The sequence below is a fragment of the Lampris incognitus genome, chromosome 3, assembly GCF_029633865.1.
Source record: "Lampris incognitus isolate fLamInc1 chromosome 3, fLamInc1.hap2, whole genome shotgun sequence".
Classification (NCBI taxonomy): Eukaryota; Metazoa; Chordata; class Actinopteri; order Lampriformes; family Lampridae; genus Lampris; species Lampris incognitus.
The window spans coordinates 81138447-81199394 of record NC_079213.1 but is presented as its reverse complement, the minus strand read 5'-3'; the positions used below and the strand labels follow the sequence as shown (position 1 = coordinate 81199394).

The 60948-nt window shown below is 43.1% G+C and overlaps 3 protein-coding genes across 3 annotated transcripts in view; all 3 read right to left on the bottom strand.

The window, feature by feature from the left end:
- Positions 1–3798: 3798 nt before the first annotated feature.
- On the bottom strand, positions 3799–26101 carry LOC130110149 (protein-glutamine gamma-glutamyltransferase K-like). The gene is made up of 14 exons (XM_056277144.1): positions 26043–26101; positions 17848–18131; positions 14541–14732; positions 11846–12097; positions 8958–9076; positions 8759–8866; positions 8424–8601; positions 8101–8239; positions 7792–7984; positions 6372–6525; positions 5815–6099; positions 4976–5136; positions 4731–4867; positions 3799–4598 (listed from the first exon to the last, which is right to left on the bottom strand). Exons 2-14 carry the CDS (start codon positions 18128–18130, stop codon positions 4445–4447), a joined length of 2355 nt encoding a protein of 784 aa, XP_056133119.1. The 5' UTR covers position 18131; positions 26043–26101; the 3' UTR covers positions 3799–4444.
- Positions 26102–27460: 1359 nt separating this feature from the next.
- Positions 27461–35973, bottom strand: rabggta (Rab geranylgeranyltransferase subunit alpha). Its single transcript, XM_056277395.1, has 17 exons — positions 35919–35973; positions 35510–35547; positions 35270–35380; positions 34741–34865; positions 34443–34630; positions 33677–33934; positions 33253–33336; positions 33012–33094; positions 32797–32892; positions 32148–32253; positions 32004–32055; positions 31829–31917; positions 31588–31676; positions 31388–31504; positions 31119–31232; positions 30862–30949; positions 27461–28297 (listed from the first exon to the last, which is right to left on the bottom strand). Exons 2-17 carry the CDS (start codon positions 35510–35512, stop codon positions 28149–28151), a joined length of 1752 nt encoding a protein of 583 aa, XP_056133370.1. The 5' UTR covers positions 35513–35547; positions 35919–35973; the 3' UTR covers positions 27461–28148.
- A 16577-nt stretch (positions 35974–52550) lies between these two features.
- LOC130110472 (GTPase IMAP family member 8-like) overlaps positions 52551–60948 on the bottom strand; it is a 10524-nt gene continuing 2126 nt past the window's right edge. Inside the window, exons 2-6 of the mRNA XM_056277579.1 lie at positions 56008–56730; positions 54499–55197; positions 53545–54318; positions 53277–53450; positions 52551–53186 (exon numbers count right to left, since the gene is read on the bottom strand). Coding sequence (XP_056133554.1) covers positions 53029–53186; positions 53277–53450; positions 53545–54318; positions 54499–55197; positions 56008–56730 — 2528 coding nt within the window. The 3' untranslated portion in view covers positions 52551–53028. The remainder of the gene's footprint in view (positions 53187–53276; positions 53451–53544; positions 54319–54498; positions 55198–56007; positions 56731–60948) is intronic.

The window sequence follows — 60948 nt, the reverse complement described above, 5'->3', positions numbered from 1 at the left end:
CATGTTGTTGTTGATGGTGGTTTTGTACAGAAGAATAAATCTCATTGACTATACGAATGCGTGTATCAGAAACCTGAGCTGTCCCTGTAATATACTCATACCTAATCCTGTCCTTCATCACTCCCAATGAAAATCTTGCATCTTCAACTTTGCCACCTCCATCTCTGCCTACTGTCTTTTCGTCAGTGCCACGGTCTCCAAACCATGTAACATAGCTGGTCTCACTACCATCTTGTAAACCTTCCCTTTAACTCTTGCTGGTACCCTTCTGTCACAAATCACTCCTAGCACTCTTCTCTACCCGCTCCACCCTACCTGCACTCTCTTCTTCACCTCTCTTCTGCACTCCCCATTACTTTGGACAGTCACTCCCAATTATCCTCGCCTACCTATCAACGATCATGCGTGATATCTTGTTCTCAAATTTGAAACCTATTAAATGGTAAATGGACTGCAATTATATAGCACTTTTCTAGTCTAGTGACCACTCAAAGCACTTTACAGTGTGTGCCTTACGTTCACACACACATTCATACACTGATGGCGGAGGCTGCCATGCAAGGGAACAGCTTACTCATCAGGAGTAGTTTAAGGGTTCAGTGTCTTAAAAGCACAAGTCAGCAAAACAGGCACAGAGTTTTAGCTCAAGGGGGTTGGAATTGGAGTCTACTGATTGGGAGGTAAAGCGCTTATCTATTATATCACTAACGTCACATACACATAAAACATGCAGATCAGGTTATTTGCGTTAATTGACCAACAGATGGCAATGTGCACATGTCTTATGCAGCGCCGTGTATGAAGCTCCGAGTAGTGAACCAGTTTGCGACACTGCTGGAAACCCTCAACGCCTCAGAAAGCTGATTTGGCGTTGATAGGCTGATGATGTCAATCTGTGTTCTGACACAAAACACTTAGATGTCCGCGGAAAATCAAACTTTAACTCTGTAATTGAAAAATGCCTCAACCCAATTTAAAAGACATTTCATCCTTACTAAGATGATCTGAGCAAAGAATGTTTCTTCCCCCTTGGTGGCTGACTACATTTGGTATAAAAAAAATTACGCTGTAAAAACACATCTCAGCCCCTTCCCTCAAGTGGCCTCTAGATTTTTTATTTTATTTTATTGCTGTTTTTCGATCAATTAATAAATCGATCTTTCTTTACATGGCACAGTTCATACTTTAAAATTCAATGCAGCAAGCTTTAAATTATAAAGAAGACAAGAAAGATTGACATCAGTCAAACTTCAGTTTATTAAATTCGGGCAGACTGAATAGCAGATTAACTGTGCTTCACCATGAGTCTCAGTTTGCAGGGGCGATTCTAGGATCAGAGCTTTAGGGGTGCTGAGCACCCAGAGTGCTGGCCGGCCAGGCAAGATAAATTTTGGGGGGTGGATAAAACCATTTTCGAAGCATGGGGGGTGCTGTATTTTTGTTGTTAAAATATTACGTTTAAACCATATACTGGATATGGTTTTGACATTTCTTCAGCTTATTAAACATGGACATAGAGTAAAAAATAAAAAATCTCTTCAATTTTAGGGGTGTTGGGGTTCAATTTAGGGGTGCTGCAGCACCCCCAAAAATGGGCTAGAAACGCCTATGCTTTGTGGTCTTTAAATAGTCAGTGTTTGGTCTGGGCCCGGAGGCCAGGAATGAGCGAGTTCATAAACAAGTAAAAGAACCCATAACATCTATTCTCACACTAATTGGCAACGAATGATTTTTACATTGATTCGTTATCACTCCTCCAATTATGATGCACCCCCAGTCGAATGTCTATTTCGACTGGGCGGCACGGCGACGCAGTGGTTGGCGCTGTCGCTTCACAGCAAGAAGGTACTGCGTTCGAGCCCCGGGTTGTCCACCTTGGGGCCGCGGTGAGGTTCGTGGCTGATAAGGCACTGACTTTTTCAGAGTCAGATTTACAAATATATGAACCCAATATAGTAGCTTCAATTCACCATTCATTTGGCAGCTTGCACATTGACTACTACTGCTTGTGTTTCATATCTCATCAGCATTCTTTACACACACATAATTAAGGTACATATCTGGACAAGGAGCGGCTCAGAGAAAGAGCGCATTTGCTCTGCACCGTGCGTGTTTTCCTAATTTGCCATCGTAATTCCACAATTACTATTACTACTTTTTATATTGTGTAGTTTTTATCTGTTGTTGCTTTTTGTATTCGTTTATCTTTGTACAGCGTCCTTGAGTGTCCAGAAAGGCGCTTATAAATAAAATGTATTATTATTATTACTACTATTAGTATTTAATTAATTACATACTCATTCAATACAAATAAAAGGATGTACTGCAGTGTATGCATGGGCTTACCTTTACTTGAAAATGAAGTCCATTCTCCTATCCTTCTGGACAAAAATCTCCGTGACTTTGTTGTAAAAGTCCTCCTTATCTTCTTTTAGTTTTAGAAGTCTTTCCGTCTCAATCAACCCGTGGGCTCACGCATACGCCCCCTTCAGTGAGGCAGAGGTACTGGCTGCCTCATCTCATGCTTTTTCAGTGCGGTTTTATGTAAGATCAGCAAGACTAAATATGTTATACACATACATGAAATACATTAACTATTGTAAGGAAAGTGAGGACATATAATAAAAGTGTCTACAAAAATTACATTGGTGACAAACAGTGAGAAAGCAAAAGGCATGCGCTCAACCCAGTTTGTGAGGGATTGTGCAATCCGAGGTGAGGCTCCACTCCTCGCTGCCTCAACTCGCGTATCTCCCCTCTAATTGAACAGGAAATATGCAAATTCAGCGATTTTGATAATAAAAATGATTTAAATTATTGGAATTGTACATAAATTACATTTATAGCACAGATCAGCAGACAAATATTAATATTTATTTTATTTTATCATCATTTGTTTTTTCTTTTCATGATGAAAGGTGAGGCTGTGCCTCACCTGCCTCCCCTGACCGCACGTCCCTGCTTGGGGGTCATCCCAGGTCATTTTGTGTGTGGAGTTTGCATGTTCTTCCCGTGTCTGCGGTGGGTTTTCTCCAGGTGCTCCGGTTTCCCCCACCTTTAAAAAGACATGCATGTTAGGGTTAATACTCCTGTCTGTGCCCCTGACCGAGGCATGGCAAGACGAACTGGAGTTGGTCCCTGGGTGCTGCAGCTGCTCCTAGCTACACAGCTAAGATGGGTTAAATGCAGAGCGTAATTTCCCCATGGGGATCAATAAAGTATCTAAAAATTTTTAAAAAAATCAAATGAGATATGTAGTGTATACTTCTGGTACATAAGATAATAATACAGTGTAATATAGTGGGAGTATATAGCATTGTATATGGGCATGATGGGTTGTGGAATTGTGGCATAGTAAATGTCACAAAGTGTATTGGTAATATAGCATATAAGCAATGTGGTATAATATGAGTATAGGTTGTTGATTACTCAACCATAAGACTGTATAATAGCAACATACCAGTTGTGCATACATGCTTGCATCCAATGTCCTGTTGTTGTTCCATTTATTTCTTCTTTTTTTCTTCTCTTTGTGTGTGTGTGTGTGTGTGTGTGTGTGTGTGTGTGTGTGTGTGTGTGTGTGTGTGTGTGTGTGTGTGTGTGTGTGTGTGTGTGATGTCTTCAAATGCCAGAAGCTGCTGTGAACCAGAGTCAAATTCCTCGTGTGCACAGGCACACTTGGACCAATAAAGTTGATTCTGATTCTGATTTTAACTACTGTCCTTATATTCCATGGCAGGCCATGATCAGGGGGACAATACTGTCACTAAAGTAAGCAGCAAGCCAATAATTTGTGCGCACACAGTATGCTTTTTATTGTCAGTAAATTACAACATTTAAGAATCTTGAATCCTTAGCTGTTTATGTTTAAGTCATTCTGAAATGAACAAAAATAAATAGTTATAAATACATTCACTAACTTAAATTCAAAAAAATACTTTTACAAAACTCACCTCTCATGTAAACTTTCCATGTAGCATTAGGCTAAAACACTGTAGTCTCCACTCTGTCAGAGCTGTATATAATGATAACAATAATAATAATATCATATACCGTCTATGTACAAAGGTGCTACAAGAGCTCCATGAGTAAAACAGATCTTTATGTTGGTGAATACTGGTTTTAGTAAAATGCAAAATGTTCTAATATATTATCTGTTAGAAATATAATCATATTTGCAACATGTAAATCTTATATTTTTGATATACTATATTCTCCATTCTGTTGGTAAACTTGATTTTAAAACTAAAAGCAATTGCAGCACTTCACTGTCACCTCTGTGCACATGGCAGTGTTGTGACTTTAGGGAGAAGGGATGTGAACATCATTAATGTCCTCTCTGGGATGAGATGTAGACTTGGACACAAACTAAAAACCTTACAATTGTCGCTGCCTTTATATCAAGTATGAAAGCACCTCAATTTTAAAATGACCAAAAAAGTCTTTATGGAGTGACAGTCTCCTTCACAATGATGTCAGCCACACCGTGAACTTGGGTGAGCTGTTTGCAGTCCAGTGAAGCCAGTAACTTCCTGGGTCCGGGCAGGGTGGGGGTGAAGTGCTCGGTCAGAGACTTAGAAGCACGACTGCCAATATCACTGAAGGAAAGGGAATGACAGTGACAATCATGGCGTGAGACTGTGCTCAAAAGAAACAGAGAAAAGACTCGAGGTGGACAGAAATACTGCTCAGAAGAGAGAATTCAGAGATTTTTTTTTGTTTTTGCTTACCCAATGGCAATCTTTCGAAGACTCAGCAGACCAAGCCCTTCCACTCGCAGCATTACATCTTTCAGCACGCGTGGCAGCGGATTAGTAAAGGAGATCTCCGTTGCCATCTTCTTCCCTACCACAGCCTCCCCGATTGGCTGCACAGGAGAGAAATAGAAGCAAAGAAGAAAGGAGGAATGCCAAATGACTTCTAGTTTTCTCTCTGGTAACGGGTAAATCTGATCAGTTTGTGAGTTTGTGATCACCTTTATGATGAGGTCTGGAGTCCTAAATCTGAAACTGAACTGTGTGGCAAGAACCTGCTGCGTCTCAGTGACCCTTCCTGACAGCGTCAGCATCAAAGCAGCCTGGTCCACCAGTTGTTCCTGATAATGTTTGTACTCAAGAGTCCACTCCAGAGTCTTAACTGTAGGAAGAGGATGACATCAAAATGAGATTAAATGAACATTCCTCTCAGATTTTACGATGATACCTATTACTACGGGGGACTTTAGGTCATGAGAGAGGTGACAGGACACCCTCTTTCCTTGGTGGTTCCTCTGACTAAGAGAGCTGCAGATAAAAGAAGCAAGCCAAAAGCTTTCTGATCACATCCTTGCCCACCATTCAACTGAGTGCAGCTCAATATCCATTATTGACGCCTGTTGGTGATGTAGCCTGCGTGCACCCCTTTAAAGTATGTCCAATGAATTATGGGCTTTTGAAATCTATTTGATCATGTTCAAGGTAATTTTACATTACTCGCCAAGGATACAGGAATGTATCCATTTTCGAACTAATATACAGGTCACACCATCTAGGCTACCATACAGACCTGCAGATAATGGTTTCAGATGGATGAGGCTGGGCATGAGAACCTCTATTTTTGTGACCATTATTGAATTTGTAAATAATGGGGATTGTCAAAGTAATAAGGCCTCAATTTTCTTGTGTGGAGAAGAGATGAGCCTTTTGAATGAGGCACTTTGTCTTGTCAGCAATATGGTCTGACAAGGGAAAAAAAAGTCAAGGGTCAAATTATACTCATTCTGTCATTGGAGCACCCTCAGGCAGTCCACACCTAATAGGAAGTAGCTTGGCTCACCTTCATTGGGCAGTAGTTCCATTTCTGCTCTATCCTTTTTGACAGTGGCCTTGTGGACCCCAGTGTAGTACATGACTGCCACCTGGCTGTGGAGGATAATGGTGCGTTGCTGCGTGCTGCTGTTTCGCAACGTAATGCTCAGGTGTGCATCACCTCCCATGTGAGCACCTTCACCACCCATGGTCACCTCTACAGAGACGTCCTCTGCTGTAGGATAGGAATAGACCTCTGGCTTGGAGCCATAGCGACTTGCTGACTCAACAGCAATGCGTTCCTCTTCTGAGCCTGAGGATAATGAATAAAATACGAAGAGAGGTCACAATAAAGAATATCATATTTCGAGTGCACACAATTTGTATTTTCGGATGCTATGAATGTAGAGCAACCACCATTCGACCTAAGGCTTTGCTTAAGGTGTTATAGACAAAGAGAAGGGTTGGGGCTGGGGTTTGGCTGAGACCAAAAGCTTGCAAACAATTGAAAATCTGCATTGATCTAAATGTGCAGATGTTCATTTTTTTCTTTTCAGATGATGAAATTGTCTGGCCCAATAGTACCTTCGGGGTGTTTGTAGAGGTGTGTGATATCATTGCGTTCATCAGAGCCCACAGCCTTGGTGCTGATGGAGCGGCCCACAGTATTTTTCTCACTGTGAACTGGAGTGAATGTTCCATCCAGGTTCCTCTGCCAGAAGATTTTATCACTGTTCACCTGAACAGAGAGCATAAGTGAGAGAGGGAGAGGGCATTATTGTCTACAAATCTCACAAAAAAAAAAAACAACTTTGATTGTAACAAAATTGGGATAGTGTTAAATGAAAAGACACATCTTGATAATTTTCTAAAAAGGCTAAGAGAGTGAAAAAGTTGAGAAATAATTGTGATCTCTCTCTTTTTTCAAGAAGTAATTTTGCAGGACATTTTTCATAACCAGCTTCTTGAGGGTATAGGCGCTCAGGTGGCTTGGAGGGGGAGGGGGGATTGGTCAGGGCATTTGGGCATTGTGCATTGTGAAAATATGTTCACATCATTTTGGACCATTATCACTACAATAGTATTTATAAAAACACTACACTCAGACATTAGTAAGAAGAAAAGCGAAACAAATATGCTCACTGATGAAGTAAGCGCTATGTCCTTAAATAATCCTTCACATTTTTGTGAGTGATCGCACTGTGCACCATACAAAATAACATTGGTAAAATATGATTTATAGTGAACAGATTTGAACTACATAGTCTAAACTTGATCCCCGACTACTGTCAACATGTCCGGCCACAGATGCCGTCTCCAACGTGCCATGACTACCACCGCGGCGCCACAGCACCCACAGGCGCTGGATAGCGGTGACTCCAAATTATTTGACAAATAGCATTAAAGCTGCCAAAATGCCAATCCCAGTGTTGGCCCTGTGATAGCCTGGCGGCCCGTTCACGGTGTCTCCCCGCCTGCCGCCCAATGACTGCTGGGATAGGCTCCAGCATCCCCGCGACCCTGAGAGCAAGATTAGCGGTCTGGATAATGGATGGATGGATTTTTCACGACGTTTGCTTTGATATACATGACAGCCATTGCTCATGGTAGGTCATATTATTCAGTATTAACTATCAGTGGAAGTCTCAATAATCTCTAAATAGACTGTTTAACTTTTAACTTGTCACTGACCAGACCCCCCCACCCCCCACCCAAATTTCAAGTACTTGTGTGCAATGTAAGTGCCTGAAATAAGCCTGAAAAAAGCCATCTCAGCATAAAATATGTTAAAAATATACAATCTCAACAGGTAAAAATACAGTTCTATTACCGAACTTGACATATTTCAATGACCGCAATAATGTTTCCAGGACATTTGATCAATTTTATAATTTTTCATGTATTTACACGACTGAATAACTAGTCTATAAATTTCCAGGTTTCCAGGATTCATGGAAAAACCTGATTATGGGGAAAATGAAAGTGGAATATTTGTTGAACAAACCTCAGCAAAGACAAAAGGACAGTCATATTTGAGGAACACCTGACCATTGCGGATGGCACAAATGGATGCAGGACCACAACAGAAGATTCCCTGGCTTGTCTCCTGAGGAGTGGCGTCAACAGCCTGCCAGCCTCCCATGCCCAGCGGCAAATCCAGACGAGCCATCCAACAGTCGTTCCACACATGGAAGTTCCTAGAGAGATGAGAGGTGTAAGAGGGGCAGGTCTCATTAACCAGGGAACGACGCACATGAAATCAGTAAGTGCACATTTCGAGTGACGTATTGATGAAAAAGTTGACAGAACACACCAGATAGAGTCAGTGTTGAGGTGCTCTAAAGGCTCCTGGTTCTCATCGAAATAGATGTCTGTGGTCAAGGAGATGTCGGTGTCATGGCCGGAGCTGAAGTTGCTCACAGTTCGACTGGGAATGCCTAAACACCGCAAGACTGCAGAGATGAAGCAGCAAAGGTTCAGTCAGTGTCTGTATGTGCCATTCACCTCTCTCTCACACACACACACACACACACACACACACACACACACACACACACACACACACACACACACACACACACACACACACACCCATACCTGTCATATGGACACACTTGTAGTCTGGAAATGGCTAACCTGTTGTAGTAACACCAGCAAAGACCCAGCACTGGCCATATTTGACAGGTATGCCTCCACTCTTGTGATAGCTCTTCAGGATTTCCACACTGCCGCTGAATGCTGTTGGGGCTGTCCCACCTAAATAGTTCCCTGACCAGTTCCCTTCTAAAACACCGAAGTCATCAGGGGAGTTGACCTGGATGAGACAAGTTGAGGCGCTTTTGAGTTACAACTTCAGCTATATCTCAGTTGATATTGGTTATATTATTTGAGGCCAGGTTCTGGTGCTAGTGCTTTTAATATTCATGGGTGTTAGACAAACGTGTATATGCATACAGTAAGTGAAGTCTCACCATGGCAGAAACAATTCGGACCACAATAACAGGGTCTCCCCAACCAGATGAAGATGCTCCAATTTTTTCCAGGATGAAAAGGCAAGCAGCGAGGATCCCTTCATCAAACTAACACCAAAACAGAAAGAATCAGCCATTTCCCCTCAGTTAAATCTTTGTCAACCAAATGCCTGTATGTGGAGATCACCATTCCTCTCACCTGTCCATAGTTCCATGTTCTAGCTCCTATTTGTTCCTCTGTGCCGTAGTAAATTCTACCGACATCATTCAGAACATACTCCTCCCTCTCGTCTTCATCGTCCATGAACACTGTGTCTTCTGAAATGGAGAACAACACTGTCATCCATTTGAACAGGATTATTTTGCCCTGAATTTCTACAGTTAAATAAGGGTGATGATGATGCAAATCAGCTAGCAAAGCCACACATTATTTCTTTTTCATTTCCTTCCTCTCAACTTTGTGGGTCATAAATAACAACTCATCGCAAACATGATTTTATAATCTCAAGAAATGGCATATTATAATATAACACGGAGATTACTCTGAATTAACACTGGTTGATCTTGTAACCATGAAAAGCATGAGGGTGTGTAGTTGATTTAGATACTTCAGAAAGTTTTTCTTTTTGGTCTGTTTTTTTTTTTTCCTCAAGCCCAAATCTTGCTTTATGCAATACACTGTTAGTCACCCTGCTAGCCTTTCTGGTTGATTACAAACCCCAAGCTTTTCACTCTTATTATCTAATTCGAATAATATTAATTTTTCAACCGCATATGTCAACCCAGACAGCCAACTAAAACAGACATAGATCTATTTCTTGGGTGTGATCATGTTTTGTGAACATACACCGATCAGCTAAAACATTAAAACCACTAACAGGTAAGTGAATAACATTGATTATCTCATTAAAATGGCACTTGTCAAGGGGTGGGATATATTAGGCACAAGTGAACAGTCAGTTCTTGAAGTTGATGTGGTGGAAGCAGAAAAAATTGGCAAGCATGAGGATCTGAGCGACTTTGTCATGGGCCAAATTGTGATGGCTAGACGACTGGGTCAGAGCATCTCCAAAATGGCAGGTCTTGTGGGGTGTTCCCAGTAGACAGTGGTCAGTACCTACCAAAAGGGGTCCAAGGAAGGACAGCCGGTAAACCAGTGACAGGATCATTGCCACCCAAGGCTCGTTGATGTGCATGGGGAGCAAAAGCTAGCCCGTCTAGTCCAATCTCACAGAAGAGCTACTGTAGCTCAGATTGCTAAAAAAGTTAACGGTGGCTATGATAGAAAGGTGTCAGAACACAGTACATCACAGCTTGCTGCATATGGGGCTGCATAGCCACAGACCGGTCAGACTGCCGATGATGACCCCTGTCCACCGCCAAAAGGGCCTACAATGGACACGTGAGCATCAGAATTGGACCATGGAACAATGGAAGAAGGTGGCCTGGTTTGAAGAATCACATTTTCTTCTACATCATGTGGATGGCCAGGTGCATTTGCATTGTTTACCTGGGGAAGAGATGGCACCAGGATGCACTACGGGGAGAAAGCAAGCTGGTGGAGGCAGTGTGATGCTCTGGGCAATGTTCTGCTGGGAAGCCTTGGTTTCCTGGCATTCATGTGGATGTTACTTTGACCCATATCACCTAACTAAACATTGTTGTAGACCAGGTAGACCCCTTCATGGCAGTGGTATTCCCTGATGACAGTGACCTCTTTCAGCAGGATAATGTGCCCTACCATATTGCAAAAATTGTTCAGGAATGGTTTGAGAAACATGAAAAAGTATTCAAGGTGTTGCCTTTGCCTCCAAATTCCTCAGATTTCAATTCGATTGCGTATCTGTGGAATTTGCTGGAAAAACAAGCCCGATCCATGGAGGTCCCACCTCGCAACTTACAGGAGTTAAATTCAGTTCAATTGTATTCAATTTATTGTCATTAAAAACAATGTGCAGGCACATGTTAAAAATGAAATAAGGGCTGCGGCTTCGCCAAACAGTATAAGACAGACACAGACAAACACGGCAAACATGGTGTAGGATATACAAAGATGAAGACCAAAAGCTAAAAATAAGTTAAAAAAGCGCACGAGTACAAAAATATTTTAAAATATCCACAGACATTCAGTGGGTAGCCAGGTTCAGGTGGGCAACAGCTTGTGGAAAGAAGCTGTTTTTGCGCCTGGTACTGCAGGCTCTGAGGCTCCTGTAGCGCCTCCCAGAGCGCAGGGGGGAGAACAGTCCATGTTTGGGGTGGGTGGGATCTCTGCTGTTGCTGAGACCCCTTCGAAGGCAGCGTTTGTGATAAATGTCTTTTATGGCTGGGAGCTGGGTACCAGTGATATGCTGGGCCGCCTTGACGACCAGCTGTAGAACTTTCTGGTCTACTGAGGTGCAGTTGCCGTACCACACTGAGATGCAGCTGGTAAGGATGCTCTCTATGGTGCAGTGGTAGAAGTTGGTGAGAATTTTGGGATAGACGGGCGCTTCTCAGCCTCCTCAGGAAATGCAGATGTTGTTGGGCCTTTTCACAAGGGCCTGGGTGTTTAATGTCCAGGAACATTCCTCACTGATGTGCACTCCAAGAAATTTAAAGCTGGAGACACGCTCCACTTCTGTTGCTAACGTCTTGGTGCCAGATACCAGAGGACACCTTCAGAGGTCTTCTGGAGTCCATGCCTCAATGGGTCAGAGCTGTTTTGGTGGCACGAGGGGGACTTACACAATATTAGGCAGGTGTTTTTAATGTTTTGGCTGATCGGTATATGTTCAAGCGAAGGGCTCTGTTACTCTCATGTTAAAACTTACTTTATATCCACTGGCGGCTGGTGCTAACAATTTTTTTTCGGGGGGGGGCACAATTTACTGTGGTTATTAAGTTATTAAGAAGGACAATGTAGTCTATAGATTTTAACAGGGGCATAAACCCTGATAAAAGCTATAGGCTACATTTTCCTTCTTAATAACTCTGTGACTGTGTGGACATTAAAGCAGCTGTCAGGTGTGCTGCGCCAAGGTAAATTGTGCCCCCCCCCCAAAAAAAAATTGTTAGCACCAGCCGCCACCGCTTATATCTCATATTTACCTTCACACCATGGGTTGAACAACATGTAGATATCATTGGATGGGTCATGTGTAGAGGTGGCCTCGCCCTTTGGGCAGCTTGTTGCCACAGTGAGTTGATACCTCCCAATTATGGCATTTGGTAAAGAGTTCACAGACAGCTTCAACCTATTGCCATCCTGTTTCACTATTTTAGCCTCCCAGCGATCATCCTGCAACTCTTTCACCAGTGGTATGATGACATGGGTCGCCTTTGACACTGTTGGCAGAGGTCCTGTAGATAAAAACATGTGCGCCATCAGTTACACTGTCAAGATGCACCCTTTCAAACCAGTCTCCATTGTAATGTGGAAAATATGTAAAGGCAGAACATTTAAAAGGATTGGAAACCACGTTATGACAAAAGCCCAGACTAATTCACAATTATAATTTATCAAAGCCAGAAACACTAACATGACTTCCCTTGCTTTGTGCCAAGCCACACCTGCATTCTTTACCACTTGGGGTGTGTTTGAAGGGAAAAAACCCAAACAAAAACAGAGGCCCTGAGCCCTTTGTTGCTCTGTCTTGCTGTCTCTCTCTCTCTCTCTCTCTCTCTCTCGCTCTAATAAAAAAGTGCACACTCACAAACTAGGTCTAATGGGTGTATATGCCAACTTGAACAAGCAAACAGAGACATATTCAGCATATCACGTCATTACATGATCTCCACACCACTGTGCTGCACATGGAGTCTTTGCTCAGGTGCCAGTTTTCTGTGCAGTCATTATCACATTGCTTGACGTTTATCAAACTGCACTGTATCCTATTAACATTCTTTTATATTCAATATTCTCGTTTGTGCTGTTCTCGCTGTCTTCCTGAATACAGTTAACATTGTTAGAAATGAATGGGGGGGGGGCAAGTTCAGCGGTTGGTAGCGATGTTAAGTGTTGTCAGGGGGAAGAGGTTTTATTTAGGGCAGAACAAGAAGCTTTTGTAAAAAAAAAAAACAAAAGAAAAACCAGTCTCCCTGGAGCATAACCACCATGTTCAGGCTCCCAATCACTATAGCAATACCAAAATAATGACTGAATTCACTCAAAAACAACCCCCCCCCCCACACACACACACACACACACAAGTATGCACACACATAGACACAGAAAAGCACATAGGCACACACGTACAAACACACAGAGAAAATTCGGTGAATACACAAATATGTCGCCACATTGAACTCTGCAAACATTAGCACACCAAACTACAGATGTACCCTGTCTGCTTATACTGTCCATTTTGATTGCACCCTTCTCTTTATAGCCCATGCCTTCCTCCTTCAATAACATTGAAGCTTTAATGTATGCACCTCTGCATGGGATTTCTGAGAGGAGCAGGTATAGGTACACCTTTGTTAAGGTGGCTAGTGGCAATCAGGTTTTGAACTAAAGATTAAACATGACATTAAAAACCTGTCATGAAGCAATTTCACTAAACAGAACTAGTTTAAATTAGCCTCTCTCTTCTTACATAATATGAACATCTTTCAATTTTATTTCACTTAGGTGGCACAATGCATTAATATGCTAGCATCCCAACACTGAGGTTCACAGTTCAAGCACTCCAGCCTCAGCCAGGCGTCACATGGAACGTGGACATGAACCTACAGCTGTACATATGCCTCACCGCCCATAGCACTGTTTCCCAACTTGGTCCTCAAGGACCCCTTTGCCCTGCAAATTTTCAATTTAACCCTGCCTACTTTCTCAGCAGATCAACACTTGGTTAGTCAGATTTGACACACATGGCATAATTAAGTATCATATTATGAATTGAAAACACTGCTATATTTGTTGGGGTGCCTATAACAGCTGAGGTTGGATCTGGGGGATCAGTTTGTTTTATGTCCCCTCGGAGAAACCTGCAGCTGGTAGGTGAAAAGAAGGATTTGTGATTCCACATGTATCGAGGGACGCTCATGGTGGTCCACACCGCGCTCAATTTGCAATTGAGTAGGTTGCGGAAAATGCCATAGTGCTATAATGAGGATAGCACAACTTCATGTTCATGCTGTCATTTGGGAAAGAGCTGACAGATGCAGTGGCATGCCGCTGCTAATTGAATAGAGTGGTGACAATGCCACAAGCCAGAAATGCCCACATCCTTAGCTGAGGGGCAATTTCATCATAGGATTTCATTGCTTTCAGTTGCCAACATCTAAAATGAGTGCCCCTTGTAGTCTTTATTACTTCTGCACTGTTGTACAGGCAATGAGTTTGGACAGTTGTAGACAGTGAGTTTGGTCCAGACTGAATGAAACATGAAGGTTACACAATCACAAATTAAGCCAATTCTACACACTACCAACTATCATAGGAGTTATGCAATGGCGGGACTTTAGGGGAACCGTGAATCAGATATGTCAAATATGGAGACAGAATGGATTTCCCCCCCCCAAAAAAACACCAATGACAACATCAAAAAAGTCCATTTCATTTTTGTAGTCCACAGCATTATCAAAATCATTCAAATGAACAAATATACACACTTTCAACCAGGGGTTCATGGAGAGTTCAGTATCATTCGATAGCTTTTCAGATGTCTACTGAAACAAGTGCAGAAAACAGACTGCTTTTTATTTTACTAATGCAGAATAAAGATCTATCTAAAATCCAATGCACTAAAAAAGACTACTAAGCAGCTAACACTACACACACAATCAGGGGGAGAAAACTAACCTGTTTTAAGCTCAAGGTGAAGTTTATCAGTGCTGGGGTTAAAAGGTCGTGAGAGGTCAAGCCACATCTGGAAAGTTTGTCCCCGACGGATGATGAGATTGTTGCCATGGTAACGATCTGTGTGATGCTCCTTGCGATTTTGTCCCACTTTGGTTTTTATCAGATCGACTGACCGCGTCTTCAGCAGGAGTTCTGTTGAAAATCGATGCAAGCGTGTGAGTGAGCGGGACTGTAGGGTCGCCAACCGTTCCTTAAAATAAGGAATCGTTCCTTATTATACATAAAAAAAATATATATAAATTATATATATATATAAATTATATATACACTACCGTTCAAAAGTTTGGGATCACCCAAACAATTTTGTGTTTTCCATGAAAAGTCACACTTATTCACCACCATTTGTTGTGAAATGAATAGAAAATAGAGTCAAGACATTGACAAGGTTAGAAATAATGATTTGTATTTGAAATAAGATTTTTTTTACATCAAACTTTGCTTTCGTCAAAGAATCCTCCATTTGCAGCAATTACAGCATTGCAGACCTTTGGCATTCTAGCTGTTAATTTGTTGAGGTAATCTGGAGAAATTGCACCCCACGCTTCCAGAAGCAGCTCCCACAAGTTGGATTGGTTGGATGGGCACTTCTTTGAGCAGATTGAGTTTCTGGAGCAACTGAACTCCCTTCAGAGGACAGCACAAACAGGCTCTAACCAGAGTAGAAAAAGAAGTGGGAGGCCGCGTTGCACAACTGAGCAAGAAGATAAGTACATTAGAGTCTCTAGTTTGAGAAACAGACGCCTCACAGGTCCCCAACTGGCATCTTCATTAAATAGTACCTGTTAGAGCCTGTTTGTGCTGTCCTCTGAAGGGAGTAGTACACACCGGTGTAGGAAATCTTCAATTTCTTAGCAATTTCTCGCATGGAATAGCCTTCATTTCTAAGAACAAGAATAGACTGTCGAGTTTCAGATGAAAGTTCTCTTTTTCTGGCCATTTTGAGCGTTTAATTGACCCCACAAATGTGATGCTCCAGAAACTCAATCTGCTCAAAGAAGTGCCCATCCAACCAATCCAACTTGTGGGAGCTGCTTCTGGAAGCGTGGGGTGCAATTTCTCCAGATTACCTCAACAAATTAACAGCTAGAATGCCAAAGGTCTGCAATGCTGTAATTGCTGCAAATGGAGGATTCTTTGACGAAAGCAAAGTTTGATGTAAAAAAAATCTTATTTCAAATACAAATCATTATTTCTAACCTTGTCAATGTCTTGACTCTATTTTCTATTCATTTCACAACATATGGTGGTGAATAAGTGTGACTTTTCATGGAAAACACGAAATTGTTTGGGTGATCCCAAACTTTTGAACGGTAGTGTATATACAGTGCATCCGGAAAGTATTCACACCCCTTCACTTTCCCCACATTTTGTTATGTTACAACCTTATTCCAAAATGGATTAAATTCCTTTTTTTCTCTCATCCATCTACACACAATATCCCATAATGACAAAGTGAAAAAGGTTTTGTAGAAATTTTTGCAAATTTATTAAAAATAAAAAACTGAAATATTGCATGTACATAAGTATTCACACCCTTTGCTATGACACTCAAAATTGAGCTTAGGTTCATCCTGTTTCCACTGATCATCCTTGAGATGTTTCTACATCTTGATTGAATTCCACCTGTAGTAAATTCAATTGATTGGACATGATTTGGAAAGGCACACACCTGTCTATATAAGGTCCCACTGTTGACAGTGCATGTCAGAGCAGAAACCAAGCCATGAAGTCAAAGGAATTGTCTGTGGACCTCCGAGACAGGATTGTATCGAGGCACAGATCTGGAGAAGGGTACAAAAAAAAACTTCTACAACTTTGAAGGTCTCGAAGAGCACAGTGGTCTTCATCATTCGTAAATGGAAGAAGTTTGGATCCACCGGGACTCTTCCTAGAGCTGGCCGCCCAGCCAAACTGAGAAATCGGGGGAGAAGGGCCTTGGTCAGGGAGGTGACCAAGAACCCAATGGTCACTCTGACAGAGCTCCAGCATTCCTCTGTGGAGATGGGAGAACCTTCCAGAAGGACAACCATCTCTGCAGCACTCCACCAATCAGGCCTTTATGGTAGAGTGGCCAGACGGAAGCCTCTGCTCAGTAAAAAGCACATGACAGCCCGCTTGGAGTTTGCCAGAAAGCACCTAAAGGACTCTCAGACCATGAGAAACAAGATTCTCTGGTTTGATGAAACCAAGATTGAACTCTTTGGCCTGAATGCCAAATGTCACGTCTGGAGGAAACCAGGCACCTCTCATCACCTTGCTAATACCATCCCTACAGTGAAGCATGGTGGTGGCAGCATCATGCTGTGGGGATGTTTTTCAGCGGCAGGAACTGGGAGACAAGTCAGGATCGAGGGAAAGATGAATGGAACAAAGTACAGAGAGATCCTTGATGAAAACCTGCTCCAGAGCGCTCAGGACCTCAGACTGGGGTGAAGGTTTACCTTTCAAAACGACAACGAACCTAAGCACACAGCCAAGACAACGGAGTGGCTTCGGGACAAGTCTGTGAATGTCCTTGAGTGGCCCAGCCAGAGCTCAGACATGAACCCCATTAAACATCTCAGGAAAGACCTGAAAATAGCTGTGCAGCGACGCTCCCCATCTAACCTTACAGAGCTCGAGAGGATCTGCAGAGAAGAATGGGAGAAATACCCCAAATATAGGTGTGCCAAGCTTGTAGTTTCATACCCAAGACTTGAGGCTGTAATCGCTGCCAAGGGTGCCTCAACCAAGTACTGAGTAAAGGGTGTGAATACTTATGTACATGCAATATTTCAGTTTTTAATTTTAATGAATTTGCAAAAAATTTCTACAAAACCTTTTTCGCTTTGTCATTATGGGGTATTGTATGTAGATTGATGAGGGGAAAAAAGGAATTTAATCCATTTTGGAATAAGGCTGTAACAACAAAATGTGGGGAAAGTGAAGGGGTGTGAATACTTTCCGGATGCACTGTATATATATGTATATATGTATATATGTATATATGTATATATATATATATATATATATATATATATATATATATATATATATATATATATGTATATATATGTGTGTGTGTATAGTGTAAGGCACATTATATTTGTTATGCCCGCGCCGCCCCCTCTATCCAACCCCCGTCCCTGTCCCCTGTTCCTTATTTCCATTTCAAGGAGTTGGCAACCCTGAGCGGGAGCCTATTGTCACAGCTTATATTATTCAATTTGACAAACAACGTGACTGTGTTTTCAAAAGAGCTAGTTACCGGCAAGTTCGCTATCGCCATTCACAGGCTTGTCACCATCCAACCCGTCCTCCTTGTCACCGTCCTCAATGCCTGTGACCACCGTATCTGTGATGTCGTCGTCATCACTTGGCTTTGGACAGCAACAACAGCAGACCCTACGGAGCCACTGGCAACATGCTTCTCCCTCAGCATTGTCCTTCTCTGGTTCTTCCTTTAGTGTGTCCTCAACTGATCCTAAAGTGACTTCTGGAAACCTACCACGGTCAGACCTGTGTGTGACAGAATGCATTCGAACAGACATCCTGAGGGAGAAAAAAGGGAAAATATGTAATTAAATTGGTAGAAATAGTAGTGCTCTTGGTTTATGATCTGTTATGATTTGGTTAACTTGACTTAAAGGTGAGCAATGCTGGGTATGCGCTGGTGTAGCGGTCTAAGCATCGGCTTTGTGTCAATGCAGTTGCCCACTGGGGACCGGGGTTCGCGCCCCGTTCTCGTCAGATCCGACTATGGCCGGACTCGATGAAGCAGCAATAATTTGCAACGCTGTCTTCGGGAGGGGGCGGAGTCGGCTTGTGTTCGTCACATGAATGTGTCTCTATGTGTGTCGGAAAAAGCAGTGATTCGGACTGGATTCGCCTTGTCACGGAAGTGGCGAGGCGTCTCCTTCGGGACTGCCGGCCGGAGAGATGCAGTTGGCAAACGCATGCAGTATGAGGGTGGGTGTTTGAACTAAAATGGGGATTGATTGGCCACTAAATTAAGAACAAAAGGGAAAAATTAGAAATAAATTTATTTAAAAAAAAAGGTCAGCAATGCTACTTTTGATAGGATAGGTCTGTTTTAGTGAGTTAACACCTTATAAGATCTCATTCCTATGACTGATGTGCATGTTCATTGTAGCTATATCTGGTTTCTGTTTAGAGCTAATTAAATAGAAATATACCCGGACAGATTCAGTATTTTAATTACCGCAAAGCAACCATCCTGGATAAAAATGCATTTTCACTTGTATTTACCTAGTTACTACATACTGCTGTAATCCAGCTGCTGAAGAGCAAGTGGAAAGTGGAAACGGAAGCAGTGTGGCATTCCTTTTTCATCCAATATTATAATCCCCTCCTAAACAAAAGTCCTATATGCTATTTCTTGCACCTCTGATTTATGTGCAATGTTTTTTTTCTATTTAGAGAAAAAAATCCATTGTGATGACAGACCGTGTCCATCACCCCAAGCTACCTACAGCTACAAGTATGAACCGGTCATCAAGTCTTTGACAATAGTTCGTTTTTTTTTCAACATAAGAACCCTCCTGCCCACTTCCAGTGGGGGAAAAAGGGGTTGAAACCAGGAAACCAAGATTCCATATCATTGTCATCATGACACACCTTTGACTTGCTCCACTTACAATGAGTGACAACTGAATTTGCGGACATGGTGATGCTGTGGATGAGTGACATCTTTTGAGAACAGTTATGTGTCATGATTCTGAGCTAATAGGGCTGCAACGAAACAAGTTGTACTTGTGTGTGTAAGGTCAAATAAATGTTTTGTATAAAATTATGGTTTTGATAAAAAATACAGAATCTTGATTCTCTAGTTTGAAGTTTTGGGATTTTCTTCAGTTTTGTTTTTTGTTTTTTGTTTTTTTGTGTTTTTTTTTTTTTGGTCCTCTTTCCTGTGAGGAGTGTATGTCAATTCTGCTGACTTTGACCTTTTAGGTAGCAAGACACTTCAGAATTCAGATCCTCACAATCTCACCTTCCACATACATAACAGGTTGTTTTCTGTTCTTCCTTTGCCATTTCCCCATCTATTCTTCCACTCTCCTTCATTCGTCTCCATCAGATTTAACTCACACCCCTCTGGTACTAATCCTTTCTGTAGAAGCCTACCAAATAAATGAGTTGGTCCTTTTAAAAAGCCTTTCCCACACTCCCTGCATTCCTTGACTTCACTGACTGTAACACGGTGACAGAACAAGCCTTGATGAAGCAATCGACAGGGACAATGCAGTCACTTTTTCTATGTACGTCAGTGAGGATAGTCAAGTAAGGACTGCAATACAGTAAAAAATGCATCATAGCAGACGTGCAGTGGGGTAAGTGCAGCCTCATCCCAGCGTTCACCTCATAATCACCACTGTCAGACAGGAGTAAAGGGTGTTGCATGGAATAAGCAGAAATATTTCAAAACAATTTTTTATGATAAGGCAAAAAAAGCAGTAATTGAGAACTATGATGTACTTTTGTCAAAATAAACCAGCAAAAGCGTGAAGTAGGTGAGATGACAAAATTGAATACAGTATGACCCAGTAGAAACCATCTGTAAAAAAAATAAAAAAAAGTACAAGACTGCATGGAATGGAAATGTACTCCACATGGGAGTGATTACAGCCTGTTTTCTGTGTGACTTACGCCCATAGGATTCACACACACACACACACACACACACACACAGACACACACACACACACACAAATCAAAACACCATGGTGCCGCACCTACTTGATAAAACGTCCAACTAGAAGAGTGCACTCAGTAGAGTGCAGATCCCCGCCATCTCCCTTTCTCCGCTGCTTGGATTTAGGCGAAAAACTAGCTGAGGATTTAGTAGTCAATTACGGTATAAAACAGGTTTTTCAAAGGTTTTGAATTGCCAAAACCAGGGAAGGTCCCTGATCATACAGTCATAACTATGCACAAAAATTAATAGGCTGACAGGCTCAATTGTATGCGAGATTTGCAGCGGACAGATACACGCACACACAGACAGAAAAAACCACTGTTTTTCCTGCCATTATAAGACTTTTGCTCAACGCCCAAGTCGATTGAATGGGAAATATGGGGGGGGGGGTGTTAATATGCAGTGCTCAAGCTAAAAAAAATCCATCCATCCATCCATTATCCAAACTGCTTATCCTGCCCTCAGGGTCGCAGGGATGCTGGAGCCTATCCCAGCAGTCATTGGGAAGCACGCGGGGAGACACCCTGGACAGGCTGCCAGTCCATCACAGGGCCCACACACACACACACACAGATTCACACCTAGGGACAATTCAGTACGTCCGATTCACCTGACTTACATGTCTTTTGACTGTGGGAGGAAAGCGGTGTACCTGGAGGAAACCAACGCAGACACGGGGAGAACATGCAAACTCCACACAGATGACGACCTGGGATGACCCCCAAGGTTGGACTACCCTGGGGTCGAACCCAGGACCTTCTTGCTGTGAGGTGACCGCACTAACCACTGCACCACCATGCCACCTCTTGAATCTCCATAAATGAAAAAGAAAATTTTCAAATTTCAGAGCAATTGGATATTAAATCAAAAACAATTGATGGTGATAATGAATGGCTAAGGTCACAACAAATACACAGTTAGTCACACATATTGATAACAATATAAGTTCGCCTAAAAAAGGCTAACAATATTCTTTGAAAACATCAATATATGGCTTGGAAGTTCCTCTATATATTAAAGACAGGACAATTTACAACAGAGCAGTCAGTTAGCGGTGGCGTACCTTTTTAAGCTTCTCCTGCACATCTCTGTCTGCCAAATTCTCCCTTTCAAACTGTTCTAAGTCAGCTACCTGTCCACACGAGTCGAAAAAGACTGGGGTCCAATGCCTTCAGACCTGGCCCTCCGTGCAGTAAGGACCAGGCTGTCAACTTCCATTCCCTGTAGAATTTTCCCTCATCTATCTAAGGCTGTCTGGTCATATACAAAGATTTGCCAAGTAAAACACCAAATTGTGTTTTGATTCACGAGTCTTGGAAAATCATAATGGTGGTGTCGTATGTTCCTTGGCACTGAAAATGATTACATTCAGGCTGTCAACCAAACAAGGGAAATGTTCATTATTGAAGAGCTTCAGGTGTCGGTAAACCCTTAGCCTATCAGGACCTTGCGCCTCTCCTCCATAAAGGTAACTATTGATAAATACTACGCACCACATCGGTTTGTTCACGCATGCCCGGTTAGGTCGGCCATTTTCATTTCAAATTGATTAATGTCTTACTTACGAAGCTAAAAAAATCTACCTAATAAAAACATTTTGCCTGTGAGTCTGTGGATGGGCAGACCGTCGCACGAAACCGTCCAAGTCTAATACGAACCGGCACTTTCCAAAAAGAAAAGGTTTGCAATGCGACCATTTTTGGTTTCACCCTAACCCTGTCTTTATCGTCCTAATCTCGCATGCGCAGCTCACGTTTGATTCAGATCGGCCAACGACAAGAATACGCGACACTGATCTAAAGATCATATTCGGAGGAGACTGGAATCATTCAATTAATGATATGTTAGATAGATGGCCAAATAAAAGTAATACAAATAATAGTTATTTGTTAGATTTTATAAATGAAAGAGATCTGATTGATATTTGGAGGTACACGAATCCTACAGTTAAAGAATTTACGTGGAAGAACAGGTCAGGGTCATTACAGTCTCGTATTGACTATTGGTTGATTTCTGATCCATTATCTGAACATGTCTCTTCAGTTAAAATGTTACCAACATCCTTGACGGATCATAAAACTATCTTTTTGGAGCTGTATATGTATACTAGTCATCAAACTAAAAGAGTCAACTCATATTGGAAATTAAATAATTCTCTTTTATTGAATGAATCTTTGGTAAAGGAGATTAAAATAAAAATAGATGAATGCTGGGATAGGGCATGTGCTGAAAATATGTATGGCAAAAATTGGGAGTTCATGAAATTTGAATTAAGGTCCCTTATAATGAAAAGAGGAGCTGAAATAGTTAAAAACAGAAAAAAAGAAGAATCAGAAATGATCTCTGAAATTATTGCTTTATCATCACAGCCACTTGAAAATTTATCAGAGGATAACAAGAACAGACTCCAAATTCTACAATTAAAATTAGATAATCTATATATTCACAAGGCAAAAGGAGCCTTTGTGCGCTCTAGGAGGAGATGGCTTGAGGAAAGAGAGCAAAACTCCAGCTATTTCTTCAAATTAGAGAAACAACATAATACACTTTGCAGCATGACCAAACTCTGCTCAGATGGTGTCATCACACAAGACCCTAAAAAGATTTCTGAGACATGTGAACTATTTTATAAAGAATTATATAAGTCTAAACTGTCAACAAATGACATGGAAAGTTTCTTCAACTCTTTAGGTAATACTGAGAGCATCAGCAATGCTAATAAAGATTTGTGTGATGCCCCCATCACAACATTGGATGTTGAGGATGCTATTTAAAAAATGAAACTCAATAAGAGTCCTGGGAATGACGGATTAACCTCAGAGTTATATAAATGTTTCTCCAAGGACTTATCACGCTTTTTACATAAAGTATATATAGAAAGCATTGCTAATGAAAAGCTCCCTCCTTCATTGTCTCAGGGGTTGATCACTTTGATTCCCAAACCGCAAAAAGACTATTTGTTGTTAGATAATTGGAGACCTATTTCACTCTTGAACAATGACTACAAGATAATTGCTATGTGTTTGGCTACAAAATTGAAAGAGGCAAGATTGAGATGGCTTGGACATGTGTGGAGGAGAGATGCTGATTATATTGGGAGAAGGATACTGAATATGGAGCTGCCAGGAAAGAGGAAAAGAGGAAGGCCAAAGAGGAGGTTTATGGATGTGGTGAAAGAAGACATGCAGGTGGCTGGTGTGACAGAGGAAGACACAGAAGACAGGAAGAAATGGAAACGGATGATCCGCTGTGGCGACCCCTAACGGGAGCAGCCAAAAGTAGTAGTAGTAGCTAACTAGCCAATAGCCAACAGTTAGCCATAACTTATGGAATGGCGAAACAAAGTTCAATCTTCCGCTTTTTTAAAAAGCCACGGATGGAGGAGGAGGAAAGCACACCTGCTCCAGCACCGACTGAGCCGCCCAATGAGAGTGAGATACCGCCGGAGAGAACGACAGAGGAGGCTACAGCTTCTCCGTTGCAGGCAGCTTTTCCTCCCCCCCTCTGACGACGGTGAGACGATTCCCTTGACCATGCCACCGTCAGATTTGTCTGCTGTGGATGAGCCACCCACGCAGCCTAAATTAGTGTTCCCTGCAACCAACATTTCAGGAAAATTACGTTCTTTTTCCCATAAGTGGTATGAAGAATTTAAGTGGCTTGAATACAGCTCAGCAAGGAACGCTGTTTTCTGTAAAATGTGTGGGCATTTCCCCGAGCCCCATTATTGTATTTTTAAATCACGTCAGGACACAGCGCTGTCGCTCGACACAACCTCTCCGTGGCATTCTTTATTTAGACTGACACAGCATCAAAGGCAGACCCGATCAAACAACCCAGAGCACGCAGGCATCACCAATCGATCCCAGCACAATAGAACAGCACCAAATCAAATGCAGCACTGTCGATGTGTGCAGACATAACACCCATATTGAAAACACGTTTTTTCGAAGCGGGTTTGTAGATTGGAAGCACCTCCACCAGGCATGCTCGAAACATCAGGCTAGCAAACCCCCCCCCCCCCATTGTATTGCACTTGGTAAATTTGAGGGTTCGGAATGGACCGTTTTCATTCAGGCACTGCGTCGTAAAGTGGAGAGGGGTCAGTGTTACCCATCCCTAATTGAAGTACTGGACAGCTGCAACTCTGACGTTTTCCCAAACATTAACAGACTGTTAAGGGCAATGATCACCATTCCCCTGACTTCATGTACTGTTGAAAGACTCTTCTCCACTACAGGCCGTATCAAAACATGTCTAAGATCTTCCATGCTAACTGCACGCCTCAACAATCTATCCCTGTTGTCATTTGAAAGGGAACTTACTGACTCTTTGGACTATGATGAAATAATCTCGATCTTCAACGCTCGCCCTCGGCGTCTACACATTGTGCTGTAAAACGTGTACTATAGGCCTATAGCTTACATGTTGTATCATGATCTTTTAGACCGAGTCGGGCTGTTTTCCTAAGTGATGTTTAAATGGTTGTGCAGAGCCTGGCGAGAATGACTGGGGTGGTATTTGTTTAAGTGGGTTTTTATTAAAGTTTTAGTATGTTTCTTGGTCGCGTACTAAAAACCTGTGTTATGTGTTTACTGCTGTAATGTGTTCGAATTTGCGTCTTGTTTGAAGGATTATTGCTGGAAAACTTTGGCCCACCCATTTTCACTCAGGCCCACCTACAAAAATATTCCTGGTTACGCCACTGCCCCAGATGAACTCTGTGACTGAAGAAATGGTCTCCAGTTGATCCACCTCATCTGCGATTGAACAACCCAGACCAACATTTCTCAAGACTCCCTCTGGGCTGGTACGCAATACATTCCTGGGTGTGCGCCGAATCTACGATCTCACTGATTTGTCAGATGTACAGATTTAACAGGCGCAAGGTGTTTCCACGTTTTTCATTCACAAGTGCACTTCACAGCCTTCCCTCACTTCCATGTACTTCCACCACTTTTACAAAAGACACTTACATTTAGAGGACAGAGCGGAGGACATTGTCAAAACAGTCTTTGGGGTCTGTGGTGTACAATATATGGATGCGTTTTTCCAACAAAGGATAATATCTCCAGTGAGGAGGATGGCGATCGAGTAAACATCACTCATTTACACCCATGACCAGAAGCCCTGGGGCCGTAGCATTCACATCGAAAGAGTGGGACAAAGGACCCTTCATCCCTGTGTGTTCACATTCACTTTTAATTTTCCACTGCATTGAGTAGCTATTAACACGCAAACACTGATTTTCATTGTCCCAGTCAAGTACATAAATTCTAATTCTCTGTCACTTAATCATATAGGCTTATGCACAACTGCTCTTTGGCAAACAACTGCACTGTTGAAGTGTGTTGTAATAAATAATCTGAGAGTAACCTGCCACGACTGATCAGACATTGTACCAGAGATATTAAAGAGCTGCTGTTATCATCCTCTGGTGTCCAAGGCGTATTTTTAATTTAGCAGTAAGTACCTCTATTGGGATTTAAGTGTGAACAGACGAGGAGCAGGTTAATATTTCGTTAACGCCTTTACATCATTATTTACAACGTAAGAAACGCACACAAAAAAAAAACAAAAAAAACGCGATTGCCGCTGAAACGTCTAAAGAAAAAAATCACATTTTAATGCAAGTGCGTGTGAGGTGGGCTAAATCTAAAACATGAAGAATCTCTCACAGGCTGTAGAACAAGTTACAAGGTGTGCGTGTGTGTGTGTGTGGGGGGGGCAATCAACGTCAGACTCACTCAGTTCAGTGAAAGTACAAGAAAGTTGACGTCTTCCGCTTGTTGGTGCGCAGTCCCGCAAAGAAATCCAAAATAATTACGTTCATGAAGTTTTAAATTGGGAAAATTGTGGGCGAGGAGGCTGAGGACACGCCCGCTCCATACCACGCCCCCCCCCAAAAAACGTGCGTATGCACACACACACGCACACTTTAGTCACTCTCTCCTATTGCGTTAACGAGAGTCCAGCGCTTCTCAATACGTCAGACGTTTCTACCGGATACTCGAAATCTATGGCGGTCATTATTCACATGACTGGACCTCGTCTCTAAAAAGTATGGAGTTTCCATTTTTATAGCGGAAGAAGAACAACAAAAAACTGCCTCGCAGACTTTTAGTTGAAGGGGCTGGTGATTTACTTCCTAAACCAGTGCCCTACACAGATTGGTTAAGTTGGTATAGACTGACTGACTGACTACATAAAATGACCACAATTTAAACGGTGTCCAAGGGGTCATGGAGAAGTTGTGTGATAGGTTAAACAGAATAGATGCAGGATAGATAATTCGGGCCATAAATTTGGCCTGAGCAGGCTTACATTCTGTACCCTACACATCAACGGTCATCATTTGTCTTGTTTCTGGAGGAGCAGAAAATGAAACATGATGAACTGAAAAGCACGCCTTGTTACAAATCACCTACATTACCTATGTTTATATTTTATAGCGATATGCATGATCATCATGGTAGGAGATGTGTTTTCAGAAAAGGTGGAGTCTATGTGGCACACATTACTTGTGTGGCCCGGGACAAATGTGAAAACGTCCACTTTAAATGAACGATAATTTGTTTTGTTTGCTTTTGAACCTCTAGGATTGTAGCTGCGAACTATAAATCTTTACATCAGAGCTGCATCTCCTCACAAGTCCCAAAACACCCCTCTCATATTCAGAGCCTAAGGTCTGTAGTTCACCACAATGCCTGTGGAAGGGTGCCTTTAAAACACCTACTGAGTCTGCCACCGCCACTTCCCCTTCCTGCCATTATAGTCTGGTATTAAGACTAGAAGCCAAGAACAAGAATAAGCAGAAAGAAAAAACAGGTCTAGCCATAAAGGTTTCAAACGTGAAGTCATTGACGACGCTCCCAAATGTGAAACCTGCTTACTTGCCAAAGTAAATCAGGTGCCAACACCTGAATGCCAGAGTTGACTATGTGGCAAAGTCAAAGTTGACACAAAAGAATAAAGACAATGTAAATACTGTAACCAAAGGTAGAAATACATCTCCTAAGATGACACACCTGTTGTGGCCTGTGACTCACATCAAGCTATCTAACAAGTCAGTTAGGATGCTGACGTTGTCTAAACCCTAGATTTTTGATATTTGCACTTCTTACATGCAGAAAACCACAAAGGAGACTTGACATAAGGCAGTGAAAGAATATGTGCTGTTTTATTAGTGGATCTGTAACTTACTGTGCAATAGTACAGTATCATATTCTGAATGTTTTGCACAACCTTTACAAAAATGCATGAGTACTTTGCAATGCATTCAATGTTTTGTTAACAATTCTTGCTTTTCTCCAAATGCACAATAAAATGTGAGGTTAAAGCAATAAGCCCGCACTGCTACCAGCCAATACGAATACAGTCAATTTCCTCTGTTATCATTGTTGAAACATGCATTTTGAAGTGTTGAATCAAGCAGCACATGGGAAAACTTGCACAATTGAACAAAATTTCAAATAATGCAATGCAACATAGTGTAATACACACAACAAGTGCACAGCTGCATGAACACATCACACATACACACAAAGGCATACACAGGCATCAAGACACTTTACACATACACACGCACATACACTTTGAGGCCCGCAAACCCAGAATTTTAAAATGGAGGTGTTTTGGTGAGGTCTCTTATTATACATGCTCCAATGCATCAGGCATTAAGATCGTCATGGTCAGTGTGATTCAGATCCTTTAAAACAACTGGAATAAATAGTGGCATTGAGTACAAGACACTTGGAAAAAAAGAATACCCACTTGTTTTTTCAAACATCCATGCCCAGAAGCATGGACATACAAACAGATGCTGATGGCAGTGGTCCCTGCCCTTTGTCTGATCAGAACAGAAAGTCAGTGACAGAGGGCAGCAGCTCAGCCAACTCTGACTGGATGTTGGCGGTCTGGGTGATGGGATTGCCACGGAGATCGAGGCGTTTCAGCTTAGGGCAGGAGGCCAGAGGCTGAAGGTCTTCCAGCCTGGATATTTCTGTGCGTTGATGTTAATGAAAATATATCTGCATCTGAGGTAATTGTCAGCCAAATCAGTACTACAGACTAACCAAAAAAAAAGAAAAAACTGTTGCAAAACCTAAAAGTGAGCCTAATTTCAACTAAATCTGTTGCCCAGGCTCACTTGATGTGCACACAAACTAAATGCAATTACCATTACCTTCAAAACACCAGCATGTACACAGCCACACATATCAAACATGGAAACCTGATTAGATCCCGCCTGGGAAAAACATTTTTACCAATACTGAGGAGGGAAGTGTACAGTGGAAGTGGCATACAGTGTTGTAAGGCCTGTGTCTTTCTCTGCTCTCTCTCGAGGACACTAGTTATTCTGTGAACTTGCAAAGCTGATTTAAGTGCAGGCCAGCCTAGTCTGCACTTAAAGTATTATCAAATGTTCCTGGGTCAAAGACACTGTTCGTCACTGCTACGATGTCTCAACTTTCATGGCTTGAAATACGCTCTTTTTATAATGTTTCTCACCCAAGTGTGAGAAAAAAAAAGTGAGTGTGTGGATCCTTGGGGTTTTTAACAGCAGGTGTAAAAAAAAAAAATGACACAGTGGTAACTGGACTGTGGTGGCCAAGTAGTTATAGTGATGTGATTTTTTTTCTAACCTGTCAATGTTGCTTCTTCAATTCACTGCAAAGCAGAATTAGCCAAAATTTGGATTGACTAATGTTCACCTACTAATGGTGAATACTAACTGGGTTCAGACTATCGTGAGACAAGCTACTGTTACCCTAGTGATGATGTATCGTAACATAGATTAAACACAGAACTTACCAAGAGGAACAGGTTTCCACTCTTTCTAGTAAGTCATTTTCCAGGATGTCAAGGGCATTTTCGATGACTTTTGCTTGGATATATACACCGATCAGCCAAAACATTAAAAACACCTGCCTAATATTGTGTAGGTCCCCCTCGTGCCGCCAAAACAGCTCTGATCCGTCGAGGTATGGGCTCCACAAGATCTCTGAAGGTGTCTTCTGGTATCTGGCACCAAAACATTAGCAGCAGATCCTTTAAGTCCTCCTGTAAGTTGCGAGGTGGGGCCTCCATGGATCGGACTTCGTTTTTCCAGCACATCCCACAGATGCTCTATCGGATTTAGATCTGGGGAATTTGGAGGCCAAGGCAACACCTTGAACTCTTTGTCATGTTCCACAAACCATTCCTGAACAATTTCTGAAGTATGGCAGGGCACATTATCCTGCTGAAAGATGCCACTGCCACCAGGAAATACCATTGCCATGAAGGGTGTACTTGGTCTACAAAAATGTTTAGGTAGGTGGTACATGTCAAAGTAACATCCACATGAATGCCAGGACCCAAGGCTTCCCAGTAGAACACTGCCAAAAGCATCACACTGCCTCCACCAGCTTGCCTTCTTCCCACAGTGCGTCCTGGTGCCATTGCTTCCCCAGGCAGCAAATGACGCACATGCACCCGGCCATCTACATGATGTAAAAGAAAACATGATTTATCAGATCAGGCCATCTTCTTCCATTGCTCCACGTTCCAGTTCTGATGCTTACGTGCCCATTGTTGGTGCTTTCGGCAGTGGACAGGGGGTCATCCTGGGCACTCTGACTGGTCTGTGGCTACGCAGCCCAATTTGCAATTAGCCCAATGGGCTAATTTGCAGTAAATGAATTTCTCCAAGGGGGTTAATAAAGGCAACTTAATTTAACTTAATTTAATTTATTCACTTACCTGTCAGAGGTTTTAAAGTTTTGGCTGATTGATGTACATCAGGAATATTTATTTGTCATTTCATTTCATGTACTTGCGTACATGAAATGAAATATTGTTTTCGCCAGCCCACAGCAGTGCAACACAAAGACAAAGGCATCTCCAAAACCTACAAGAACACATATCCAAACTACAAAAAAAAAACAAAAAACAAAACAAAACAAAACATGATAGCTGTTGCTCATGGGAGGAAATATTATTCAGTATTAACTATCAGTGGAAGCTTCAACAGTCTCTAAATAGACTGTGTAATTTTGCCACTGAACATGCCCCAAAACTTAAGGTGTTTTACAGGTGGAAAAAAATTAGTAAATTTCCTGGTTTTCCAGGATGTGTGGGAACCCTGATGGTAGTACTGTATATTAAAAAGGGTCCTCCTCTGCTGCTTTGTACCGCACTGTTTATAAGGGTGGGGATACCTGCAGTCAGTTTAGACCCGAAGATGTCACTTAGTTGAGTGATGAAATGTATCTGTCAATAAACATTGTATCCAGATGAACTGATACAACGTTCTTTGATTTTCTTACCTGGATTATTGAGCATGCATCAAGACCTTCTGCTGCTTTCTTTTCTTTGAATAATGCAATGGTCAAACGTGTTAGCTCAGGATCTACTGTGCCATAAGTATCACAACTTACAATTTCTACTTATTGGCCCATACTTCCTGCATTCCCCTGTCAAGCAACCAGAATGCCCTGAACCGGAGCCTCAAGACACCCATACTACAGGATGTGCACAAACAACTAATAAAATTCAAACCATGACTCCCCAGTGTAAGGATACTGTTGTTCTTAAGGAATACTTCCTCTAGTTTGGGTAGTTGGTACACACCCTCCAAATCCTCTATGAAATTGTTATTTGCCTCCAAGACCTGGAAATAAGAAAGAGTCTTTTCATCGAGTGACAGGGAGAATGGTAATCAACATGTATATAAAGTATAACTGTGGTAATTGACCAATCATGGTGAAAGACAAATTCAATAACAAATGAAATATATTCCATGCAATGCAGATGGTGGACTTGAATTGCAGCTCTACTACCTCCAAACACTGTAGCATAGCAAACTGAGGAGGTAGCCTCTGCAGTTGATTGGAGGACAGATTCATATGGGTGACCAATAACAACTGGTCCAGGTGGCATAACGTGGTCAAGTTCTATTTCAAGAGAAAGGAAACATGGAGAGAGCTTTACGTTAGCCTTGCCAAGACAAGCCAAGCCAAGCCAAATATATAAAAGAAGACCAGCCATACAAAATTCCATTATGTCATTATAAAAAACATTGTTCGTGTCGTAATGATTATGAACCAACCTTGTCAGAGATGCTGAAGACACGCACCTCCGCATATTCCATTTTTAGAATGGTGTTTTCAATCATGAATTTACTGCACAGGTCACTGTAATACGCAGAGCGCATTAAATCCACTTCCTGAAAGATAAAAGAGAAATCAATAACTCAGGGATTTTTAACGTGGTACCAAATACAAGTGCAATTTACCAGACGTTACTCACTTTAAGTGTTTGGAAGTGAGCAAGGGTCTCTTTTTCATAGCCAAGGGGGTCTAATGCCCTCATTAGGAGGATGATGGTTAGCAAGCACCCTGCCAAAGGGGAAAAGAGACAAAAGGCCTTCAGTGGAAACATGACGATAACACGATCAGAGGCAGACTAATGTGATCTGCTTATGTGTTGTATTCTGTTTTGCATGTAGCTCTGCAACCTGTTGTTGTAATGAATCTAATAGCATGCATACACTTATTCAGAGGTTCCAGTTCTTGTAGCTGACTGCAGGATTGTAGCTCAGACTGTAACACTGATGTCTTCTCCACTGAGAGTTCACTCCTACAAAAAAAAAGTCACACTTTGAAATTTTATTTCTTAAGTCAAAATACACAAACTGTCCCAGCATGAAAACAAATACATGATACCTGAAAAGTTCCTGATCTGTAGCAGAATCCCGGCACCAACTTTCAGTTCGACCTAAGGAGGTTTAAGATTGAAAGCAGTGAGCTGAAAATGGAGGAAAGGTGAATAATTTAGACCACTATGGTATGTGCCATTTATAGTACCACCTGTGTATAGAGCACAGTCTCTGTGTGTATGCTTTTCAGTCCAATGTACGGTCAGATTATGTTCGTTGGTAATGTCAATTATTGTCCCAGGAGAAAGATCGCAGATCTGAGTTCACATTAAGGTTAAAAAATGTTAGAGCGATATTAGCACAATGGCTTGTTTTTGTATTACTCTCACTATCCCCAAAGGAGAAATTTCTTTTCACATAAAGCCTCATAAGGATTTAGTGTATTGCTCAGGGACATTTCTGAAGAGCAGGGTGACTGTTGCCCTGGAAGTGTGAAGCTAGGTTGAAGGACAGTCTCCTTACTCACTAGGCCATGCTGTTGCCCCTAAAACATCATCATGCATGTGTACAGCGTGTTAAAAGGTAAAGAAAGTTAACCATTGAGATGACACAGTACAATGCACAGAGATACAGCGATAACATTATCTAACAGTAAAATCAACCTGTCATAGGCAAATCTCTTTCCCTGGTTCCAAGATGCTACAGCTGTGTTATTAGCATGAAATATGTAAAGACTGATAAGACAAAAGTGACACTGATATGAAAAAAATGAAGCTTGTTCAGTCAGACGTATGCAGTGTCAGGTAACATTAGCGAATGTGGTATAACCTGTTAACCTTGTGTATTAACATAAAGGATACCCAGACGGGGCTGTGTTTGAAGCTTGGGTGAACACTCCTCCATTCCACCTGCTGGGGCTGTCCGTCCAGCACCAGCATCAGACCTACAGACTGTGCCTTAGAGAAAACAAAAGCAGGAAGGGCAGTGATTAAGTAAATGCTGGGCAAAGTCACGCTATATAAATAATAGTTTAGCCATGAGCTAACTTTTTTACACGAGCATGTGAAATACCCACATTGACGGGCCTGGAGAAGGCAACAGCCACTCTCCCCTTCTCCCGACTGACATACACACAGCTTATCATCTCTTCACATTCCGCTGTGAGCCAAAGGAAAAGAAAGCTAGACAACTCTCATATGACAAATGAACATAGCAGAGTATGGGAAAATATTATCGTGCAAGAATATGGACGCTGAGAGAAACTGGCACATGCATACAGATTCAATTGTAAACAAAGACCAAGATAGGACACAAACCTCTTCCTAGCAACCAACGATAGTAGAACCAGGCACTCTGGTCATTGGGGTCGGTAAAGAAGGCATTCTGAACAAGCTCATATTCTAGACAAAAAATATAAACAAATGTATATTGTTATGTGCTAACTGCAATATATGACATGACAGAACATTAAACACTTGCCACACATACATGAGATTATCAATTGTCCCTGCTAGGCAAAACTCTTCATACCTGTTCAAAATCAGACTGCCCCCTGTTGGAAGTATCACCCAAATACATACAATTGACTAGAGACTGCCCCCTGTTGGAAGTATCACCCAAATACATACAATTGACTAGAGACTATGGCGGATGTTCCGCTGTGGCGACCCCTAGCGGGAGCAGCTAAAAGTAGTAGTAGTAGTAGAGACTATGACCACTTAATGGCCAGGTCATGCGTACCTTTGAGCAGCTGCTCTTCACAGACGCGATGGGACTGAGTTTGCGGAGACGGTGGAGGGGAAGATTGGGGGGGCTGGCGGCATGGTGAAGGGGGCTCGGGAGACTCTGGGTGGAGCAGGGGCAGGAGGGTGCTACGGTAGTGCCAGCTTGAGTAGTTGGAAAAATTGGAGCCAATGAGACGATCAGTAAACTGCAGCTCCTGATCCACAGGCACAGCAGACATTTTCACAACCATCCGACGGTAGTCCCAGCAGTGAACTGGATGAGAGAAGGGGGGATATGATGAGATATAAACTTAAATATAAGGAAGGAGTGCGGTAAGATGATGTGTGCTGATAATAATAAAGCTTCTTTGTCATCCTTGTAAATGTTGAGTCTTCTTAAACCTTCTCCTCCACCCCAAGTCGCAGTTTACATGCCACAAATTAAATATATTTCACCACTGTAAATGGTACATGAACTGCCTTATACATAGTGCGTTTTTAGCTGCAACAGCCAAACAAAGTGCTTTACAATTAATTTATGCCTCACATTCACTCATGCACACGCACACACACACACACACAGATGGAGGTGTCATCCATGCAGGGTAACAACCAGCTCATTAGGAGCAGTTAGAGGTTAGGTGTCTTGCTCAGGGACACTTCGACATTTTTGCCAGGAGGAGCAGAGGATCAAGATGGCAACCCTCCAGTTACCAGATGACCTGCTCAACCCCCAAGCTACTGCCAGCCTCACTGTCCCCTTCCTCTCCCCCACTACTCACAGTTGCGGTCATCCAAGCTGAGGCAGCGATCACAAAGCCCCAGCTCTCTAGCCCAGTCCGGCTGAGGCAGGCGGGCAGAGACCCAACCTCGGTGGTGCCAGCTGCCATAAGACTTGGGGTTCACCTTCAGGCATGACTCAAGAAATGACAGCTCAGACTCATATATCTTTTGCACAGCCTCTTCCTCCCTGAGATAGACAGGAACTTATTAAAAACCCACTGTCCAGACATTCTAAAGCTGACCTACATCTAAATTAAACTTATAAAATATTTGGAAGAGGCAGGATAGTCCTTTTACCTCACAGTCTCCAGATGCATTAGAATCTCTCTTCTGTAGTTCCAAAGGGTGGCAAAATCAGGGTTGGATGACAGTAGCTCTTTGGTCAACTGGAGGGCCTCCTCATCTAAGACACCTTCCTTCCTCTTACGTACAGAATTGGGTATAAGGAAAAAAATGGACAGACAGATGGATGGATGGATGAGGAGACAGAAGTGAGCAGAAGTCAATATAGACTTTGAAAAAGATTTTACACTTATGAAAATCACTTATTAACGAAGGTAACGATTGTCCTTTAATGCTTCTGTTTTCACCATGGGTCTGTAAAGCCCTTTGAGAGTGTTACTGTGGTTGGGGTTATGTAAAACTGGACTCAACTAGTGTTCAGCAAGTAACAAAAGTGTAGTTGTTCAACAGCTGATCAAGCAATAAAATTCAATCTATGAAGCAGACATTCTTACAATTGGGGAAAAACCATTGAAATTTCTATACACATCCTGCAGACTACTTCATTTGCTAAAATGGATGTTCCAATGTGTTTCCAAAAGACCTTCGAAAAGCAGGCATCCCGTGCAGTCACATATATCTTCAGTTTCTTCTCCCGTTCCTTTCTTTTCTCCTCCTCCTGCTGAGCTGTAGATTTAATCTTTACTCGACCATGCTGTCAATGAGAGGAGGTGGAGTTATTGTTCAGGTTGGAACTGATATTATGAAGAATGAATTAAATAACCAGAGCACAAGCTTATTTATACATTTTTGTAACACAAATAATTGGGGTTTATCATCTTACCATCTTATTCGTCTGGGAAAGACACTTCTTAAAAAAATCTATGGAAAAAGTCAAGGAAGGATGATGTTATAGGTTAGGCCGAAGAAACGTTCCATACACGAGAAATGACAGGATCCAGGCAGCTTAAAAGTTACGACAAGTATTTCTAAAATCGTGCGGATAGTCGAAAATCAGTGGGTGCGTATCCCGGCCCAAATAATGTTTTAAACCATAAGGTAAACACCCATGAACCGTTTTTCAGCTTGCCAGATTAGCTTCGCTGCGAATGATCAAGACCTAAAATGAGGCACATTCAGAGCTCTTTTAAACCGTCTGCATGCCACAGTAATGTACGATTGAAGAGAAACTTATATTTGGATTATTTCCCTGGATATCGCATACATTGCCCAAAACCACAAAAATGTTTTACCTTCGTTTACTTTGTTGATGTTGTATGCAATATGGTTTGATTTGTCACTCTTGGTTGTAACTGCAATTTTTACTTCCGGCTCATAGATATGACGTCATTTAAGGCAATTGGATGATATTTCTATAATGGGGGTCTCTTGTGGACAATATGACAAATATAAATGCCGTACTAGTACTGTTCAGTTGTCTTTAACTTCATTGTGTGTACCGGATAAGCGGTTTGGATTATGGGTGGCAGGCCGTTTTATCATTTATTAATTTTAAGGCAATAGTCACCAAACCCCCCCCCCCCAAAAAAAACACCAAATACCACCAAATAACTAGTGGTTAGTTCTTAAACAGTAGTTGCTATTCTGACTGTCACTAGTCGCTATTGTAAAGTCACTAGTTGCAAACAATTATAATGCCCCTTTTCCACTGCAGTGTACCGGCTCGACTCAGCTCTACTCGCTTTTTTTTCTTTTTTCTTTTTCTTTTTTTCTATTGAGCAAAAGTTACGATAGATGGAAACGGATGATCCGCTGTGACGACGCCTAACGGGAACAGTCGAAAGTAGTAGTGGTAGTATTTGGGCAAAAGTTAGGAATGTACCTGGTACCAGGTACTTTTTTAGGTACCACCTCCGTCGAGGTTCCAAGTGAGCTGAGCCGATACTAAAAGGTGGTATGAAAATACCACTATAAATAAATAAATAAACAAATAAATAAAGATAGATAGATAGATAGATAGATAGATAGATAGATAGATAGATAGATAGATAGATAGATAGATAGATAGATAGATAGATAGATAGATAGATAGATAGATAGATAGATATAGATATATAGTTAACACGCTCACAAATGACCAGCGGGGCTTCGCCGTGAGGGGATACTATCTGCAGTGGAAAACAAAATCCCAAAAAGTAAAGCGAGCAGAGTTGAATACGAGTAGAGTTGAGTTGAGCCAGTACCATGCAGTGGAAAAGGGGCATTAGATACTAGTTCTATTGGAATAAGCACTACTAGTTACCAATTTGATTATGCCTAGTCGCTTTTCTCTTTTACAAGTAACAATTCAATAAACACTTGGGTTTTTTTTTAATTTTAGTTACTAGTACCTAATCCTTACTAAGAAACTACCAAGTTACTTATCAATTGAACTTTATGAGGCTTCACATATTATATTTAAAATGTTCACTCGATGAACGTATAACTTACTTCAAGGAGAAGAACTACTGCTTCAAATGTTGTGCTTCGACTAAGCACATGGCGAAGGACTGTCAAGTGACGCCAAAGTGTGTGGAGTGTGACAGTGACAGGCACATATCTGTTCTACACCCTGGCCCTGCTCCTGTAAAAATAGAGACCTCTGCAATGCTGGAACAGCATAGCGGGGAGCAAGAGGCAGATGCATCTACTGCAGTGACATCAAAGTGTACGGAGAGCTGTGGAGGAAAAAGTAGTCCGAGGTCTTGTTCAAAATATGTCTTGCTAAAAGTGTATCTGGCAGAACATCCTGAGAAAGCAGTCAGACTATATGTGGTCATGGGTGACCAAAGCAATCAGTCTTTAGCACAGTCCAAATTCTTTGATCTTTTTGGCATAATAGGAAGCTCTGTGACCTACACCCTAAAGACATGCTCAGGTGTGATGGAAACCTCAAGGAGAAAAGCACACAACTACATGGTTGAATCTCTTGATGGGTGCACCAAGGTACCTCTTCCCACCCTGTTGGAGTGTGACCTAATCCTGAAGATAGGTCAGAAATTCCTTCTCAAGATGTGGCATGACATTACTCCCACCTGAAACCTGTAGTTGACAAAATCCCACCACTTGATCCCAAGGGACAGATCCTCCTGCTCTTGGAGAGAGATATGAGACTTCATAAAGTGAGGGAACAGCACAACGGATCACATGATGCTCCATACGCACAACGTCTCAACCTGGGGTGGGTTGTGATAGGAGATGTGTGTCTGGGACGGGCCCACAAGCCTGCCAGTGTGACTGTCTACAAGACAAATTTGCTGCTTGATGGAAGGTCATCGTTCCTCAATCCTTGCTCAGACAGCATCCACGTCAAGGAGACATTGTCTGGCTCTACACATCAATCAAGCCATTTTCATCAGCACTATATTGATAGCCTAGACCAAGAAGAGACTATGGACAGTTTCAGCTCCACAGTTTTCAACAGGACAAAAGCTGATGATCGGCCTGCACTCTCTGTTGAAGACAAGGCCTTTCTTGACATTATGGATGGAGAGGTTTTCAGGGATAGCTCGAACAACTGGATTGCTCCCTTATCTTTTCAGGCGCCACACCGTCGACTTCCAAACAACTGAGAGCAAACTCTCAAATGGCTCAGTACTCTCAGGCACACACTGGACAAAAAGCCAAAAATGAAGGAGCACTTCATTGGTTTTATGCAGAAGATCTTTGAAAGCCAGCATGCAAAACCAGCACCACCTTTGCAGAGTGAAGAGGAATGTTGGTACTTATCAACATTTGGGGTGTACCATCCACAAAAACCAGGACAAATGAATCGTTTTTTACTCAAGCACAAGGCATGAAGGTGTCACCTTGAACGACGTCGTACTAAGAGGGCCTGACCTCAACAACACACTGTTGGGAGTGCTTATGCGCTTCCGCAAAGAACCCATAGCAATAACTGCTGACATACAGCAGATGTTTTACTCCTTCATTGTCCAGGAAGATCACCGAGATTACCTGAGATTTCTTTGGTATCAGGATAATGATCTTCAAAAAGACATAGCTGAATACAGAATGAACGTCCTTGTGTTGGAAACAGCCCCTCACTAACAGTAGCAATATATGGGCCGAGAAGGGCTGCCCAGGCTGGGGAGAAGGAACATGGCACAGATGCAAAGCAGTTCATCATCAGAAACTTCTAGGTTGATGATGGTTTGACCTCACTTCCCACAGAAAAAGAGGCAGTTGATCTCCTGAAGAGAACAAAAGAAATGTTGGCAGAGTCCAACATACATCTTCATAAGTTAGCTTTGAACAGCCCCACTGTCATGGACTCGTTTTCTCCAGAAGATCTCGCTAAAGTTCTCAAGGATTTAGATCTCAGAGCAGATCCCCTACCTGTCCAGAGGAGTCTTGGACTGAGCTGGAAGCTGGAGTCTGATAGTTTCATCTTCAAGGTGTCTTGGGAAGAGAGACCATTTACCAAGACAGGCATTCTGTCAACAGTTAAGAGTTTCTACGACCCTCTGGGGTTTGTGGCTCCCATTACTGTGCAGGGAAAGGCCTTAATCCGAGAACTTACCTCTGAGCAGTGTGAGTGGGATGATCCTCTTCCACCTGAAAAGGAACAATACTGGAGAGCCTGGAAAGAGTCTTTGAAGGATCTTGAGCAGTTCTGCATTCCAAGGCCCTACGTCCCTGTGTCCTTATCCTCAACACAGTGGAGAGAAATCTGTTTTTTTTCTCCGATGCTTCTACCATGGCCATAGCAGCAGTGGCTTACTTATGAGTTGTGGATTCTGCAGGAAAGTGTCACCTTGGATTTGTGATGGGAAAGGCCAAATCAGCACCATGACCAGCACACACCATCCCAAGGCTGGAATTGTGTGCTGCTCTCTTTGCTGTTGAAATGGCAGAGCTGATTTCTCATGAGCTGGATCTTGACCTCCAAGCTATGAAGTTTTATACAGAAAGCAAAATTGTGCTGGGTTACATCCATAACAACTCTAAGCAGTTTTATGTCTATGTAGCCAACTGAGTCACCAGGATCTGAAAGTCCACACACCCTGACCATTGGTATCATGTAACAACTGATCACAATCCAGCAGACCATGCCACTAGGCCTATTCCAGCAGGTCTTTTGGGACAAACGACTTGGTTCCATGGTCCTGCATTCCTCAAACAAGCAGAAACAAGAGATTCTGCAGTTGAGACAGTGAGCAACTTTGAGCTTGTGGAGCCTGAGAAAGATCCGGAGATCCGGCCACAAGTCATCACCTTCTCAACCAAGGCTTTAGGAGAACATCTCAGCTCACATCACTTGGAGCATTTTTCATCTTGGAGATTAATGATTCGAGGCATAGCAAAACTCATTCAACTTGCCAGGGCCTACTCCAAAACTCAAAACCCGAATGCTGAAGATGAACAATCGCAAGCAATAATCATGGTCATCAGATGTTTGCAGAGGGAAATCTTCAAAGAGGATATCAGCAGACTAGAAAAGGGACAAGAAGTCTCCAAGAAAACTCCCTCATGGAACCCTACCATTGACTAGGAAGGGTTGTTAAGGATTGGAGGTCACATATCTTCCGCTGACCTTCCAGATGATGAAAAACATCCATACAGCTTCCCTAAAAAACATTACATATCCACTCTGCTGGTGCATCATTATCACAGAGAAGTCGCCCACCAAGGTCGTCATCTTACGGAAGGAGTGCTTTGCTCTGCTGGAATATGGATTATTGGAAGTAGAAGGCTGGTCTCTAATGTGATCCATAAATGGATCACCTGTCGTAAACTGAGAGGAAAGACAGAGGAGCAAAAAATGGCAGACCTACCAGCCAATCGACTTGCCACTGAACCACCTTTCACCCGGGTTGGTTTAGACGTCTTTGAGCCATGGGACATCACAACAGGTCGCACCAGAGGAGGAAGTGCTGAGAGTAAGCACTGGGCAGTGCTGTTTACTTGCTGGGGAACCAGAGCTGTCCAGGTATAGGTAATAGAGTCCATGTCTACTTCAAGCTTTATTAATGCTCTGAGAAATTTTTTTGCCATCCGAGGTCCCTCCAAACAATTCAGGTCTGATCGGAGAACAAATGTTATTGGTGCTTGCAAGGAGCTAAAGATTAAGGCATTAAGGCAGACGATTCTGAAATAAGAAACTACCTCTTAGACGAAGCATGCTCCTGGACCGTTAACCCTCCCCATTCATCACATATGGGTGGATGCTGGGAGAGGCTGACCGCATCTTGGTTGGTATGCTGATGCAAGCATGCTTTATTCGTCTCATGCACGAAGTCCTTGCCACGCTGGTGGCAGAAGTGATGGCAATTATGAATGCTATACCACTGGTTCCTCTGTTTGACACAGAGCTGCCTATCATCCTCACGCCAGCAATGCTCCCGACCAGAAAGATGGATCCAACATCCGTTCCACATGGGGATTTCAATCTAACATACCTCTATAAGCAACAGTGGAAGCATGCCCAGTGTCTTGCTGACACATTCTGGAAGCGCTGGAGGCGAGAATACCTGGCCCCCTTCTAACCTCGCAGAAAATGGACAGAAGAGAGACGCGATGTCCAAGTGGGAAATGTTGTGTTGCTAAAATAAAGCCAAATCAAACGAAATGAATGGTGAAACAAGGGACTGCCACGATCTATTTACGAGCAGTTTCAGAACTCGTCCTTCCTCTTCCTAAAGAAACCTGAAAAGATGGACTTAGATCTGAATAATGTAGATAAGAGTGGTATAACAATTATTATACCAGGCGAGGAGTGTGCTGGTAATTAATATAATCTGTCCAACTCCAGGTATAATTTCATGGTGTTAAGCGTCCTCTAGTGGTCATTGTTAATTTACTTAAAAGTCCGTTGCACAAGTCGCCATTTTAGTTGTTGCATAACTGAAGCCAGTGTGCAGTTCATTTTTCTCTCGGTGAAGTTTTGACAATATATGCCTGTGAGTATTGCATAACTTGATTGGTTGTATATTGATGATAGTTGGATGACAAATGCATCGATTTTGAGTTGTTTCTGCAGATATCTGAATATGTTTGGCATAGCTAGTGTAAACTACTAATAAGACACGTTAGCCCCTAGCTAACGGGTCTGACCCTTTAGCCGAGCGGTTAGTGATGTCGCCTTGTGGTGCAGTACACCCCGTATCGAATCCCGCACCGGGCAAGAAAATAACCGGTTACATTGGTGGCAGCGGTGGGATCCGGAAGTGTGCAGATCCTCAGAAGTCTCTTCGGAGCGCGGGAATAACAAAGCGTGAGGGCGCGCTTCCGGGAGAGGGTTGTTGCAAGTGTAGGTGCATATAAATAACAGACAGAGTCGGGCTGTATCGCTTAGTAACATGTATTCACCGGCTGTGCCCATAACGCAACTGAGGCATGTTACACAGGGCAAGTATACATCAATCAGGGGGAGCTGTTGGCTGCATACCATTACCCTACAACATCTCCCTTCCTTTCGTAGAAAACAATACCAAATAATATAATGGATAGTATTAGCCATTAGAACATTAGTGCTCATATCCCAATATTAAATAGTGCAATGGAAATAGTGCATTAAGAAGGAACAGCAAGTCAATATCAACCAAAACCTCTGCAGAACAATAACGACAAAATGGTAGCATCAGAACATCCATAAGACCACTGAATAAGAACATTAGAAGTGAACATCACAGTTTTTGTTTCGTTTTTTTTTTTATGTCCACAGTCCAGTGTGTGTGTGTGTGTGTGAGCGTGTGAGCGTGTGTGTGTCAATCTCAGTACAGTGTATGACCTAGAGGTCAAGTCTTTCTGGAGGCTTAATCTGCCTCCTGCTCCGGGAGAAGGCCCGGCCCTGTACCTCACGGCATGGTGTGGTCGCAGCCTGTGGGGGAGATGGCGGCGACCTCGGGGCTGACGACCTTGGAGACATTACAGGGCTGCTGACGACTTCCTCCATGCTGCCCCCGCTCACATGGCCCCCTTCAGCTGCACACGCGCCCACAGGCTGCTCCGGTGGCCGTTCTGTGTGGGCTGACGGCTGTGGAGGGGCAACCTCTGCTGGTCGGAGATCAACCCTGTTGCGACGGTACGTGGTTCCCTCCACGTTGACGAGATAGGACCGCGGTCCCACCTGCTGCAGGCATACTCCTCTCCTCCATCGGCCTGTCCTGTCACCCGGGATTGGTTTCATCCTGACAGGCTGGCCGATGTTTACCTCTGGCAGATCCCTCGCAGTTCTGTCATATGTCAACTTCGCTGCCTGATGCTTCACCCTCAGCTTGTCTGTGACCCCAGTGATGATCTGAGGTGCTAGTAGCTGGTCGGCCACAGGGAGAAGAGTTCTCAGCCTCCGTGACATCAGCCGTTGTGCTGGGCTGCAGCGCATGTCCTCAGTGGGCGTGTTTCTCCAGTGTAGAAAAGCCTTCCAGGGGTCTTCGTCGGCCCGGTCTGCTTTTCTGCATAGGCCTTTCACAATCTTCACTGCAGACTCTGCTTTGCCGTTAGCTTTTGGGTGTCTCGGGGAGGACATGACATGTTCGAAGCCCCACTCCCTCACAAACGCCCGAAACTCTCCACAATCAAACTGACCTCCGCAGTCGGAAATGACCCGGTCAGGGATACCGTACCGTGCAAACTGCGCCTTGCACCTTCGGATGGTCGTTTCTGCTGACAGGTCTGGGAGTAGATCAATCTCCCAGAAGTCTGAATAGTGATCCACCATGAGCAGGAAGTCCTGCCTTGCGTAGCTGAACAAGTCCATGCTCACCAGCTGCCAGGGACGTGTGGGGAGCGGGTGGGACATCATAGTCTCTTTTTGTTGCTCGTGTGCATACTCGTTACACACTGAGCACTGCTGCACATAGTGTTTGATTTCCCCCTGCATATTTGGCCAGTAGAGAGTATCCCGGGCCTGTCTATAACAAGCCTCACCCCCCACGTGGTTGTAGTGGATCCGTTTCAGCATCTCAGGACGCATAGCTTTCGGAATGATGACACGCTGGCTCCTAAAAAGCACACCGTCCTGTGCGCTTATTTCATCTCTGATGGCCCAGTATTCTCTGACGGCTATGGGGCTCTCCTCTTTGTGTTCTGGCCATCCCTCCAGCACGACCGACTTGAGTGTTTGAAGACACACATCCTCCTCTGTGTGTTTTCGAATCTGTGCGAGGCGTTGGCTGGTGACGTTTAGATAGTCTGCCTGCTGAATGGCTGCCGTGTCGTACTGCACCTGTTGCATGCTGCAGACCATTTCACGTCTGTACTGAGTGTCCGTTCTCTGTGGCGAGGTGGTGGCTCTGCTGAGCGTGTCACTGATGTACATTTCAGGGCCTGGCTTGTACATCACCGAGAGGCAGTAGTTCTGAAGTGTGAGGAGCATGCTTTGAAGGCGCTTTGGTGCACTGAGAAGGGGCTTAGTGAAGATTGACACCAGCGGGCGGTGGTCGGTCTCTGCAGTCACATCACCCCTCCCATATAGGTAGTAGTGGAAGCGTTGACAAGCGAATACGATGCTCAGGCACTCCTTCTCAATCTGTGCATAGTTTTGCTCCGTCTGGTTCAGCGCGCGGGAGGCGAACGCGACCGGCTGTCCCCCCTGAAGCAGGCAGCAGCCCAAACCGGTCTGACTGGAGTCGCTCTGTATGGTGACTGGCTTGCTGACATCATAGTAACGTAGTACTGGCACCGCCGTGCTGTGGCAACCAGTGCCACAGCACACCTTTGTCCAGCAACCTTCTCAGCGGTTCACACACCTCTGACAAGCGGGGCATGAACCTCGATAAATAGTTAACGAAGCCGACACACCGCTGAACGCCTTTTGCATCCGTGGGGTTTGGCATGTCCAGCACTGCCCTGACCTTCTCAGGATCAGCTTTGAGGCCCTCCACCGACAGTATGTGGCCGTGGAAGCGGACCTCCCTCACACGAAACTGTAGCTTTTTTATGCTCAGCTTCAGCTTCACTTCCCTGCATCTGTCCATCAGAGCAATGAGGTTTGCGTCGTGGTTGCGAACGGCCTCCTCCTCCGTGTCCCCACAGCCGACTATGAGGATGTCATCGGCTATGGGCTCAATTCCTTTCAAACCGGCCAGCAGCTCATGTTGTTTCCTCTGGTACAGCTCTGGTGCGACTGACACGCCAAAAGGGAGCTTCAGCCATCGCTTTCTACCCCACGGCGTCCAGAACGTTGTCATCAGGCTGCTCTCCTCATCAAGGCGACACTGCAAGAATGCGTCGCGCGCATCCACCAGGGTGAAGATACGTGCCTTAGGCAGCTTGTACAGCACGTCATCTAAAGTGGGCATGACGTAATGGGACCTTTTCAGGGCTCGGTTAAGTGGCTTGGGGTCGATGCAAAGCCTCAATTTGTCTGGCTTCTTCACTATGACCAGATTGCTAATCCAGTCTGTGGGCTGAGTGACTGTGGTTAAGTGTCCATCCTTTTCATATTGGTCCAGCTGCGCCTTAACAGCTGCCTTGAGGGCCACCGGGAAATTTCTTGGTGTGCTGGACAGGGGCCACAGTGCTATCCACCTCGAAGTGAACATCACCTGGCAGTGACTCGACTGGGCTGGTGAACACGTCATTGTAAGTGTTAATGAGACAGCCTTTGGTTAGCTCACCTGTCTTGCAGTGCTCCGCTTTATTCAGCTCTTTGGGAATGGTGAAGCGTATCAAGCCAAGTCTCTCGCATGTCTCCCCTGAAAGCAAGGGCTTCTGGCTGGTGCGCACAACCTCAAAGTCCAGTCTGTGCGTTTTGCCCCTGATGACACACTGTGTGCTGTACACGCCCATTGAGCTCATCCACTCACTGTTGTAGAGTCTCAGCCTGGAGAGACTTTTCTGAAGAGGCACTCTAGGTGCCAGTCTCATCTTGTCTTTCAAGCTCATCACGTTGCAGGTGGCTCCAGAGTCAAGCTGGCACCTCTGGACCCCTCTGTGCAGTGGCAGGTTTACAAACCACTTTTTCCTTTGAGTGTTCACAGCCCCCACGCTCTCAGCCGTGTACACATCCCTCTCATCGCGGTCGCTGTCGGCGGGTCATCCACAGCGTTCAACTGACGTGCTTGCTGGCCTCTTTTCATGCATACTTTGGCAAAGTGATTAGCATTGCCACACAAGCGACATGCCTTTCCAAATGCGGGGCACAGGTCTCGCCCCCGTCTGTGCGGTGTGCCACAGTACTTGCATTCACCTGTGCCTCTCTGTGGCTGTGCAGATGTGTTGGTGGGCTCGGATGGCCTGCTGGTAGGTCTCCGTCCTGGTCGCTGTCCATGTGCTACATTGATGCTCTCCGCAGTCACAGAGCTGCTAAGTGACATGGATTTTAACTTATTGTCCAACACCTCCGCTGCACGGCAAATGTCAATAGCTCCCTCCAACTTAAGCTCCTTTTCTCTTAGCATGCGTCGTCTGGCGCCCTCATCAGTTGTTCCAAGAACAAGCCTGTCCCTTATAAGCTCGTCTCTTATAGCTCCATATTCACATGTGGCAGCCTTTTCTCTCAGTCTCGTGACAAAAGCATCCACAAGTTCTCCTTCCTCTTGTTTAAGGTTGCCCAAAACATACCTCTCAAAGATGACGTTTTTGGTAGGTGTGAAGTATTCCCCCAGTTTGTCGAGTATCTTTCTGCTCTTCCGCTGTGAGTCCCAGGTTGTGCACGTAAACATGGAGGCATTCCTTCCCCATTAGCCTCCGGAGCGTCGCTGCCTGCACCGGCTTCTCTGCCTTGTCGATCCCGGTCGCAAGCAAATAATCCTCAAACTCTGATCGAAAGCTAGCCCAGTTGCTGTGAAGATCCCCATTCATCTTCATGGGCTCCGGCGGCGGAATATTGGAAGCCATCGTCTTGGCTCGATGCTAATGCTAGCAGGCTAACTGAAACTTCTAGCTACGCTTAGTAAAAAAATAAACGCACACTGTTCAAGCAACAGGCAACGTAAGACTCACGTTGGGTTCCAATACAGCTTCTGACACCATGTTGCAAGTGTAGGTGCATATAAATAACAGACAGAGTCGGGCAGTGTCGCTTAGTAAGATGTATTCACCGGCTGTGCCCATAACGCAACTGAGGCATGTTACACAGGGTAAGTATACATCAATCAGTGCCCCCAGGGGGAGCTGTTGGCTGCATAACATTACCCTACAACAAGGGTGACGACTGTAAACTACTAATAAGACACGTTAGACCCTAGCTAACGGGTCTGACCCTTTAGCCGAGCAGTTAGTGATGTCGCCATGTGGTGCTGTACACCTCGTATCGAATCCCGCACCGGGCAAGAAAATAACCGGTTACATTGGTGGCAGCGGTGGGATCCGGAAGTGTGAAGATCCTCAGAAGTCTCTTCGGAGCGCGGGAATAACAAAGCGCGAGGGCGCGCTTCCGGGAGAGGGTGACAACTGTAAACTAACAAGACACGTTAGTCCCTAGTTAACGGGTCTGACCCTTTAGCCGAGCGGTTAGTGATGTCGCCCTGTGGTGCAATAAACCCCGTATCGAATCCCGCACCGGGCAAGAAAATAATCGGTTACATGCACCACAAGGCGACATCACTCACCGCTCGGCTAAAGGGTCCGACCCGCCAGCTAGGGGCCAACGTGTCTTATTAGTAGTTTACACTAGTGTCTTGCTTATTCATGCTAGACTGTTTGGTTAGCGAAGTGCGCTGGCTGGTTAGCTGGTCATGTGCTATGGTTCACTTCAAATTGAGTTGATGTTGCCTACCTGAAATACCGTGTTTCGTTGTTTTAACGTTTTTGCAGTTGTTTTATTTTACAATGTGGAATGTTCTGGATAATATTGTAGCAAATTCGGGGGGCAACCACAAGAATTGCCGCAGCCGGGATGCTAACCCGTATCTTCCGCGCAGCGGGAGACATCGCTAACCGCTCAACTAAAGAATCCACCCCGTAAGCCAAGGGCCACGTGTCTACTTATCCATGCACGTTACACTACTACCCCCCTCTTCGGGAAAGCGCGTCCGCGCGTATTCCACTTCTGACACCAATATAGCGAATTCGGGGGGCAACCGCAGGAACCGCCGCAGCCGGGACGCGAACCCGTATCTCTCGCACGACCCTTTAGTCGAGCGGTTAGCGATGTCTCCCACTGGGCGAGAGATACGGGTTCGCGTTTCGGCTGCGGCAGTTCCTGTGGTTGTCCCCCGAATTCGCTATATTGGTGTCAGAAGTGGGATGGTGAGACCGTAAGGACATCGGAAGCGTATGCGCCCAGAGGCGTGAAGGAGCTGATATGCTTAAGCGCGGGGACGCGCTTCCCGAAGGCGGGGGGTAGTTTAACGTGCATGGATAAGTAGACACGTTGGCCCTTGGCTAACGGGTTGGACCCTTTAGTCGAGCGGTTCGCGTCCCGGCTGCAGCAGGTCCTGTGGTTGCCCCCCGAATTCACTAAAGTATATTGTTTTTCGTTGTGAATGTATACTTACCTATAGTGTACCTGTTATATGGAAGCAAATAACCACACGTTTTTGCCCTGTGATGGCCTTGCGGCCTGTCCAAGGTGTCTCTCTGACTGCCGCCCAAAGACTGTTGGGATAGGCTCCAGCATCGCCACGACCCTGACAGCAGAATAAGCGGTTTGGATATGGATGGATGGATAACCACACGTACAAGTAATTGTAATCATATGTATTATGTTTGTATGTTTTGTTTTAGTTTTACAAAAAAGAAAGGATTCAATGGCAAAGCTGAATAAACAATGAAACCAAGTAAAGAACCTAAACTTATTCAAGCCTTAAGTCTTTATTGGATCAAACATGTGAACTATCTGTCTAGTTTGATACTGGAATGTTAGATGAGGACAGACTATCTGTAGTATTTGTTTGGTTTTTTTGTTGTTTTTGGGGGGGGGGTGGATGGTTTGTCCTTGTGTCCCTTGTGTTGAGGCAGAGAGAGCCAGAGAACAAGAATTTCATTGTATTCTAATAAACATGACACTAAAGTTGAACTTGAACTTAAACGCATATTCTTTAGCACTAGTGAATTAATATGAGTAGTCACAGCTAGATACCAAATTTTCAGATTTGACTCATCAAAAGGAAAACGTTGATTGTGTCAAATGTAATAGCAACTAGTCACTTTTAAAAAACTACTGGGCTTTATTCAAAATCAATTAGTAACAGGGGGGCATTCACCAGTAATTACTGGAATAGCAACAATCATTAATAAATAGTTACTAGTAATGAACATAGTAGTAGAATCATCTTAGACATGAATAAAAATAAATTTTTAGACCTAATTGCCATTTTTTTGCAACTAGTAACTTTACAATAGAGACAAGTGACAGCCAGAACAGCGACTATTATTTAAAAAAATAAATGCCAGTGTTTAATGTTTAGTGACTTGTGCCTAATCACATCAACCATCTTTTTTATGATGGGTTGCATCTAGCTGGGAGACTATGGGCCGTTTAGGCACTAGTTGCTAAAAATTAAACACTACTTATTTTGTTAAACTCTAGTCACTATTGTGAAGTTAATAGTTGCTAAAAAAAAAGACTATAAAATAGTGACTAGTTCTTTTTAAGATATCCATCCATTATCTCAACCGCTTATCCTGCTCTCAGGGTCGCGGGGATGCTGGAGCCTATTCCAGCAGTCATTGGGCGGCAGGCGGGGAGACACCCTGGACAGGCCATCACAGGGCCCACACACACACACATACACACATTCATTCCTAGGGACAATTTAGTACAGCCAGTTCACCTGACTTACATGTCTTTGGACTGTGGGAGGAAACCGCAGCCCCCGGAGGAAACCCACGCAGACACGAAGAGAACATGCAAACTCCACACAGAGGACGACCCGGGATGACCCACCAAGGTTGGACTACCTCGGGGCTCAAACCCAGGACCTTCTTGTTGTGAGGCGACTGCGCTAACCGCTGCACCACCGTGCTGCCCTTTTTAAGATAATTAGTAGTAAATAAGATAAAAGAACTAGTGACTATTGAATTGTTACCAGTAAAAGACAATATTTGTTACTATTAACTAAAATAAAAGAACTGGTGTTTATTGAATTGTTACTAGTAACAGACTAGTCATAATCAGATTAGTAACTAGTGCTTATTCTGATAGAACTAAAATATAATTTTTACCAACTAGTAACTTTATGGGTGGCATGGTGGCCCAGTGGTTAGCACTGTTGCCTCACAGCAAGAAGGTCCTGGGTTCGGCCCTTTTTGTGTGGAGTTTGCATGTTGTCCCCGTGTCTGCATGGGTTTCCTCCGGGTGCTCCGGTTTCCTCTCACCATCAAAAAGACATGCATGTTAGAGTTGATAACATGTCTGTGCCCTTGACCAAGGCAATGAAAAGAAGAACTGGAGTTGCTCCCTGGGCGCTGCAGCTGCCCACTGCTCCTGTACAATAGGAATCAGGAATCAGGAACACTTTATTTGTTATCTAGTATCTGGTTGCTTGTTCTGTATCTGTTTTGGCTACTCCTGGCTGGCTCGCCAAATTTGTAGCACTTGTATCCACCAATACAACACTATCTATGCTACTGGACCAGTTCTAGGTTCAGTTAGAGTGCGGATAACAATGTAGAATCAAACCAACGACCAGATACTGTAAAAATGCTAGAACGACTGGGATTTTTCACTCCTACCTAAAACGACCATGGGATGGCCGGTTTTTAAACTCTATATTCTGTCAAGATAAATACCCAATTGAGATATCAATGCATTGCATATGTTAGTATGTCTGTTAGGAAACGACTGACACCAAAATTAACATTTTAACAAGTATAATACTATTTTAAACAATTTAAACTTCAGAGAGACATGATTGAACTTGAATAGCAAAATTGGAAAAAGTGAAAATATTACCTGAAAAACAAAAACGGAAAACACATATTGCTAATCTAACAAACGTAACAAGGCCTATAAAACGTGAAATATATAAAAAAAGAACTGAGAATAACCATTGAAACAGTCCCAAACAACGACCGGAACTTAAAAACTACTAGAACGACCATGGGCCATCAAAATGACCGCCCACTCTTCTTAAACTCTATATGCTGTCAAGATAAATACCCAACTGAGACATTAATGCATTGCATATGTTAGTATGTCTGTTAAGAAACGACTACCATCAAAATTTACATTTGAGCAACTTTAATACTATTTTTCAAACAATTTAAAATCGCCGCTGTTCAACGCGTCAATACTGCAACGCCTCGGTGGTAGTCATGGTGCGTCTGAAACTGGGTCTGTAGCCAGACATGTTGGCAATAATCAAAAATCAAGTTTTTTTAAATCAAATTTATTTAATTAAGTTTTTTTTCTGATTTTTCCCTTTTTCTCCCAATTTAGTGGCCAATCGCTCCCTATTCTAGTTCAAACAATCTAGTTTTGAATGTATCTAACATGAAATGTATTGTTTTTGGCTCAAACCATGCATTAAGATGTCAGAACCAATTAAGCATGTCTATCAAGGGCAGCTGCATAGAACAAGTTACTGAGGCTAAACTTGTAGGAGTCATTCTTGAGGAACAACTATCATGGCAGAATCACATAGACAAGATAACTGGAAAAATGGGGAGAGGAATATCTATGATAAGAAGATACTCCTCTTTCCTTACGCCAACTACCGTCTTACAGGTTATACAAACCTTGGTTTTGTCACACCTTGACTACTGCCCAGCAATCTGCTCAAGTGCAGCAAAACAGGAGCTAAACAAGCAGAATAGAGCAGCGCGTCTTGCACTCAGGTGTTCAATGAGAAAAGGTGTTGACCAAATGCATCGTGATCTTGCCTGGTTGAAAGTAGAAGACAGATTAACATGCAGTCTTCTAATGTTATTCAGGAATATAGTTGTGTCAAAACAACCCTACTGCCTGTACTCAAGAATAACTTTTTTCCTAGGACAGACATGAACATGGAACAAGACAGGTTAGCAGGGGTCATGTTACAATTCCTCAGCCCAGAACAAATGCAATGGAAAGAGCTGCTATGTATAGGGCCATTTCACAGTGGAATAGGTTGCCATACGCTATTACTCAAGCAACAACTAAAGAAAGTTTTAAAAAGCAACTTAGGAAATTATTTTTGGGTACAGGCATACACAATGTCTAATACATAACTTTTTATATTTCTATTCTCAAATATGTAGCTCAAAGCAGGAGGTAGGGGCAGTCTGTGATAGATGCTACTGTGTGTGTGTGGGGGGGGGGGTTATGTGCTTGGCTTCTTTATTAATGCTGGTTTAATTGAGGTGGGTGGGATGGGGGATGAACTGGATTTAGTGATGCAATTGTCTTCGTTTATGTAAGCATGCATGTGAAAGCATGTGTATACATGGATGTTGTTGAAGTATGTTTTTAATGTGGACCCAAGGAAGAGTAGCTGTTGGCTAATGGGGATCTAAATAAACATAAACATAAACACCCACCCTCATACTGCATGCGTTTGCCAACTGCATCTCTCCGGCCGGCAGTCTCAAGGGAGACACCTTGACACTTTTGTGACAAGGCAAATCCGGGCCGAACCACTGCTTTTTCCGACACACCCAGAGACGCATCCATGTGACGAACACAAGCCGACCCCCCCCCCCTCCCGAAGACAGCGTTGCCAATTATTGCTGCTTCATTGAATCCGGTCATAGTCGGATCTGACGAGACCGAGGCACGAACCCCGGTCCCCAGTGGGCAACTGCAAACTTTAATTAGGTTTTTTAATCAAAAATCAACACGATAGGATGGGTTAAATGCTGAGAACAAATTTCATTGTAACCAAAAGTGACAGATACTAGCATTTAATTTTTAGTGACTAAAGCCTAAAAATGATTGAATGATAAAATGGCCTGCTGTATGTGTGTTGTATTTACATACGAGGGAGAATGTGGGTGTAGATTGCAGTGAAGGAATGGCATACTAAGCTCCTCTGGGAAGTTTTAACGCCTGATGAAACTGATAAGAGGACTCCATATTTCAGGCAAATTTAATCAATTGCAAGTGAACATTTTTACCAATACCATATACAGCTCTTTTATACATACCATATACATTTTATTATACCATATACAGTTGTTATGTGATTTAGAAACATGTTGTTAACCAAAGTTTCCAGACATGCCTGAAAATGTCCCAGAAATAAATGCACAGACACATTTGTACAAATATAACAATTTATGCATCAGCATCCTTTAGAAAAATGATTAAACTGCTTTAACCTTGGTTTATATCTCCTTGTGCATTTACAAAGTATAGTAATGGACAAAAGCAAAATTAGATGAACTGACAAATGGCTATGTTGCTGATTAAACTTACATCATAATACCAAATAAAATAAGGTCCGTGTAGTTTTTACACACTCAAATCATCCGTGCGCAGCACAGCTTAATTTACAATAGCCTACTGAGGTTTTCCAAAACAGAATGAGCCTGTCTTTTGCTGCATTCAAGACTTTATGTCTGGGTGTTGAAATAGCCTGCTGATGGTAGAGATTTATATCCTGATGATGCCTCGGAGAAGTTCAGGGTCAGATGGTGCTCAACATTTCTGCTTATTTGAAGGGTAGACAGCCAACACAGCACTTTATCAAAGTCCTGCACCGACCCATTCACTGTAAATCAAACAAAGCACTGAATGACTTTTGTGTCACAGTTAATACGATGGTCACTGGTACAAATTTAACACTTTTGTTTTTACGCACTGTCTGGGGGCGTAAACTCCTTGCTGCTCCAAAGACATTTTGTGGATCTCAGTATGTCCATATTTAGTTTTTCAAGTTCCTGGCAGATTTTATTCTCAACCACTTCAATCCTCTCCTTTCCATCTTTCTTCTTGTGACCAATAACTATGGTTTTAATCTTTGCCATCTCACCAGCTGAAAAGTGATCATCATGCTAGATTAGTAAGAAATGGTGCATTTTAACAAATATACATTGCATTGATAATCCCCATCATAGCATAATACTCACAAGAGGAATTCTTTTTAGTGGTCTTTTCTCTGATCTCGTCTTGCAGACCCATGAGTGTTTGCCTGAACCTTGTCATCAGCCCCAGCTCTCTTCTCCTGTACTCCTGCTCCAGACGTTGCTGTAGCACATGCCTGTTCTCCCACCTTTTGGACTTCTCCTGAATTTTTTGGTGGATGGCACTCATGTCAAAACTGAAAAGCTGGTTGCCGTTTCCTGTCGCCATCTCCTCTATCTTCTCAAATAGCTCTATGACCTGGGTTTTATCAGTTTTCAGCGTATTATTGAGGACATGGTATCTGTTCTCACACTTGTCTACCAACCACTGTAAAGAGTATTTCTCCCTCTCAATGTACTCTTCAACTGATTTGTCTGCTAGCCTGTCGCCATAGGTGAATAGGACAACTGTGTATTTCCAAACACTGATGTCAAACAGGCCCATGTATTCCTGCAGGGTTCTCTGCTTTACCTCTGTGAATGCCATGTCCACAGGAATGACCAGCAGAAGAGCATGGATTCCTAATGAGCAAAGAGACCGACCTCCGACAATCTCTTTTTTGTTCTCCTCAGTACACATGAATGTATTTTTCCCCCAGCCTGGGGTGTCTGTCACTGTAACCTGTCTGCCAGCAACCTCTCCTTTCTCTGTTTGACAGTATTTATTGGTACAAGCGGCAAAAACTTCTTTGCGCAAGAGGGTATTTCCAGATGCACTCTTTCCAGCTGTCTTCTCACCAAGCAACACCAACCTGATCTCCTGTGGCTGGTTTCTGGAACCTGAAAAGAAAATTAGAAATGGAATTTTGGTTGGCCGCTTCAAGTTAGTAGTATTACATATGCGCCATACTAGTAAGGAAAAAGTGGATTAGTTCATACTACTTAAATTAATACTATATATCTGTTTACTCCTTGATGAAAAAATATACCAAAAATGGTGCAGGTTAACAGTTTCCTTACCTTGAATTCCCTCTCTTTTGCTCTTGACATTAGTTTGCCTCACTTTTGCCCCTTCCTCTACTTTCTTTTTTTTCTCTTCAAGGACTAGGTAGATCTGCTCATCTGTGACAAAAGGTTGTCTGCTGTTCACCATGATAATATTACTGATCTTCTCCATCATTTCTGTAACCTGAGTGCCATCATCTGTGTTCTTATTGTCAATGACATGGTATCTGTTGCCACAGTTGTCAACAAGAGACTGCAGGGCCTCTCCCTCCCCTTCAATGTACTGCTCTATGGTCTTTTTCCCCAACCAATCACCCCTGGTGAAAACCATCATGGTATGTTTCCACACATCCTCCCCAAAAAGCTCCAGATGTCCTGTCACAGCATCTCTGTGCTTGGTATTGAAGGATGTATCTGCATCGATCACAAGCAAGAACACATGGGGCCCAGGAGGACACATAAACATGCTGCTCATTATTTCTTGTTTGATCATTTCAGTGGTATCTGTGACTGAAAAGCCTTTCCACCAGCCTGGTGTGTCAACCAGTTTAATGGCAGTTTTGTCCACATAACCCTGCTTGAGCACTGAATGTGTCGTTCTTTTCCCATCTTCCTGCTCTTTGATTCCCAAGATGGTGTTCCCTACTGAGGTCTTCCCGACATTTCGGCTACCTACAAGAACTATCCTGAGTTCTGGGTTCAAGTTGAGCCCTCCTGTGATCAAATAAGACAAAACACAGTTAGGCATTACCTTCACAGCAAGTCAGAAGCTTTACAACACTGATGACAAAGGTCATCAGTTGATAATTGATGTTTGTTTTTGGCAACAGTGATGCAGGAACAAATATTCACTTTGGTGCAGTGGTGGCTGGCCAGTACAGGGTGCTGGGACACCGCCTTCTTCAAATATCAAGAGATGGAAATCTACTTAAACATGTTAAAATATAATTTAGCTAAAGAGTGCAAATAATTATGAAATAAAAGTGTTTTCGGTCTGTGAGTGCCTGTCAGCAGCCGTTAAATATTGGTTCCAAATGGTATTTGGTTGATTTCTGCCTGAATGCATATACTTGCTGGGTGAGGGGCGCCGGCCAAATGATACCTTATGTAAACCCTCAAACTTTTGGCGAGCAGGTGACCCGAGGCTGCTGTCTAATTGGTTTCTTCAGATTTTCCATGGGGTGCAGTTCTGTGCACGCCAGACGCTCCCACTTTTATTGGCAGTAAATTAGTATTGTTTTAATGTTTTTTGATCTAATGTGATTGGACAGTTCTCACGGCTGTCAATCATGGTCACACCCACCATGACTCCTCATTTCGACTGTCAATCATCCGCCGCCTACGAACCCTGATAACATCTATAGGCTTAAGTGTCCTTCTTAATAACTCTGTGACTGTGTGGACATTAAAGCAGCTGTCAGGTGTGCTGCGCTAGGTAAATTGCACCCCCCCCCCGCCCAAAAAAAAAATGTAGCACCAGCTGCCACTGCTTTGGTGTCTGATTCTATATAACATAGCGGGTACCTGGATTTAGCACTTTCATCTTTTGTCTTTGCTCCTCTGCCTTCTTCCGTCTTTTATCTGCCCTTTCAGATACTGCCTTTTGCTTTTCTTTAATGAGCTGAAGGGTATGTTCATCTGCCTGATAGTAATCGCCGTTGTTGTGCAGCACCATCCAATCTATCTTCTCCAACAGCAGCGTGACCTGAGATGAGTTATTCTTCACCTTATTATTGAAAACATGGTACCTGTCCCCACATCTCTCCACCAACCACCTGAGTGCCTCTCCCTCATTCTCAATGTGCTGCTCTATTCTCTTTGGCCCCAGTAAGTCACCGCAAGTGAAGAGCACCATGGTGTTTCTCCAGACCCGTTCCCCGAGAAGTTTCATGTGCTGCTCCAAGGGCTTCCTTTGCTCGATGGTGAATGCCGAGTCGATGGGTATGACAAGGAGGAAAGCGTGCGGCCCAGGAGGACACTGTGACACATTGAGCTTGAACTGCTGTTTGTCCACCTCTGGTATTTCGGAAAGGGACTGCAAGTAGCTCCATCCTGGGGCATCAACCACGACAAGCTCCCTTCCCGCAACCACTTCGTGTCTCACTTCAGACTGAGCTGTTCTGGTCCTTCCACACTCGAACCTCTCCTTTCCCAGTATTGTGTTTCCAGAGGAGCTTTTCCCAGCCCATCTCCCACCGATCAGAATGAGCCTGACCACAGGAAGAGAAAAGTGGCCCTCTTCCTTCTCTGCAATGAAGAAAAAATAAGATTTTACCAAATGTATGGTGGACAAACAATAAATTGAATGAAAAATGAATTATGACCAATAGGAGAGGAGTGATGTTATGAATTTGTCTTGTGCTGTTCTGGATTGCTTTGTTGAAGTTAATTACTTCTGACCTATTTTCTGAGTTATTTCTGATTACAGTGATCTTTTTCACATGGCGAACTGAGTCACACTTTGGACAGCTGCGGTGCCTGAAGAAAAAAACCCCAACAATTTGAGACAAGATCAAAGCAGTGAAATATTTTGAATTTGTTGAATCTTAGACTTGGAAGCAAAGCAGAATTATCTTTGATGGGAAATGATGAGGTTAAAGGATCTCAGATTGGTGGCATCAGCTGGAAATAAGTCATCATCAAACACGTGATTTTTTTGTAAAATATGGAACTTCTTTCCTGATTTTTTAAAAAAATATATATACACTCACCGGCCACTTTATTAGGCACACCTGTCCAACTGCTCGTTAACGCAAATTTCTAATCAGCCAATCACATGGCAGCAACTCAATGCATTTAGGCATGTAGACATGGTCAAGACGATCTGCTGCAGTTCAAACCGAGCATCAGAATGGGGAAGAAAGGTGATTTAAGTGACTTTGAACGTGGCATGGTTGTTGGTGCCAGACGGGCTGGTCTGAGTATTTCAGAAACTGCTGATCTACTGGGATTGTCACGCACAACCACATCTAGGGTTTACAGAGAATGGTCCGAAAAATAGAAAATATCCAGTGAGCGGCAGTTATGTGGGCGAAAATGCCTTGTTGATGCCAGAGGTCAGAGGAGAATGGCCAGACTGGTTCGAGCTGACAGAAAGGCAACAGTAACTCAAATAACCACTCATTACAACCGAGGTATGTAGAAGAGCATCTCTGAACGCACAACACGTCGAACCTTGAGGCAGATGGGCTACAGCAGCCGAAGACCACATCGGGTGCCACTCCTGTCAGCTAAGAACAGGAAACTGAGGCTACAATTCACACAGGCTCACCAAAATTGGACAATAGAAGAATGGAAAAACGTTGCCTGGTCTGATGAGTCTCGATTTCTGCTGCGACATTCGGATGGTAGGGTCAGAATTTGGCGTCAACAACATGAAAGCATGGATCCATCCTGCCTTGTATCAACGGTTCAGGCTGGTGGTGGTGGTGTAATGGTGTGGGGGATATTTTCTTGGCACACTTTGGGCCCCTTAGTACCAATTGAGCATCGTGTCAACGCCACAGCCTACCTGAGTATTGTTGCTGACCATGTCCATCCCTTTATGACCACAGTGTTCCCATCTTCTGATGGCTACTTCCAGCAGGATAACGCGCCATGTCATAAAGCTCGAATCATCTCAGACTGGTTTCTTGAACATGACAATGAGTTCACTGTACTCAAATGGCCTCCACAGTCACCAGATCTCAATGCAATAGAGCACCTTTGGGATGTGGTGAACCGGGAGATTTGCATCATGGATGTGCAGCCGACAAATCTGCAGCAACTGCGTGATGCTATCATGTCAATATGGACCAAACTCTCTGAGGAATGTTTCCAGTACCTTGTTGAATCTATGCAACGAAGGATTAAGGCAGTTCTGAAGGCAAAAGGGGGTCCAACCCGGTACTAGCAAGGTGTACCTAATAAAGTGGCCAGTGAATGTGTATATATATATATATATATATATATATATATATATATATATATATAGTGGTAGGGGAAATGTGTGAAACCTCTGCCAAAGGGTAGAATTATGCCGGGAAAAATTATGACAATCTGAGTGATATGCCTGAAAGAAGATAGTTCTGGTTGCTGATCTTTATGGGAATTAAAAATGTTTCCTTGTTCCTTGAAGCCAGGAATCAGATCCAGCTGGTTTTGCTTGCTATTGTACTGTCTATTCAATTGGGTATTTTTAACCTTTGGAAATATAAATTCTTTGAAAATGAGAGACTATTTATATATTGCGTCAAGTGATGTAATGTAGGCTATTTTAGTCTTAGAAAAAGCCACAACAGAAAGCCACTTTATTTTTGTCATTGTACAGTTACAATGACACTTTTTCTCTGCATTTAACAGATCCTATTGTATCGGAGCAGTGGGCAGCTGCAGCGCCCGGAGACCAACTCCAGTTCTTTCCATTGCCTTGGTCAGGGGCACAGACATGTTATTAACTCAAACATGCATGTCTTTTTGATGGTGGGAGGAAACCGGAGCACCCGGAGGAAACCCATGCAGACACGGGGAGAACATGCAAACTCCACACAAAAAGGACATGGGACAGCCTGGGATTCGAACCCAGGACCTTCTTGCTGTGAGGCAACAGCGGTAACCACTGGGCCACAGTGCCACCTGTAAAGTTACTAGTCGCTAAAAATTAGATACTAGTTCTATCAGAATAAGCACTAGTTACTAATTTGATTATAACTTGTCTGTTACTAGTAACAATTCAATAAACAGCAGTTCTTTTATTTTAGTTAAGAGTAACACATTTTCTTTTACTGGTAACAATTCAATAACCACTAGTTCTTTTATCTTATTTACTAATAATTATATTAAAAAGAACTAGTCACTATTTTTATAGTGTCTTTTATTAGTAACTATTAACTTCACACTAGCGATTAGAGTTTAACAAAATAAGTAGTGTTTAATTTTTAGCAACTAGTGCCTCAATGGCCCATAGTTCCCCTGCTACATGCAACCCATCATAAAAAAGATGGCTGAGGTGATTATGCACTAGTCACTAAACATTAAAACTGGTATTTATTTTTTAAAATAATGGTCGCTACTCTGGCAGTCACTTGTCTCTATTGCTGTCTATTGCTGTCTCTGTCTTTATGGGAATTAAAATGTTTCCTTGTTTCTTGACGTCAGGAATCAGGTTCAGCTGGTTTTGCTTGCTGTACTGTCTATTCAACTAGGTGTTTTTAACCTTTGGAAATATAAATTAATTCAAAATAAGAGACTATATATTGCATCAAGTGATGTAAGTTAGGCTATTTTAGTCTTAGAAAGCCACTTTATTTTTGTCATTGTACGGTTGCAATTACACTTTTTCTCTGCATTTAACAGATCCTATTGTGTAGGAGCAGTGGGCAGCTGCAGCGCCTAGGGACCAACTCCAGTTCGTCTTTCCATTGTCTTGGTCAGGGGCACAGATGCGAGTATTAACCCTAACATGCATGTCTTTTGAGAAAGGCATACAGTGGATATAAAAAGCAGCCACACCCCTGTTAAAGTGGCAGGTTTTTGTGATGTAAAAAAAAAATCAAACCAAGATAAATCACATCAGAGCTTTTTCCACTTTTTTTTAAATTGCAACCTCTAAAAATAAAGTGAAAAACAATCATAAACATTTTAAGAGAACAAAAAAAACCCAAACAAACTCGTTGCATAAGTGTACACATCCTTTTATAATTGGGATGTGGCTGTGTTCAGAATTATGCAATCACATTCAAACTCATGTTAAATAGTAGTTGGTATACACCTGCCATCAATTAAAGTGACTGTGATAAACGCCAAATAAAGTTCGGCTGTTCCTTTAGGCAGTGTGCGAACTATACCGCGGCTTTCGGGGGAGCTCACTTTTTTACCGGGGGGCACTTGCCTCAAAGAAAGGGCTGTCTGTGCCTCTTGTTGCAAAGAAATGTTTACAGCTGCAAGCATGTAGGCCTACTTGCTTTATGTCAGCACATCTGATATATAGGGAATGTGAAGGTATGTCACCCGCGTTGTATGTTATGACAGGGGTGCCATCTTCTTAGGAATGTGCTCTGTTAGGCATGTAAAAAAATATAAACAAGAGTTTTAACAAAGCAATCTAAGAGTGATCTGTTCATTGAAAACACTCAAAATAAATTTATTTTGACTCATGTAATGTGGCCTGGCTTTATTGTCTTATGGTTCCATATCGTCTGGATAAGGTGAACCATGAATTCAACAACAGCAGCATAATATAACATAATCAGTTAATGACCACATCAAACCTCCACACGGGTATCAAAACCAAACATCACAGTATGCTACAATACGGCCAACTAAAGCAGGGCACAATATACTCTGCATAGTTTCCTGGCACAAAGAAGACACGGATAGGTCAAATAGCAAAACAACCTACCAGTGGCAAACCGTGGCCCTGGACCCTGGGCCTACATTTGGCAATGAAAATATCAAACATAGCAATAAAAATAATAGCCAGAGCCC

What these genes read in the sequence shown, in the direction of transcription:
- LOC130110149 (XM_056277144.1), bottom strand. Translation starts at nt 18,130, where the DNA reads ATGTCTGTTCGAATGCATTCTGTCACACACAGGTCTGACCGTGGTAGG. An exon ending in TGGCGATAGCGAACTTGCCG is followed by an intron (nt 14,733 to 17,847) that starts GTAACTAGCTCT and finishes GATTTTCAACAG; the next exon opens with AACTCCTGCTGAAGACGCGG. An exon ending in GAACATGGAACTATGGACAG is followed by an intron (nt 8,867 to 8,957) that starts GTGAGAGGAATG and finishes TTTTGGTGTTAG; the next exon opens with TTTGATGAAGGGATCCTCGC.
- rabggta (XM_056277395.1), bottom strand. An exon ending in AGACTGTGCTCTATACACAG is followed by an intron (nt 32,056 to 32,147) that starts GTGGTACTATAA and finishes AAACCTCCTTAG; the next exon opens with GTCGAACTGAAAGTTGGTGC. An exon ending in AGTATTCCTTAAGAACAACA is followed by an intron (nt 28,298 to 30,861) that starts GTATCCTTACAC and finishes ATCAACGCACAG; the next exon opens with AAATATCCAGGCTGGAAGAC.